Source organism: Schistocerca cancellata, chromosome 3 (genome assembly GCF_023864275.1).
Source record: "Schistocerca cancellata isolate TAMUIC-IGC-003103 chromosome 3, iqSchCanc2.1, whole genome shotgun sequence".
Classification (NCBI taxonomy): domain Eukaryota; kingdom Metazoa; phylum Arthropoda; class Insecta; order Orthoptera; family Acrididae; genus Schistocerca; species Schistocerca cancellata.
In genome coordinates, this window is record NC_064628.1 from 254,621,360 (window position 1) to 254,693,448 (window position 72,089).

The following is a 72,089-nucleotide window of genomic DNA, read 5'->3' on the forward strand; positions in this document are numbered from 1 at the left end:
GCCAGCGATTCCAAAACTTACGAGGAGGTTTTAATTTCAAGTTTGAAGTTGGATAACAGATGAAAAAGAAAAACACACATAAAAAAAGTTTTTTATCACTCCGGTTCCCAGAAGTCCTGAAGATAGACGTTGACTTTGGATACTGTATCACAGATACAATTCCTTTGGCTGTTCAAATACGTCACTAAAGCGCCAAAGATGTAAACAACTATGCATGAGTAGCGCCTATTAGACGGACGGGGTCCGACAGCCGATCAGTTCCAGTGATTCCACTAGGAAGGAAGTACACAGCTCGTGTTGTCTGTAGTTCAACCATGCCTAGATGGTCAGTACCGAGGTTCGATCGCGTCCGCATTGTTACTTTGTGCCAGGAGGGTCTCTCATCAAGGTAAGTGTCTAGGCGTCTCGGACTGAAACAAAGGGATGCTGTTCGGAAATGGAGGAGATACAGAGAGCCATGATCTGTCGATGACACGCCTCGCTCAGGCCGCCCTAGAGCTACTGCTGAAGTGGATGACCGCTACCTACGGATTATCTCTCGGAGGAACCCTGACAGCAACGCCACCATGTTGATAACGCTTTTCGTGCAGTCACAAGACGTCTTGTTACGACTCAAACTGTGCGCAATAGGCTGCATGATGCGCAACTTCACTCCCGACGTCCATGAAGAGGTCCATCTATGCAACCACACCGCCATGCAGCGTCGTACAGATGGGCCCAACAACATGCCGAATGGACCGCACAGGATTGGCATCACGTTTTCTTCACCGTTGAGTGTTGCAAATGCCTTCAACTAGACAATCTTCGGAGAAGTGTTTGGAGGCAACCCGGTCAGGCTGAACGCCTTAAACACACTGTCCAGCGAGTGCAGCAGGGTGGAGGTTGCCTGTTGTTTTGGCGTGGCATTATGTGGGGCAACGTACGCCGCTGGAGGTCATGGAAGGCGCCGTAACGGCTGTACGATATATGAATGCCATCCTACGACTGATAGCGCAACAAATCGACAGCATATTGGCGAGGCATTCGTTTCATGGACAACAATTCTCTTGCCCATCGTGCATATCTTGTGAATGACTTCCTTCAGGATAACAACATCGCTCGAGTAGAGCGGCCAGCATGTTCTCCAGACATGAACTCTATCGAACATGAATGGGATAGATTGAAAAGGGCTGTTTACGGACGACGTGATCCTCCAACCACTTTGAGGGATCTGCGCCGAATCTCCGTTGAGGAGTTGGACAATCTGGACCAACAGTGCCTTGATGAACTTTTGGATAGTATGCCACAACGAATACAGGCATGCATCAATGCAAGAGGACGTGCTACTGGGTATTAGACGTACCGGTGTGTACAGCAATCTGGATCACCACCTGTGAAGGTATCACTGTATGGTGGTACAACATACAATGTGCGGTTTTCATGAGCAATAAAAAGGGCGGAAACAAAGTTCATGTTGATCTCTATTCCAATTTTCTGTACAGGTTCCGGAACGCTCGGAACCGAGGTAATAAAACTTTATTTGATGTGTATATTTTGTGTGAGATGTAATTAAAAATTAACAGTTTCGGAATCTTCCTTTTCTTGTACTGAGAAACCTTGTTTTTTGGCAAATTTCATGCGTGCAGGTCAACGGGAAGCACCATATAGGTTTTTAATGAGTGAGTTTTCGAGTATTATAAAATGTTACGTAAATGGCCGTATCTTTTGACTGAATTAGTTTAGAAGCTTATAATTTTTACACCGCCAAGGGACAATAGACCGTACCATGTGACATAAATTTGATCTTGGTATGTCTACTCGTTGTTGAGAAAAAGGTTTCTTAACAGGCGAACAGACAGACAGACGGGCCCAGAGCGACCGTATAAGGGTTCCGTTTTTACAGCTTGAGGCACGGATCCCTGAAAATAAGACACACTGAATAGCATAAAGATTTCTCAGCAATGCTTACAATTATCCAAGTTCAAATCGTTTTCCTGTCTAGTATTCACTCAATTAATTTTACAGTTTCTTCTGTGGGAATGTCAGTATAATCAACAACAAATGACATAATGGAGTTCGCAGACTGACACAGCAGATTTACCTGACTGACCTTTTCTGGAATGAGAATATTCGTGGTGAGTTATCAGATTTGTCCCAAAGGATGAGCATAAGCAAAGTAAACAAGCCTTCGCGGTCCAGTGGCAGTCATTGGAAATTATTCCTACAGTGAACAACTCTAGCAGCATATGCACCGACAAAGGGGGCATGGATATTTTTTGTTAGTTGAAGCCAGACTCCAACAAAAAAATACGCTATTATTACGGGATGTTCATTTTAGTTCGTACATATTCGTGTATAGTTTATGTACAGTACGTCACAGGTGCAATGAAAAATGTCGACTAACTTGGTACTGTTCTGACGTTACTGACCATTTCTAATATACGGTGCGGCATTTTACGTCTGGCCTGCAGAAAGGCCAGCTGTATTGTGGATAGCTTAGGATTGACATGTCTCACGTGAAGACATGGCGAAATGAAATTCTGCGCGAAGCTAGTGCATTGCAGCGTGGCTGCCACTTTAATTACGATTCCAGCATTCCCACGACGACATGCTGCCCACGAACCGGGGTGTTTCCACGACATCTTTTTAATTAAGTAAAAAGGAAATTTATAGCCTGCAACGGAGCAGTCTGCCGACGTACGTGCGGCCAAATGCGTTTAACTTATTTTATCGGAGGGCAGAGTTTCTTGTGCTGTATCGTCTGTTAACACTCACCAGTTGGTCTATATACATGAACAGCTAAAATGGTCACCCTGTCATCACCCCGCAGCTGCAGATTCTTTACTGATTGCTTGCAGAGGCAGCACAAATTTTATTTTCGAGGTTTTATATAATTATAGACCGAATTTAAAATCCTGTAATAATCTACTCATTGAGAGGTTTTATCTTACGTCAGTAATTCGACACAATAAGTCAAGGGTTGAAGTTGTAAAATGTATACGTATATTGAGGCGGCGAAGCTCGAGGCGTGCGCGAATTACTCAGACTTTATTCGTCAAGTATTTGAGACGAGAGCACGAGCGACTTCCAACAAACTTTACATGTAATTTCAAACTTTTTCGAAACTTTTCTTGCTGACAGTCCCCTCAAAAAAATGAAAGGGAAAAAGCTTGTCGTCTACTTCATTTCCACTGTTCATGTAGTAAATCTTCAGCATCAGGCGGGACGTATTAGTTAATTACTTCTTTAATGCTCTCTTTTAGCAAGTCATTTTGCAGACAGTATCCAAATATGCCTCTGAATGTACCTGCGAAATTATATCATTCTGCGACACACAGTTCAGGAGCTCTGACGTCATACACAAACAGATCCGCCAAAAACCAGCTTTTCTTGAAACGAGACGCAAATTACCCAGCTACGCTATTCCAGTGCTTGATAATTAGAGTACTTGATGGCTTCTAGTTTTGGTTTTAACTTTTTTGGTAGCCTGTGGGTAAATAATCCCAATCTTGTAAAACCAACAAAATTATGGTTTTGCATCTTCAACGATAAATGTTTTACAAGCTTAAAGTCAAATATTTAACACATTAACTCTTTTGTAATCAGACGTTTGAAGTTGTTGTACACATGGGAGATCGATTCTTTGAAGATTGGGAGTTGGTCGTTACTGTTACTAACTATTCCATCAACCACCCTTGTTGGAGCCGACTGCATTGCCTGTAGACGATGGACTCTGACTAAGAACAGACTTAAGTGATAATGCCAATGGAAAAGTTAGAAGCTTGTTCACTGTAAGCGTCTACATTCACAGCACTTTACTCTAGGCAGACCATTGGTAAACACAGGGTGATTCATCATAGGTTTTATGCAACCCACAACACCTTCAAATACTACACACAAGATTTTCATAGTCTCTCTTTCGTTATGTGCAACTATTTATCCTACAGATAAAAATGAACAATACTTCTTCATAGGAAATTTAATGTAGTTAAATTTTGTACTGGGATACGTTTTTGCTGGAGCCTACAGTTCCTGAGTTATACAAGAAAAACGTGTTTAACTGCGTTAAATTTCGTACAAAAAGATATTTACCATTTTACTATACAACTAATAGTTTGCACTTAGGGAGCGGGAGAATATGAAAATCTTGCACGTGGTATTTGAATGCATTGCAGGTTGCATAAAATCCGTGGGTAGGAGCAGCAGAATCACCCTTTATATTACATGGAACTACGAGAGCGTGATGGAAGGTAATGTCCGAATTTTTTATGTGAAAACTGTTAAGGATTTTTAAATAAAACAAACATTAATGAGACTCTACATCTTATTCTTCATGTTTACACATTTATTTCTCAACATTATCACTCTGGTGATGAACAAATTTCTCCCAAAGATACACAAGTTTGTTCGTACCGTCACTGGAGAATGTTTGATTTTGTTGATAGAGCCCCTTCCCTGTTTTTGCACAGCTTCATTACTATCAAATTAAAATCCTCCAAGGTTTCCTGTAAGTGATGTTAAGGGAGGTAGGACGTCAAACGGGGCGACTTGGAGCAGGAGAGGCGTCACAGGACATTTTAATTTCCACTGTCTGTACTTTTACAAATAAATTCATAAAACTTTGTCAGCATGACCAGGAAGGATTCAGAATTTGCACTCACAGCAGTGGAATTTCGAAAACATAACAAAATACATTTTTTTACATGTGTAATTTCATCATTTTTTTCACTTACTAATGTCAGCATTTGTTGCTATAGGTACACTTTTCTTCATACGTGAGAGAGATTCTTCGATGAATTTTGCACAGCATACAAACCATACTCAAAGGTGTATGAAACTCTAGAATTTTACAAATCTATTAAAAACTGTGGTAAAAATTGAGGTAATTAACTAGAAAATTTGTGTTTTTTCTAAACATGGAGTTTAAAATATAACAGCTCATTCGTTTTATCATAAATTAAATAAATTCTAGAGTTTCATACACCTGTAAGTATGGTTTGTATGCTGTGCAAAATTCATCGAAGAATCTCTCTAACTTATGAAGAAAAGTGTACCTATAGCAACAAATTCAGCCATTAGTAAGTGAAAGAATGATGAAATTTCACACGTAAAAAAATTATTTTGTTACGTTTTCGATCTTCCACCGCAATGAGTGTGAATCCTGAATCCTCCCTGGTGATGCTGACAAAGTTTTATGAATTTATTTGTAAAAGTATAGACAGTGGAAATTATAATGTCCTGTGATGCCTCTCCTGCTCCAAGTCGGCCCGTTTGACGTCCTACCCCCCTTAACAGATGAAAATTGGTTAGGGCAAGTTGGCGCTGTATGGAGGGTGATTGATGAGAGTGAACCAAAGGCGTCGGATTGTTGCAGGTGTCGCGGCGCTCGTGTGTGGCCTGGCACTGTCACGATAAAAGGGATCGTGCTCCATGTGTGGCCTGGCAATGACATCGACCTCGAAACTCGGTTACAACACGCTGTTTCTCACTCACCGACATAATTACGTTACACGCCGCCGTGTTACACTTCACTATTCGGAACCCTCTAGCGGCAGAGGGCGGAAAATTTATAGACATGGAGAATAATGATGTAGAATGTTGCTAACGTTATTTTTATTTAAAAAGCTTTAAGAGTTTTCACATAAAAATTTCGTAGCATTTTTTCAGCACGCTCTCGTACATAGAAATATACATCGATTAAACTGATAATTCTAGCGTTGTGGAACACTGTCACGAATATACTGAAATAGTTGATGAACAAAACACTCAAAAAATATTTTATAATTACTATTACCGACTTCAACTAAATTAGGCCATCTTAGCATTTAAAACCGGTGCCAGCTGGTCTCCTTCGTTACAACTAAACTTTGTTGGTGTTACTACTACGCACAATTTGGCCAAAAGTGCTAATGAGGTAATAAAACGTGGCCTAGAGTGTTTCATTAAACTGAAGAAAAAATCCAATCTCTAACTCCTGCTAAGAAAAATTGCCGCCTTTCTATAGTACTGAAGTACTTCCAAACCGTCTGCCGCAAAGGTTAATTTCGAGTGGAATGTTATAAAGGAAACGATTAACATTAGCATTCTTTTTTGTTAAACTAAATAAGCTCGTAATTAGGAGACGCTACTAACATTGCAAAATACTATACACTGAAGACCCAAAGAAACTGGTACACCTGACTAATATCGTGTTGGGCCCCCGCGAGCACGCAGAATTGTCGCAACACGACGTGGCATGGACTCGACTAACGTCTGAAGTAGTGGTGGAGGGAACTGACACCATGAATCCTGCGGGGCTGTCCATAAATCGGTAAGAGTATGAAGGGGTGGAGATCTCTTCTGTACAGCATGTTGCAAGGCATCCCAGATATGCTCAATAATGTTCATGTCTGGGGAGTTTGGAGGCCAGCGGAAGTGTTTAAAATCAGAAGAGTGTTCCTGGAGCCACTCTGTAGCAATTTTGTACGTGTGGAGTGTCGCATTGTCCTGCTGGAATTGCCCAAGTCCGTCGAAATGCACAATGGACATGAATGGATGCAAGTGATCAAATGGCTCTGAGCACTATGGGACTTAACATCGGAGGTCATTAGTCCCCTAGAACTTAGAACTACTTAAACCTAACTAACCTAAGGAAGGACATGACACACATCCATGCCCGAGGCAGGATTCGAACCTGCGACCGTAGCCGTCGCGCGGTTCCAGACTGTAGTGCCTAGAACCGCTAGGCCACCACGGCCGGCTGCAGGTGATCAGACAGGATGCTTACGAACTTGTCACCTGTCAGAGTCGTATGTACTACACGTATCAAGGGTCCCATATCTCTCCAAGTGCACAGGCCCCACACCATTACAGAGCCTCCACCAGCTTGATCAGTCCCCTGCTGACATGCACGGTCCATGGATAGATGAGGTTGTCTGCATACCCGTACACGCCCACCCGCTCGATACAATTTGAAACGAGACTCGTCCGACCATAAAACATGTTTCCAGTTATCAACAGTCCAATGTCGGTGTTGATGGGCTCAGGGCGAGGCGTAAAGCTTTGTGTCGTGCAGTCATCAGGGGTACACGCCAATATTGATGATGTTTCGTTGAACGGTTCGCACGCTGACACGTGTTGATGACCCAGCACTGAAATCTGCAGCAATTTGCGGAAGGGTTGCACTTCTGTCTCTTCAGGCGTCATTGTCCCCGTTCTTGCAGGATTTTTTCCGGCCGCTGCAATGTCGGAGAGTTGATGTTTTACCCGATTCCTGATATTTACGGTACACTGTTGAAATGGTTGTACGGGAAAACCCACTCCATCGCTACCTCGGAGATGCTGTGTCCTATCGCTCGTACGCCGACTGTAATAGCACGTTCAAACTCACGTAAATCTTGATAGCCTGCCATTGTAGCAGCAGTAAGCGATCTAACAACTGCGGCAGATACTTGTCTTGTACAGGCGTTGCCGACCGCAGCGCCGAATACTGCCTGTTTACATATTATTTGAGTACGCTTGCTATACCAGTTTATTTGGCGCTTCAGTGACAGAAAACCTCCACACTCTCAACGGAACGAGCTGTGTGCCGGCCGCGGTGGTCTAGCGGTTCTGGCGCTGCAGTCCGGAACCGCGGGACTGCTACGGTCGCAGGTTCGAATCCTGCCTCGGGCATGGGTGTGTGTGATGTCCTTAGGTTACTTAGTTTTAAGTAGTTCTAAGTTCTAGGGGACTTATGACCTAAGATGTTGAGTCCCATAGTGCTCAGAGCCATTTGAACCATTTTGAACGAGCTGTGTATGCCTTCCAGCTGTTCAGGGTTCTTTAGGTCTACAATTTTTCCCGGAAACGTTCGATTTTTCTAGGGAAAAAATATGTTATAGACAAAACGATACTGGCAATAGATGAAGAACCTCATATTTTAGAAGATGCTGGAAAATGGAGAAAACTAACCGCGTATCTTCAAATAGGAAGATGGAAAAAATAGTACCGTTGAAAAGGACTCTCAAAACTGGGCATTTTTGTTTGTAATATTCTTTTTTATATTTGGACAGAAATATTCAGTTTTGAGTGTACTTTTCAACGGTGCTATTTCTTATTCATTTCCCATCTGAAATAGTGAACTTGAGTTTGTTCGTTTTCTATTAGAGTCCAGGCATGGCCGCATGTGATGGTAGACGTGAAGAACCCTGCATATCCGACGTTGCGGAGATCAGTGCACAATGGGCAGCATCATGAACATGCTCTCAGAAGGGGATACACGTGCTTTTGTCGGAATGAGTCAATATCTGTCAGAACGAGTCAACATCATACACACGTTATCTGCAAGAATGTGTCGGTAGAATACATCTATCAAAATGGGTCAACGCTATGCGTGTATTATGTATCAGAATGAATCGACATCATTCACGTGTTACCTTTTAGGATAGGTCAATGCCATGTGTGTTTGTTTTTAAGCATCAGAAGCAGTATACAGTGAGCCATGATATTATAGTTATATGTGTCAAGAAATAATAGCCATTAAAAGATTATTAACGCTCTCTAACTCGAACTAAAGCTTTAAGAGCAATTCCACAGCACACACTTTCATATGGTTTAGTGTGACGGTTGATTAAGGTCCAGCATATCTCCACATAAAACATAATAACTGATACATTCTCCCGTCCGTCGGCCGTCGTAATTTCATTTATTATTTACTACAGAAATTGATTGGTATTGGTGATTGTTGCCGACTTACGTGGTGGGCCTTAATCTAAATGATATTACAGTCAATTTTAATTTACAATTAAATGCTTTTGTGAAGTTCTCTTTTTTTATCAATATTAATCTTCGGCGTAAATTATTTGTTACGTTAATGAACGTTAGACTCGCTGAATCTTAAAACATATAACTTGAACAATGGAATAAACTTTTCATATTAATTTCCTCGGGTAGTCAGTTCAATTTAAAGCAAAAAATCTTTAGTTATTAATTACAATTGCGGGCCACACACGCGCCAGAGTATTTTTTCTTACCTCCGTTAACCATTGCATTGTACTCAGAGTCCTGGCTCTGGCTCTCGGCTATTGTACTGAAAATAAGAATCTTAAAGCTACGTATTTCCTGCAACGTCGGGCGGCTGTGGAGAAAAATGTATGTTATGTTAATAGCGGGCGAGTTTTTCGCTTCCGCTAATTTTTCTAAGTTAATATCGCCACGTAATGGCGTCGTTGGCTGCATCTGCCGCTGCGATTGTTCCACTGTTAATTACTCGAATGCAGGTTAATTCTAGGAAGGAGGACATGAAATCGGGATCACCTCTTACAAATTAAAAGTGAACAATAATATTAACTCAAACTATTATCTGCTTAATTAGGACAATTATGCTTACATTTGCCAGCACTCGCAAGATGTCCGTCTACACGCAACCAAGACAGGAGAAGAAGTTAAGACAACTAAAAAATTAGCAAAAGAGCGTATCTTGTCGTCTCTTTAGATCATTTTGTTATATTCTTTGCCCTCGAAACGTACACAGAGAAATTATTGTAATACGGATACATGAGAAAAATACATGTTCGCCTGAGCGGCTAGTGTCCACTTATTACTAAATTTTTAAATGTTTTTTTTTATAAATAATTTTTAAGTCTTTTCTTAGTATTTCACTGGGGACGGAATAACATGAAAGCAACAGGTGCCTCTAGTTTGTATTTGCTTCACTCTCATAACAATCCACGTTGCAGTGGGACTCTCTCCTCGAGTTTGTATTCATCTATTCACAGTGGATACAGTAATTAAGCAGGTGCATAAGAATAATTGATTCTCATTTCCACATTGTTCGTACATAATATGAATGTGATAATGTGAGCCAGTCCTCTCACATGCAGCAGTCCGGTGTTCACCAACAGCCACAATCATAGCCTTACCTCGTCTGATGCAGGAAAACTAACTACCATGCAAATGGTTTCCGTCACAATATATTATCTACACCTGTATTGGCATACATACTCCGTAAACCACCGTATGATACGTGTCGAAGGGTACTTTTACCAACACTAGTCATTTTCTTTACTGGTCCACTCGCACCTAGAACGAGGGAACGAATGTCTATATGCCTCCGTGTGAGTCCTAATTTCCCTTATCTTCGTATTCCTTACGTGAAAAGGACGTTGATGTCGTGGGATCCTTCTGCAGAAGGTTCAGATGTCAGTTCTCTAAATTTGCTCAATAGCAGTCCTCGAAATGAACGTCGTATTTCCTTCCTTCCAGAGATTCCCATTTGAGTTCCCGAAGTATCTCCATAATACTTGCCTGTTCATCTACGTCCGTGCTTATCTCGTGGAACGTTTTTCTAACCTTCTAGTGTAATTCGCAAGTGGTACGATTCGTCAAAGTTCGACAAGACGGCTACAGCCAATATGATGTGTATTTAAGCAAAATCTGAGTAAAGGTAGTGACAGAATTCGAAATGACTACTCACCGCGTGTGGTTGAAATTAATATACTGATCGTCAGCAAAAATGAAAACACTAGATGACAGTTTCACAGTGAGAATTATGATGATATTTAACTTTACAAAACAATCTTACTAAGTGGAACCACAACCTGATTTTCTTGAAAGGAACCTCAGCCATTTGACTGTAAATTACTGTCATTTATTTCCTAAAATCGTGGTTTCGGCTTTATAGCCACTCTCAAGTGAATGTTAAAATGTTACAAAATATCTGAGCTGTCTACGTGACATTTTATCGTGTTTTATAACATTTAGACATGCACTTGAAAATGGCTATAATGCCGAAATCATGATTTTGGGAAACAAATGACAGTAATTTACAGTCAAATGGCGGAAGAACTTTCAAAACGTTCTGCATGACTGTGGTACCCCACGAAGTAAAAATTATTAACAACCTGATATGACGCGCAAAAGTAACCTGTTCTTTACCATAGAAATAAGGATGGCCGAATTGTACAATCGACTGAAATAAACGTGAAAAATGGTGCAGTAACCAACCTCTCGATACCTGACAGTTCTAACTCTCTCAGTGCCTACACCACTGCGCATAAATACGAGAACCGGTGCTCTGAAGGATACTAAATCTCATCCAGTGACGCAGAATTCACCACAATAAATTAATATGGGGCTGTTTTACCGGTAATCTGATGCGTAGTACAGTACTTCTACATCATATGGTAAAGTACGTATTTAATCAGAGCAATCTGTTCTCCAAATAGGGCTCCAGTACAAAGCACATCTTATCACTCCAAGATACAGAATACGTCTCTCCGTAACGAAGAAGGAAAGAAGAATATTGGCGTGACTTACTTTTCGAACTCGAAGAACATGGCAAAACTCTACCGCCAAGGCCTGTGACTGATTGAGGGCCAATCGCTCATCAAAGTCAAGAATACCGATGTATTGCTTATTCAAAAATTATACAAACGTACCAAAATCGATGGGTAATGAAGCTAGTTAGCATAATATCCTAAAGATAATTACAGTATATTAGAAAGCTTGAGAAAGATGAAATATGTGGTGAGAAAACGAAAGAGCCAGCAACAGTCTTCTTTGCAACGTGTTATCTGTCGGCATTTCAGCGTCATGGGAATTGTTATCATCAGCTTTAGTCAGAATTTCACGTATATTATCCATCAGAAAGTCAACATCATACATGTGTCATCTCTGGGAATGAACGAACGTGATACACATGTTGTCTGTCACAACGACTTAAGGTAGGAAGGTCAGTGAATTAGAATGGGAACACTATTTCAGGATGCGACTCGATCGAGTATTTAGTCAAAAATATTTCGCTTGGGATACACTCACAACATTCCTTGTTCGGAAACTTGAGGGAAGATCTAAACCTCATCATCGCTCTTGTGGGCTTCACAAGCGAACTGAAAGGCACCGACAAGCTGTAAATCGTTCTGTCAGACTATCTGCTCGGCTACTTCAAAGACACCATAACAATTCACTACAGAGGTCAGTGATAAAAGAATTCATCCATATACAGTATCACCGTTTTTACGTATTTTTTGTCCTGTTTTGACCCTCTGATCACTAGGACGTGTGTGTGACCTCGCTGAGACACCGGTAAGCAATGTCATGATTGGTCGGTATGTGCAAATGTGCTGCGACACTAAGAATTACTCTTGCAGTGTGTATCGGAGTGTGCGCTGTTTTTAATCTTCGTGGGAGATTGAAACTATGTACCGAACTGAGATTCGAAATCGGAACCTTCTCTCCCGCAGTAAATGCTCTTACCGAGCTCTCGAAGCACGACTGACTACCCACTCCCACAACCTCAGTTCTACAGGTACTTTTCTCTTGTTTTTCAAGCCTCACAGAAACTCTGTTGCCTATGCCTTTCCCAAAGGTTATACGCTGCAATAGTAGCAAAACAACACCGAACTAAGGCATGGAACACGGGAGCAGTGGGGCTTACATTACGATCTGGTCGCCTAGATTAAAATTTTATGTTGTATCCCAAAATCAAGTAAGGCAAATACTGGTTTAGTTTATTCGGAAAGTACACGGCCGATTTGCTGCCCTACCATTATTTGATCCTTCCGCAATGAGAATCGCCGAAACTTTAATACGCCTTCCTTTTATAAAAAGAGAAGCGAAGTAGTACGAAGTATTGATTATATGGCTGACATCTTCGGAAGGAAGAGGAAAGATCCAGCGGGTAACGATAATATAGGAAAACAGAAACACACATTACCATTATACTTTCTACCTGTAAATGAATGCTCTGTTAAACAACAAAACAGATATGGGCAAATGATAGACGTTCAAATCTCTTGTTAGTATCAAAACGTGTTACACTAAGGCTTAAAGTATTCAGAACCAGTACACAGGAATTAGAGAACAGTAAGCTTGCAGTATAGGCGATCACAATTCCCACCTCTGTCGCCATAAGCGGGTATCCCATGACGTTATTGCCGCAGCAATCGTAGTAATACCTTGTCGACCCAATATGCGCGTGCTAATCCGCTCTATCGCCGATATGATACCTCATAATTCTGTGCAACTTGCGGACGGCCTCACTCAACATCGATGCGACACAACAACTAACAATTATGGATGGCCTGCTGGTAATACCGGACTTATAATAAGCCAACTGTTATACATATCTTTAGAGGCAGCATTTCGTATAATTCAGCCGCATTTACGACATCGAAGAACGTCTAAATTCTGATCAACATAAATAAGGCCCAAGTTCTAAACAAGACCAACGAAAACACACTCTTTGACCCATGAGAACGGCTTTAAAACAGAAAAAACACTTCAGTTGCCGAAGTACACACGTCTTTGATTTGATCACAAATAATACTAAATGATCGGCTAACTAAGAACTTCTTGCTTTATGTAGAAGGACGTTAAAAAAAGAATTCCATACTTAAAGATGTATTAGTGTGGACCAAAGTAAGAAAATAATGCCCAGTAAACATGGGCTCTAAAATGTATACCGTAATACGTATGAACGTTTGTTTATTTTCGCCTCTGTGAAACACATCCCTGCTGCAAGCTCTTCGTTATTACAGACGACTTACAGAACGTAGCAAACGAGTGAGGACATTCATCTCTTATTGTCCGTGGATACAACGTGCAGTAAACATCTGTTACTGACGTTAATGTAAACCGTATACTCAGTTCTGGATAAGTCCAGCGCGTACGTTAGTTATAATGGAAATAGTCTGTGTTGTGATAAGTTTGCGAAATGCTTTAATGGTTCAAATGGCTCTGAGCACTATGGGACTCAACTTATGAGATCATTAGTCCCCTAGAACTTAGAACTAGTTAAACTTAACTAACCTAAGGACATCACACACATCCATGCCCGAGGCAGGATTCGAACCTGCGACCGTAGCGGTCTCGCGGTTCCAGACTGCAGGGCCTAGAACCGCACGGCCACTTCGGCCGGCTCACTGTAGTTTTATCTTTGTACGTATTGGCATAATGGAAGCTTATTATTACTCACTGAAAATGGATGTATGATCTTCTGTCATGGTGTGGCAAATGAAAGCAACCGTAGATCCCACGTCCCGAACGATGAAAAACATCCAGAGCGCTAGGCATCATCTGTACAACTGAATAAGCCTTCCTTTTCAGCGGCCAGCAGATTCAGTGTCTGTAGATCCAACAACGGCGGATCGTGGCAGACCTCGCACTACTCCTAATTCTGTTGTGGAGGAGCGGGTAATGCAACGACTGGAAGAAGATCCTTGAATTAGTGGACACAGAGCTTCAGCACGTATAGGGGTTAGTCAATCTCTAGTCGGGGAAACCCCCAAGGACAAATCAACCTGTCAGAGTGCAGTTCTGCCAATGGTTGTTGCAAAGATGTGGTGAGGATCAACTTTTCACGAAAAAGATATTGTTCTCAGACTAGGCTGGTTCCACGCGAGATGGGACTGTCAGTTTTCGTAAGCAACATGTGTCCTCTGATGCGAATCCACGCACAATTGAATAAGTAAGGCACCAGTGTCGATTTTCAATTAATGAGTGAGTAGGGATTATTGGCGATAGACCAATCGGACCTCACATACTACCAAACAGCGTGGTTGATGCGAGCTATCGCCCGTTCCTATCAAACGACTTGCCTGTCATTCTAGAAGAGTTGCCATTCCGACAACGTCTGAACGTGCGGTTTATGCATGATGGAGCACAAGCCAGTTTTCTCCGAAATGTCCGAAAGTACTCCACAGAAACATTTAATGTTCGATGAATTGGTCTGAGAGGTACAGTACTCTGGCCAGCTTGTTCTTTCGATTATCATCCCTTGGATTTTTTGTTGAAATCTTTGGCGTATGGAAGCGGAGAGAGACATGCCCTACTATAGGGGGACACCACTTTGAGAATCTGCTTTAGCGCTGGCTCACGATATTTAATACCATGCCGATTAAATTTGGAGTTCTGCTGTTTCACAGGAACAGAATAATGTGTTCTTATTTGTTTACCCATTTGTTTACTGCTTTCTGTAGGTCGTTCGTAATAGTGAAGAGTCTGAAGTAGAAGAGATATGTGCCACAGTAGCGAAGATAAGAAAGTACTCATAGCTCTTAAGGTATACCTTTTCGAGCTCACACATTCTGGACATATTTTTCTTGTTTTGCTATGTACTACGACCACTCAAAATATGGAATGCTTTTTTTTTTACAACTAGTGTTTTAAAAGTCTATTGGTGATGGATCACTTCATGGGTAACAACTTGTGTTAGAATGTTGGCTGAACTTCAGTGTTCACCGGGCCTGAGACGAGGAGATGTCACCGAACTAGCAAGGTCTATTAACTACACTCCTGGAAATGGAAAAAAGAACACATTGACACCGGTGTGTCAGACCCACCATACTTGCTCCGGACACTGCGAGAGGGCTGTACAAGCAATGATCACACGCACGGCACAGCGGACACACCAGGAACCGCGGTGTTGGCCGTCGAATGGCGCTAGCTGCGCAGCATTTGTGCACCGCCGCCGTCAGTGTCAGCCAGTTTGCCGTGGCATACGGAGCTCCATCGCAGTCTTTAACACTGGTAGCATGCCGCGACAGCGTGGACGTGAACCGTATGTGCAGTTGACGGACTTTGAGCGAGGGCGTATTGTGGGCATGCGGGAGGCCGGGTGGACGTACCGCCGAATTGCTAAACACGTGGGGCGTGAGGTCTCCACAGTACATCGATGTTGTCGCCAGTGGTCGGCGGAAGGTGCACGTGCCCGTCGACCTGGGACCGGACCGCAGCGACGCACGGATGCACGCCAAGACCGTAGGATCCTACGCAGTGCCGTAGGGGACCGCACCGCCACTTCCCAGCAAATTAGGGACACTGTTGCTCCTGGGGTATCGGCGAGGACCATTCGCAACCGTCTCCATGAAGCTGGGCTACGGTCCCGCACACCGTTGGGCCGTCTTCCGCTCACGCCCCAACATCGTGCAGCCCGCCTCCAGTGGTGTCGCGACAGGCGTGAATGGAGGGACGAATGGAGACGTTTCGTCTTCAGCGATGAGAGTCGCTTCTGCCTTGGTGCCAATGATGGTCGTATGCGTGTTTGGCGCCGTGCAGGTGAGCGCCACAATCAGGACTGCATACGACCGAGGCACACAGGGCCAACACCCGGCATCATGGTGTGGGGAGCGATCTCCTACACTGGCCGTACACCACTGGTGATCGTCGAGGGGACACTGAATAGTGCACGGTACATCCAAACCGTCATCGAACCCATCGTTCTACCATTCCTAGACTGGCAAGGGAACTTGCTGTTCCAACAGGACAATGCACGTCCGCATGTATCCCGTGCCACCCAACGTGCTCTAGAAGGTGTAAGTCAACTACCCTGGCCAGCAAGATCTCCGGATCTGTCCCCCATTGAGCATGTTTGGGACTGGATGAAGCGTCGTCTCACGGGGTCTGCACGTCCAGCACGAACGCTGGTCCAACTGAGGCGCCAGGTGGAAATGGCATGGCAAGCCGTTCCACAGGACTACATCCAGCATCTCTACGATCGTCTCCATGGGAGAATAGCAGCCTGCATTGCTGCGAAAGGTGGATATACACTGTACTAGTGCCGACATTGTGCATGCTCTGTTGCCTGTGTTTATGTGCCTGTGGTTCTGTCAGTGTGATCATGTGATGTATCTGACCCCAGGAATGTGTCAATAAAGTTTCCCCTTCCTGGGACAATGAATTCACGGTGTTCTTATTTCAATTTCCAGGAGTGTAGGTGTACAGCATACTTCCTATCGTAGTAAGTTGACAGAGTGATTTTCAACACGAATGGGTGTCTCTAACTGGAGAAAGATATTTTAGAAGAGAATCAGAAACTGATTTTGCTCGGCCTACCGCCTTTTACGCAAAGCAGATAACTGAATGCTGGTAACACACATTGCACACCAACGCCTAAGACTGCCTACATCCTGCCGCCTCTAGGGGCATAGCCAGTCTTAAAGGACGCCTAGGGTCACTGTGAAGCATCATCGCATATTTTGTCTCTAACAAAAGTTGTTTTCCATGACGAGATCTGTCACCCATAAACGTTCGAGGATAAGACTTTGAAACACACAAGGTGTCGCAGGAGGAATTGTCAGTATTCAGAGATGTGACAGGAACGATAATTCGAAGCAAAATGTCTAGTAAACAAGGGCCCTAAAAAGTTTACTTAAGAGCTATGAGCACTTCTTCATCTTCGATTCTGTGAAACAAATCTCTTTCACTGCAAGTTCTTTGTTTTCATAAGGTGAGAGGTGGTAGTATGGACCAAAAGAAGAAAAAAATGGCCATTAAACACTTCCATGTTGTTAAACACATCTCTTCTATTGAACAAGTACTCACAGCTCGTAAGGAATGCGTTTTATAGTCCATGTTTACTTCACTTTTCTTTCTTTTTTTGTTCGATGGTACCTCCTCCCGCAATATGGAAAGCGGAGAGCTTGCAGTTGAAGAGAATTGATCACACTATCGAACATGAAGATGTATTCATAGATCTTAAGTAGGAATTTTAGATCCGAAGGTTACAGGGCTGTTTTGCTTCGAATGTTCGTTCTGTGACACCCTGCATGTTGTCGAATGACATTTCTCCCTGTGTGATTGTGTGGGGGCATCTGAATCACTTGAAAACGAGTTCTTTGGAGGAGTTGACTGTTACCTTGTAATAGAACAGTTACGTCGAGGGGGGCAGAGAAGCACTTTGCTTCTATTTAACCGGACCGCGCCATCCAGGATTTTAATTTTTGCGAATACCGAGCCACAGTTGCGACGGCTTCGAATATGAAAAATTTAAGACCAATCAGACATTTGGACAGGTCCACAAATTTATGGAATTTGAAACCCATTGTCTATGACTGAGGAGCACGTCGGTAATATATTAGGGAAACGCAGTAACTCATTAACGATTTACAGTCAACGCCAGGATGAACAGCAACTGTTTTCAAGGCTCGCAGAAATTCTGCACTCTCTTAGAATGTAGTTGACTCACTTTCGCTGACAGGTGCGATTGTAATGTAAGTTTGTAAAGAGAAAAGACTTTCCCAACATCTTGCCAAATTGATATGTCATATTTTTTTATTTTGGCTTTCAATGTATTGAACGTGAGTCAAAAGTAATTACTAATTTATGTGGAGCAGGTTGCATTACCTTTTCTTTTGTCTCTGCGAATTATGAGCGCAAAAGCAGCCAATGAATGTTCGGTGGCACAGGTAAATCATGGGCCACAAAATGGCTCTGAGCACTATGCGACTCAATTTCTGAGGTCATCAGTCGCCTAGAACTTAGAACTAACCTAAGGACATCACACACATCCATGACCGAGGCAGGATTCGAACCTGCGACCGTAGCGGTCACGCGGTTCCAGACTGAAGCGCCTTTAACCGCACGGCCACACCCGTGGGCCACAACCAATCATTCACCTGCCATCCGGGAATAAGGCATAAATTGGCAATTAATTGCCGACAGCAATTAGCAGGTGCGGTTCAATACGTTTCGATACGGGCAAGCTATACTACTCTACCTCCCTTTTCTTGTTTGTCTCCGCAAAATTTACGCTTTGAGTTAGGCAATGAAGTGTACCTTGTACAGATACACTACTGGCCGGAACCAATGACGCACTCGCGGTCTGGGAATGAGGCATCTGTGGGCAGTTAATTGTCGGCAGCAATAAACAGCTACGGCGGAATACAGTTTGATACGTTGTTCTAACTCAGCGCGGGTGCCGTGGGCTAATCGGATTGGCCAGCGCCCCTCTTCTTGATCTATATCTGTGCTGGTGTGAGCCTAATTAGGATAACCATGACGTACGGCGCGCTTTGATCTCTGCGGATTACGTGCCCTGGTACGGCCCCGCCCTCTAGCCAAATGAACTGCTCATAACCTCGCGGAAGGGGGCGATACACATGCGCGAGGCGTGCGCGCGAATTTATAGGGGCCGTTAGCTTCTGCCTCAAATTGGGAGACCAGCACCGGAAAAAGAACAGGAAAGGAGAACATAGCAGCGGGATAAGACATTAGCCACTCTTCAAATCATTTGATAGCTGAGTGTCTGTTGTTATTTATAAAAACAGGAACTGGAAACGTGCCGGCCGAAGTGGCCGTGCGGTTCTAGGCGCCGCAGTCTGGAACCGCGAGACCGCTACGGTCGCAGGTTCGAATCCTGCTTCGGGCATGGATGTGTGTGATGTCCTTAGGTTAGTTAGGTTTAACTAGTTCTAAGTTCTATGGGACTAATGACCTCAGAAGTTGAGTCCCATAGTGCTCAGAGCCATTTGAACCATTTCAACTTGAAACGTAAGTAATTCACTAAACCAACTTAATTCTGGGGAGGAAAGGACCACCTAGTACAGAAAATATGTCAAGTATACTTCCACCCCGCCCCCCATCTCTTCTCTCCCTCCCTTATCTCTCTCTCTCTCTCTCTCTCTCTCTCTCATATATATGGTGATCCATTGATTGTGACCGGGCAAAATATCTCACGCAATAAGCGTCAAACGAAAAAACTACAAAGAACGAAACTTGTCTAGCTTGAAGGTGGAAACCAGATGGCGCTATGGTTGGCCCGCTAGATGGCGCTGTCATAAGTCAAACGAATACCAACTGCGTTTTTTTTTTTTAATAGGAACCCCCATTTTTTTATTACATATTCGTGTAGTACGTCAAGAAATATGAATGTTTTAGTTGAATCACTTTTTTCGCTTTGTGATAGTTGGTGCTGTAATAGTCACAAACATATGGCTCACAATTTTAGACGAACGGTTGGTAACACGTAGGTTTCTTAAATTAAAATACAGAACGTAGGTACGTTTGAACATTTTATTTCGCTTGTTCCAATGTGATGCATGTACCTTTGTGAACTTATCATTTCTGAGAACGTATGCTGTTACAGCGTGATTACCTGTAAATACCACGTTAATGGAATAAATGCTCAAAATGATGTCCGTCAACCTCAATGCATTTGGCAATACGTGTAACGACATTCCTCTCAACAGCGAGTAGTTCGCCTTTCGCCTTCCGTTATGTTCGCACATGCATGCGGTGACGCATGTTGTCAGTGGATCACAATAGTAAATATCCTTCAAATTTCCCCTCAGATAGAAATCCGGGGACGTCAGATCCGGTGAACGTGCGGGCCATGGTATGGTGCTTCGACGACCAATCCACCTGTCATGGAGTATGCTATTCAATACCGCTTCAACCGCACGCGAGCTATGTGTCGGACATTCATCATGTTGGAAGTACATCGCCATTCTGTCATGCAGTGAAACATTTTGTAGGAACATCGGTAGAACGTTACGTAGGAAATCAGCATACAGTGCACCATTTAGATTGCCATTGATAAAATGGGGGCCAATTATCCTTCCTCCCATAATGCCGCACCATACATTAACCCGCCAAGGTCGCTGATGTTCCACTTGTCGCAGCCATCGTGGATTTTCCGTTGCCCAATAATGCATATTATGTCGGTTTACGTTACCGCTGTTGGTGAATGACGCTTCGTCGCTAAATAGAACGAGTGCAAAAAATCTGTCATCGTCCCGTAATTTCTCTTGTGCCCAGTGGCAGAACTGTACACGACTTTCAAAGTTGTCGCCAGCCAATTCATGGTGCATAGAAATATGGTACGGGTGCAATCGATGTTGATGTAGCATTCTCAACACCGACGTTTCCGAGATTTACGATTCTCGCGCAGTTTGTCTGCTACTGATGTGCGGATCAGCCGCGACAGCAGCTAGAACACCTACTTGGGCATCATCATTTGTTGCAGGGTGTTGTTGACATTTCACATGTGGCAGAACACTTCCTGTTTCCTTAAATAACGTAACTATCCGGCGAACGGTCCGGACACTTGTATGATGTCGTCCAGGATACCGAGCAGCATACATAGCACACGCCCGTTGGGCATTTTGATCACAATAACCATACATGAACACGATATCGACCTTTTCCGCAATTGGTAAACGTTCCATTCTAACACGGGTAACGTTTCACGAGCAAATACCGTCCGCAAAGACATAAGTCGAAACAAGGCCCCGGGAGTAGACAACATTCCATTGGAACTACTGACGGCCTTGGGAGAGCCAGTCCTGACGAAACTCTACCATCTGGTGAGCAAGATGTATGAGACAGGCGAAATACCATCAGACTTAAAGAAGAATATAATAATTCCAATCCCAAAGAAAGCAGGTGTTGACAGATGTGAAAATTACCGAACTATCAGGTTAATAAGTCACAGCTGCAAAATACTAACGCGAATTCTTTACAGACGAATGGAAAAATTGGTAGAAGCCGACCTCGGCGAAGATCAGTTTGGATTCCGCAGAAACGTTGGAACGCGTGAGGCAACACTGACCCTACGACTTATCTTGGAAAGTAGATTAAGGAAAGGCAAACCTACATTCTAGCATTTGTAGACTTAGAGAAATCTTTTGACAATGTTGACTGGAATACTCTCTTTCAAATTCTAAAGGTGGCAGGGGTAAAATACAGGGAGCGAAAGGCTATTTACAATTTGTACAGAAACCAGATGGCAGTTATAAGAGTCGAGGGGCATGAAAGGGAAGCAGCGGTTGAGAAGGGAGTGAGACAGGGTTGTAGCCTGTCCCCGATGTTATTCAATCTGTATATTGAGCAAGCAGTGAATTAAACAAAAGAAAAATTCGGAGTAGAAATAAAAACGTTGAGGTTCGCCGATGACATTGCAATTCTGTCAGAGACAGCAAAGGACTTGGAAGAGCAGTTGAACGGAATGGACAGTGTCTTGAAAGGAGGATACAAGATGAACATCAACAAAAGCAAAACGATGATAATGGAATGTAGTCGAATTAAGTCGGGTGATGCTGAGGGAATCAGATTAGGAAATGAAACACTTAAAGTAGTTCCGGAGTTTTGCTATTTGGGGAGCAAAATAACTGATGATGGTCGAAGTAGAGAGGATATAAAATGTAGACTGGCAATGGCAATGAAAGCGTTTCTGAAGAAGAGAAATATGTTAACATAGAGTATTGATTTAAGTGTCAGGAAATCGTTTCTGAAAGTATTTATATGGAATGTAGCCATGTTTGGAAGTGAAACATGGACGATCAATAGTTTGGACAAGAAGAGAATAGAAGCTTTCGAAATGTGGTGCTACAGAAGAATGCTGAAGATTAGATGGGTAGATCACAGAACTAATGAGGAGGTATTGAACAGAATTGGGGAGAAGAGGAGTTTGTGGCACAATTTGACAAGAAGGAGGGACCGGTTGGTAAGACATGTTCTGAGGCATCAAGGGATCACAAATTTAGCATTGGAGGGCCGCGTGGAGGGTAAAAATCGTAGAGGGAGACCAAGAGATGAATACACTAAGCAGATTCAGAAGGATGTGGGTTGCAGTAAGTACTGGGAGATGAAGAAGCTTGCACAGGATAGAGTAGCATGGAGAGCTGCATCAAACCAGTCTCAGGACTGAAGACAACAACAACAACAACATGGCGTTTGGGACTACTACAGCGCCGTCTATCATAACGCGAAAAATGCGGTCCATTTTTCTTTACGTACTACACGATTATGTAACAAAAAATGGGGGTCCTATTAAAAAATGCAGTTGATATCCGTTTAACTTATGGCAGCGCCATCTAGCGGGCCAACCATAGGGCCATCTGGTTTCCACCTTCAAAGTAGACGAGTTTCGTTCTTTGTAGTTTTTTCGTTTGATGCTTATTTCGTGAGTTACTTGGCCCCGTCACAATCAAAGGATCACCCTGTATATAGACTACTGGCCATTAAAACTGCTACACCACGAAGAAGACGTGTTACAGACGCGAAATTCAACCGACAGGAAGAAGATGCTGTGATACGCAAATGATTACCTTTTCAGAGCATTCACACAAGGTTGGCGCCGGTGGCGAGACATACAACGTGCTGACATGAGGAAAGTTTCCAACCGATTTCTCATTCACAAACAGCAGTTGACCGGCGTTGCCTGGGGAAACGTTGTTGTGATCCCTCGTGTAAGCAGGAGAAATGCGTACCATCACGTTTCCGACTTTGATAAAGGTCGGATTGTAGCTTATCGCGATTGCGGTTTATCGTACCGCAACAATGATTTTCGCGTTGGTCGAGATCCAATGACTATTAGCACGATATGGAATCGGTGGATTCAGAAGGGTAATAGGGAACGCCGTGCTGGATCCCAACGGCCTCGTATCACTAGCAGTCGAGATGACAGGCATCTTATCCGCATGGCTGGAACGGATCGTGCAGCCACGTCTCGTTCCCTGAGTCAGCAGATGGGGACGTTTGCAAGACAACAACCATCTGCACGAACAGTTCGACGACGTTTGCAGCAGAATGGACTATCAGCTCGGAGACCATGGCTGCGGTTACCCTTGACGCTGCATCACAGACAGGAGCGCCTGCTATGATGTACTCAACGATGAACCTGGGTGCAGGAATGGCCAAACGTCACTTTTTCGGCTGTATCCAGGTTCTGTTTACAGCATCATGATGGTCGCAACCGTGTCTGGCGACAACGCGGTGAACGCACATTGGAAGCGTGTATTCGTCATCGCCATACTGGCGTATCACCCAGCGTGATGGTATGGGGTGCCATTGGTTACACGTCTCGGTCACCTCTTGTTCGCACTGATGGCACTTTGAACAGTGAACGTTAGATTTCAGATCTGTTACGACCCGAGGCTCTACACTCTATTCAATCCCTGCGAAACTCTACATTTCATCAGGATAATGCACGACCGCATGTTGCAGGTCCTATACGGGCCTTTTTGGATACAGAAAATGTTCGACTGCTGTCCCGGCCAGCACGTTCTCCAGATCTCTCACCAACTGAAAACGTCTGGTCAATGGTGGCCGAGCAACTGGCTCGTCACAATACGCCAGTCACTACTCTTGATGAACCTGTACACGCCATCCAACCTCTGTTTGACTTAATGCCCAGGCGTATCAAGGCCGTTATTACGGCCAGAGGCGGTTGTTCTGGGCACTGATTTCTGAGGATCTATGCACCCAAATTGCGTGAAAATGTAATCACATGTCAGTTCTAGTACAATATATTTGTCCAATGAATACTCGTTTATCATCCGCATTTCTTCTTGGTGTAGCAATTTTAATGGCCAGAAGTGCATATTCTTACCCAACGTATCCATGTTGTTATAGCACGTTTTCTAACGCCATTTGGCCACCTTCCGTTAAGTCACCGTATCAGTCTATTCTTATATCATATAAAAAAATTTCTATGGTCCACTGATCATCCATTCACCTATCTGTATGCCCTGGCTTTCTCATGACAGTCATAATTACTTCTTCTACTACAATCTTTTTCCTAATTAATGCTGGTTTAATGGTCTGAAGTATAAAACCTCCATCTTGTTTCTGACGGTAAAGATCGGTGTACATTCCGCTCCGGTGCCTGGAGAACGGATTTATGTTTTGTGTCCTTTGGTGTGCTGTTACCTGTTTCAAGAAAAGTACTGGATGGTTTCCTGGAAAGCCAACTTCGGGAAAGGTAACATCGGGAAAGCCAACATCGGCTAGTGTTTCTCGAGTTAGGTACAAGTACACCTGTCATAAGATTATTTCCCAGACCCAGATGGAGCTTTAAAAGAGCCGACTGGTCTGCATTTTCTGAAAATCTGGACAAATGTGTGGGATCGCACCAATAAGCACATGCTATAGGAGGTTCATGGGAGGTATACTATCCACAACAATGAAATTTAACCCAAGGGGCTTCCGAAAGGAACATATACCTGGATGGACAGAGAAACGCGTTTCACAGGTCTTCGACAACAATGGAAAGGCTGATGAACTTCTGCACAGTATAGACGGAACTCGTCGTATGCAGTGGACTGAAACTGTAGAATCCGTAGATTTCTGCACCTCAAGCATATAGTATAGACGGAACTCGTCGCATGCAGTGGACTGAAACTGTAGAATCCGTAGATTTCTGCACCTCAAGCAGAAAAGCCTGGTCCCTGCTGAGAAAACTTGGAGGTGCGAACCCACACGAAGGAGGCTGTCACTCCCAAGCAAATAGCAAACAACATTGTGGCTACCTCTAGAACCTCTAACATTCTATCACAAAGATTTAAAGTCAAACAGGAAGTGAAGGCTCTCAAACTAGCCTGTAAACCAGAATCAGACGACGTTAGATCATTCAGCAGTGAGGAAATAACGAAACTTTCAAACAAATGAAAACAGGGAAGGCAACTGGTATTGATGCCATCTGTTCAGAATTCCTAATCCACAGTGGAAAACACGAAAAAAATACCACATGATTTGAAAAGAGCAAAAATCATAGCCATCCTAAAGCCAGGTAAACCGCATGACAAGCCGAGAAGCTACCGAGCCATTGCTCTACTTAGCATAGTATTTAAATTTTTGGAAAGAATACTGTATAACAGAGCCAGCCACAAAATTTTCCAAAATCTGTTACGTTAAGCAGGATTCCGCCCACACCGTAACTGCACCGACCATTTTCTCTCGTTGACAACTTTTATTGAAGAAGCATTTCAAAACAAACGTAAGACTTCAACTGTGTTTATAGATCTAACAGCGGCCTATGATACTGCGTAGAGGCAACGTGTTACATTCAAAATTCTGAGAGTCATATCACGTCTTAAAATTGTAAACTTCATCATTGCTATGTTAACTAATAGGGGCTTCCGAGTTTTAAGGAGAGCACTCTAATGAACCTTAATAACGGCTTTCCATTGCATATGATAAGGGTATTTCCTGTCTGTATTTTAACGATTACCATAGCGCCACTTCCCATGCACCTCGATCCTATGACACCGTCGATCTATTCTTTTTAAGCAGAGCCGTGCATAGCCCAGAGTAGGTAAAGTAAGATTAACCGCAGGTAACGGCACAACTGGTTTGCTCATATGGAATATCTTTTGGAAGAGCAACTACACTAACAGTAAACGTAAGGTACCGTGGCAACTGACCCTTCAATAATTCTTACCAGTTCGTGTCCCATGTATCATTTGCATAATAAATCATAATAATGCGGAACGAGTCATTGAAATTTCAAATTAATTTGTGGGTATGGGTATATGCTGGATATTTATAAGGTTTTATATTAAATATAGTTACAAATATGGGTTAGTAATTCCTTCCTACACCTATTACGCAGTATAATAATAGGCATACTTCTATGGGAGGAGCTGCCAAGGAGAAAATTTTCAGTTTGTTAATTTTACGTAGTTGCCTGTCAGACTTTTTTATCACCATGAAAGCTATCAAAACTTTTACTTGCTGCATTGTGCACCTCTTTTTGTGCTGAAACCACCTCTGGCCGTAATAAGGCCTTGATACGCCTGGGCATTGTGTCAAACAGAGGTTGGATGGCGTGTACAGCTATAGCTGCCCATAGCGCTTCAACACGATACCACAGTTCATCAAGAGTAGTGACTGGCGTACTGTGACGAACCAGTTTCTCGGCCACCATTGACCAGACGTTTTTAATTGGTGAGAGATCTGGAGAATGTGCTGGCCAGGGCAGCAGTCGAACATTTTCTGTATCCAGAAAGGCCCGTACAGGACCTGCAACATGCTGTTGTGCATTATCCTGCTGAAATGTAGGGTTTCGCAGGGATCGAATGAAGGGTAGAGCCACGGGTCGTAACACATCTGAAATTTAACGTCCACTGTTCAAAGTGCCGTCAATGCGAACAAGAGGTGACAGAGACGTGTAACCAAAGGCACCTAATACCATCACGCCGGGTGATATGCCAGTATGGCGATGACGAATACACGCTTCCAATGTGCGTTCGCCGCGATGTCACCAAACACGGATGCTACCATCGTGATGCTGTAAACAAAACCTGGACTCATCCGAAAAAATAACGTTTTGCCATTCGTGCACCCAGGTTCGTCGTTGAGTACACCATCGCAGGCGCTCCTGTCTGTGATGCAGTGTCAAGGGTAACAGCAGCCATGGTCTCCGAGCCGATGGTACATGCTGCTGCAAACGTCGTTAAACTGTTCGCGCAGATGGTTGTTATCTTGAAAACGTCCCCATCTGTTGACTCACGGATCGAGACGTGGCTGCACGATTCGTTACAGCCATGTGGATAAGATGCCTGTTATCTCGACTGATAGTGAAACGAGGCCGTTGGGATCCAGCACGGCGTTCCGTATTACCCTCCTGAACCCACCGATTCCATATTGTGCTAACAGTCATTGGATCTCGACCAACGCGAGCAGCAATGTTGCGATACGATAAACCACAATCGCGATAGGCTACAATCCGACCTTTATCAAAGTCGGAAACGTGATGGTACGCATTTCTCCTCTTTACACGAGGCATCACAACAACGTTTCCCCAGGCAACGCCGGTCAACTGCTGTTTGTGTATGAGAAATCGGTTGGTAACTTTCCTCATGTCAGCACGTCATAGGTGTCGCTACCGGCGCCAACCTTGTGTGAATGCTCTGAAAAGCTAATCATTTGCATATCACTGCATCTTCTTCCTGTCGGTTAAATTTCGAGTCTGTAGCACGTCATCTTCGTGGTGTAGCAATTTAGTGGCCAGTAGTGTATGTACATCATTGTTTCTTTTCAACAGCAGTGGATTTTTTACAAGAAACTTCAAGAGTTAATAAATATACTGTGAACCGTAGTCAGAATGGCCAACTCCTTAAACATGTGTCTAACAGATAAATGTGGGTGAACACCACATAATATTCTTATAGCACGATTTTAATAAGTGTTTTCTTTCTTAAAGATGAATTACTCCAGAACATCTTACCATATGACATTATTGAATGAAAATAAACTGAACTGCTCTAAAGAAAATATTATGAGTTAGTGTCCTACTGTCTTAAACTACCTGAGTTGGAAACTTGTTTACTAAGATCAAGTTGGAGGGTCCTAATAACTTTTTCAAATCATTTTTCCTATCAGAATCCTTTAGAATATCTACACTGAGGTCGCCACAGACTATTTACTGCCTGCTGCTGTCTGATATATAACAAAGTAAGGAATCCAGATTAGTCATAAAGAGTTCAAAATTTCACAGTGAGAATCTATATACAGTTACAGTTAAAATAAATTGTTTCTAAGTATTAATTCACGTGCACATACTTCCGTATACCGATCACTAAAAACTCTACTTGTCTCATTCTTTTAGATATTTTGTTCTGTCTTAATATGTGTAACAGCCACACACAACTGTATCAGTTTATCATAATATTCGTATTGAAAGTCCGTGACTCACTGCTGTAGGTGAAACCAGTTTGATAAACACTCATTGTAAACTTTCAGTTTCAGCCAAACCAAAAGCCATGTTTTTAAAAATTGTGTTAGTCTACCGGAAACACTCTGGACCATTTTTACTACTCTGTTTATCTCTTTTCGTTCGATCCAGTCGTTGTCTTTAGTTGCCTGAATGTGACAACTTGTCGATTGGTTCTGTGACTTAACTGGCACTACTGATGATTTTTCGAATTACTTTGTTAAGTTATACATTTCGTTATTTTCAGTAGTACATTATAATGTCAACTGTAAATCTGAGGCGATGCCGATGTTTTCCTTTAAAGAGTTTTTGTATGCCTCTCAGTAATAGTTTTAGTGATGTGAAGTCTTCTTACTTGAGCAGTGTTTCAACTTTGAGTATTGCACTATCCCATGTAACTTTAAGGATGGCTATAGCACTGACGTATATATTCTTCAGAGTACTAACTTACTAGGTTGAGCCAATGCCTTGTTCCTCACGGATCTCAAGGACTGCTACTGCAGAATTTGTAGAAATTGAAATAAAATGTTGCTGAAAGTCAGCGAATGTCAGGGGAAGTGATAATTCATACAGAACAATCCGTTATTAGTTTAAATCATGACATTCACATCTTTTGTTGTCTTATGTGCTCTTCTGATATGATATTATTCCTGTCCTTCACGAAGCTACATTGCTTTCTGTTTTTTCTTTTGCTCGTCCTGTGTGGAGAAGAGACTGAAAAAAATGGTTCAAATGGCTCTGAGCACTATGGGACTTAACATCTGAGGTCATCAGTCCCCTAGACTTAGAACTACTTAAACCTAACTAACCTAAGGATAGCACACACATCCATGCCCGAGGCATGATTCGAACCTGCGACCGTAGCAGCAGCGCGGTTCCGGAGTAAAGCGCCTAGAACCGCTCTGGCACAACGGCCGGCAGGAGAAGAGGCTGACAGGTACACATTTTTCACGTGGTTACCTGTCTCAACATTGGAAAACTTTATAATAAAATTCTTCTGATTCTTTTCTGCGACGATCAAGACGACAGACGGGTTTTGTCATTAAAGGTTCCATTTATATCGCTGTCTTAGGTTTGGCAAGAATAGTTTATTCGTACTATTTTTGTTTTCAGGTGACGTTTTTTCTAAATTTACTTTATGTTTCCTCACAACCTACCAAGACGTTCCTAAGTAGTTTGGATTGATTTAGGTTTTTATCACGTTCACAATGTCATTGTCTTCAAATTCTTACCCTCTCTTTAACAGTCCACTATGCCTGCACTTAGGAAAAATAGTAAGCGTTATATCGTTAGAGTCTGTCTTACAGACGTTTACAAGTTATAAGGGAAGATACATCAGCTTTTGAATTGTGCCGAATTTTCAATGAATTGATTTAACACTGCTGTCGAAAATTTGGAACTAAGCCAGTAAAGTTAACATATTCCTTAAACAAGCCCAAGAAAAATTACGAAGTAGATTAAACCTTAACTGCAAGACAGCATACAGCAGTGTCTGCCGATACTGATATGGTCGTCGAGCGTCATCAGTCACGTCTTTCTGACAACCGACAACGGCGCTGCATCTCCATAATAATTAAACGCAATGGATCTGGCAGCGTCGAAGCCCGAACTACAAGTGTCGCGCACATATATTCGCCCAGGTCGATCCAGATTTCTTTCTTCTATCTTCAGTCAATCAGTTTCTATTAATAACACTAACTAGGACTCGCCTTTTATAGAAAATTTCATCGAAGAGACGTAATCGATTAGGACTACAGAAACTACCCGCTAATAGCTGGCTACACCTGGGGCTACGTATAACATTGTCTTCAGATAAAAATTTCTAATGTGTCTCATCCTAACCAATGGCAATGTCGCCTCGATCTCTAACTCTCCAAAATTTTACAAGTTCTTTGAAATTCCCGAGGGACAAGCAATCCTCTTCGCCTTCTGCATAAGGTTTTCTTTCTCTACATCAATTCATCTAATTCCTACATCTACATCTACATTATTACTCTACAAATCACAATTAAGTGCCTGGCAGAGGGTTCATCTACCCACTTTCGAGCTATTTCTCTACCGTTCAACTCTTCACTTTGTTACGAAAAAGATTAACAGCGTAGATCGGTGTTAACTACTGACCGGCTGGTTGCACGTTTATTCTTACTTTACGCAACGCAGTCTATGTGTTCAGATGCATTTCCGAATGTGTCCGTGGTGGTGAGTAAAACACTGAACGCTCTTTCTGTCTCTCTGTCTGCATCGGCTATCGTTAATTTCGTACAAGCTGCTAATGCGCGTGTTCCAAACACACACACACATACACTCACACACGCACGCACACACACGGCACGCGGATGTATGACCAATTGGAGCCACTATTGCGGGAATACGCATATAATTTCTTAGTTGAATTACTCGATACTGAATTGCTCTGAAAATATAGAGGCTTTCATGATGCTTGTTTGCCGACAAATCGGATAAAAGCTGGCCCGCGTACGCGATACTGTATTCGTTTGTGACTTGTTTCATTGCAAGCACTTCCAGCCGTATTCCTTTTGTGGACACTGGCTGTAATTAGACCGTAAAATTAGCGTGCACAGTAACGGAAGTTGGCCTTTCTTAAGAAATAAAATGCAACAGTATAGTATTCTTATTTAGTGAAGTGTCCTATAACCAACCCATTTAGATAATCTACTGAAATTATGTGGAACAATATAGTTTACAGGCTTTTTAGACTACTTCGCATTTAAGTACGACTGCTTGCTGGCCGTTTACAGATGAGTTCGTATAATTGTAAAGACTACTTGGTAACTAAAGTTAAAATTCAACTCTTTCATGTGGAAAAAACACACATGTTGCCACTTGTTTCGAAAACTATACTGTTGCGACCTCGGACTCGAGATCGTCTACATCTATATGACTAGTCTGCAATACACATTTAAGTACCTGGCAGAGGGTTCATCGAAACAGTAAGAGACTATTTCTCTACCGTTCCACTCTCGACCAGCGCTCGGGGAAAACGAACAATTAAATTTTTCGTGTGAGCTCTGATTTTTCTTATTTTATTGCTATGATAATTTCTCCCTATGTATGTGGACGTCAACAAAATGTTTTCGCATTGGTGATTCATATTTCGTGAAAAGATTTCACCAAGATGAAATACGCCTTTGTTTTATCGATCGTCACCCCAAATCATGTACCATATCCCTGATTCTCCCCCCCCCCCCTACGATAATTGAAAACGAGCTGCTCTTCTTTGAACTTTTTAGATGTTCTCCGTTGTATGGTAAGGATCTCATATGGCACATTAGTAGTCCAGGACGGAACAGACAAGCGCAATGGAGGCAGTCTGTTTACTAGATGTGTTGCGTCTTCTAAGTGTTCTGGCAATTAAACATAGTATTTGATTTGCCTTTCCTAAAACATTGTCTGTGTGAGCGTTCCAATTTAAATTGTTCGTTTTTTAATCCTTAGGTATTTGGTTGAATTGACGTCCTTTAGGTTTGTATGATTTACCGTGTAACCGAAATTTAACAGGTTTCTTTTACTACTAGTGCAGATGACCTCACACTTTTTATTGTTTAGAGTCAGTTGCAACCTTTCACACCATACAGATACCGAGTCTAAATAATTTTGCAATTTGTTTTGATTTTCTAATTACTTTACTAAACGCGAAACGACAACATCATCTGCAAACAATGTAAGAGGGCTTCTCAGATTGTATCCCAGATAGTTTATATAAACTAGGAACAACAGAGAGCCCATAATACTACCAGGGATAAGGCCACTTATTACTGCTGCTTTACTCTATGACATTCAGTTAGTTACTACGAACTGTGACCTTTCTGACAGGAAATCACGACATACTCAAATGGCTCTGAGCACTATGGGACTTAACTTCTGGGGTCCTCAGTCCCCTCGAACTTAGAACTACTTAAACCTAACTAACCTAAGGACATCACACACACCCATGCCCGAGGCAGAGTTCGAACCTGCGACCGTAGCGGTAGCGCGGTTCCCGACTGTAGCGCCTAGAACCGCTCGGCCAATCCGGCCGGCTGACATACTCCATAGGCACGGATTTGATCTGGAGCCATTTGTGATGAACGATGTCAAAAGCCTCCTGGAAATCTACAAATATAGGATTAGTTTGACATTTTGATAGTAGTCATTACTTTGTCTGAATCAAGTTGTGTTTCAGAGAAACATTTTCTTAATCCACGCCGACTGCTTGACAACCGATCATTTTCTTCGAGGTAATTCATAATGTTCTAACACAGTACATATTCCAAGAATTCTACTGCAAACCGACGTCAGTGATATGGGGCATTAATTCAGCTGATTACTCGTATTTCCTTTCTTGAGATTGTTGTGATCTGTGCAACTGCGTACAGTTAATGTAATCTTAATTAGTACCACGTTACCCGCCTATTTTTCCACACCGAACGTTCAGTGATCCGTTTTTCGCCTAATATATCTCTGTTTTTATTTACTTTATAACGTCTGTTGATAGCCAGTGATTTATGTTAAATAGCTGCAGTATTGTTTTTATTATTTATATAGGTTTGTAAACGCAGCTGCTATATCTGTAATACTATGTTACCTCTCTGTATGCAGGTTAAACACAGTTAAGCTTAGACGCTTATTGTGTCTGACGCTCTGTTGCGTGCTCATTCTAGAGCCAAGACTGTCTAGGTAAGAACTTAGACGTGTTATAATCTGAACAATAAGTGAAGCTACATAATGAAGTTCCAACATAATGGAGAGTAGGACCAGCAACATGGGCCTGAAATATTTTTATTTTTTCCAAATATCCGTTACAGTTGCTATAATAGTCATCTCTTTGTGATGACTAATTTCGGACCTTCACGTCCATTTGAAACCATAGCACACAAAAGATTTCATGGTGTTAACAAAGGTGAAATTACAATGTACTTGGACACTTGGACATATAAGCTGAACGTTACGTAAAGCATTACGAAATATTTCATTTGTGTAATATGCATTCTACATACTTTAAACGTAAGTGTAATCATACAGTCCACCAATGTACCTGTGAGTAGCAAATGTTCATATTCATCGTTAGAAACCATTACATGAATACAAAAAGTTATATTTCATACAAGTATACAGGACGAGTTCTTTCCACCCGAACGCAGCAAACCGAAAAGCTGTGCCACACTAGTCTTCTTGTAACCTCCGCAGAGTAGTGATATGCGACAGCCTCATACGTAATTGCAACTGTACTTGCATTTTTAATCAGTAGTACCAGACCACTTTTAACAGCACAAACCTTCGTTATAGCTTACATTTCATTACAGTCATGTATCTACACTCCTGGAAATGGAAAAAAGAACACATTGACACCGGTGTGTCAGACCCACCATACTTGCTCCGGACACTGCGAGAGGGCTGTACAAGCAATGATCACACGCACGGCACAGCGGACACACCTGGAACCGCGGTGTTGGCCGTCGAATGGCGCTAGCTGCGCAGCATTTGTGCACCGCCGCCGTCAGTGTCAGCCAGTTTGCCGTGGCATACGGAGCTCCATCGCAGTCTTTAACACTGGTAGCATGCCGCGACAGCGTGGACGTGAACCGTATGTGCAGTTGACGGACTTTGAGCGAGGGCGTATAGTGGGCATGCGGGAGGCCGGGTGGACGTACCGCCGAATTGCTCAACACGTGGGGCGTGAGGTCTCCACAGTACATCGATGTTGTCGCCAGTGGTCGGCGGAAGGTGCACGTGCCCGTCGACCTGGGACCGGACCGCAGCGACGCACGGATGCACGCCAAGACCGTAGGATCCTACGCAGTGCCGTAGGGGACCGCACCGCCACTTCCCAGCAAATTAGGGACACTGTTGCTCCTGGGGTATCGGCGAGGACCATTCGCAACCGTCTCCATGAAGCTGGGCTACGGTCCCGCACACCGTTAGGCCGTCTTCCGCTCACGCCCCAACATCGTGCAGCCCGCCTCCAGTGGTGTCGCGACAGGCGTGAATGGAGGGACGAATGGAGACGTGTCGTCTTCAGCGATGAGAGTCGCTTCTGCCTTGGTGCCAATGATGGTCGTATGCGTGTTTGGCGCCGTGCAGGTGAGCGCCACAATCAGGACTGCATACGACCGAGGCACACAGGGCCAACACCCGGCATCATGGTGTGGGGAGCGATCTCCTACACTGGCCGTACACCACTGGTGATCGTCGAGGGGACACTGAATAGTGCACGGCACATCCAAACCGTCATCGAACCCATCGTTGTACCATTCCTAGACCGGCAAGGGAACTTGCTGTTCCAACAGGACAATGCACGTCCGCATGTATCCCGTGCCACCCAACGTGCTCTAGAAGGTGTAAGTCAACTACCCTGGCCAGCAAGATCTCCGGATCTGTCCCCCATTGAGCATGTTTGGGACTGGATGAAGCGTCGTCTCACGCGGTCTGCACGTCCAGCACGAACGCTGGTCCAATTGAGGCGCCAGGTGGAAATGGCATGGCAAGCCGTTCCACAGGACTACATCCAGCATCTCTACGATCGTCTCCATGGGAGAATAGCAGCCTGCATTGCTGCGAAAGGTGGATATACACTGTACTAGTGCCGACATTGTGCATGCTCTGTTGCCTGTGTCTATGTGCCTGTGGTTCTGTCAGTGTGATCATGTGATGTATCTGACCCCAGGAATGTGTCAATAAAGTTTCCCCTTCCTGGGACAATGAATTCACGGTGTTCTTATTTCAATTTCCAGGAGTGTATTTTCACACGCATAATTATACTACACCACGCAATGTAATAAAACCAAAGCAATGCCACAATACGACGTGCGTCTATCACACTCGTAGCAACGTGTCAGCCTCCAGTGAAAATTTTAAAATTTTGTGGGATTCAAACCCTATTATCTGCTATCTTAGGCTCACGCCGTAAGTGGTAAATAAGAATTTGCCTTTTTTGGAGGTTAATCCAGAACAAAAGGCTTTAATGTTTTAAAACGTGAGCTGAGTACAGCATGGTACGTAGTTTGAAGATTTTTATGTTTCACGACGTGGTTACAGCCAGTAGATGTGGAATGATAATCCGGTTTGCAATGTGCATAAGACGAAGGCCACCATATTATACAGGGTGAGCCACCTAACATTACCGCTGGGTATATTTCGTAAACCACATCAAATACTGACGAATCGATTCCACAGACCGAACGTGAGGAGAGGGGCTAGTGTAATTGGTTAATACAAACCATAAAAAAATGCACGGAAGTATGTTTTTTAATACAAACCTACGTTGTTTTAAATGGAACCCCGTTAGTTTTGTTAACACATTAGAACATATAAACAAATACGTAATCAGTGCCGTTTGTTGCATTGTAAAATGTTAATTACATCCGAAGATATTGTAACCTAAAGTTGACGCTTGAGTACCACTCCTCCGCTGTTCGATCGTGTGTATCGGAGAGCACCGAACTACGTAGGGATCCAAAGGGAACGGTGATGGACCTTAGGTACAGAAGAGACTGGAACAGCACATTACGTACACATGCTAACACCTTTTTATTGGTCTTTTTCATTGACGCACATGTATATTACCATGAGGGGTGAGGTACACGTACACACGTGGTTTCCGTTTTCAATTACGGAGTGGAATAGAGTGTGTCCTGCCATGTCAGGCCAATAGATGAACAATGTGGTGTAACTTACCAAACGAAAGCGTTGGCATGTTGATAGACACACAAACAAACACAAACAGACACACAAAATTCAAGCTTTCGTAACCAACGGTTGCTTCATCACGAAAGAGGGAAGGAGAGGGAAAGACGAAAGGATGTGGGTTTTAAGGGAGAAGGTAAGGAGTCATTCCAATCCCGGGAGCAGAAAGACTTACCTTAGGGGGAAAAAAGGACAGGACTCGCACACACACACATATCCATCCGCACATATACAGACACAAGTAGACATTTGTAAAGGCAAAGAGTTTGGGCAGAGATGTCAGTCGAAGCGGAAGTACAGAGGCAAAGATGTTGTTGAATGACAGGTGAGGTATGAGCGGTGGCAACTTGAAATTAGCGGGGGTTGAGATCTGGTGGGTAACGGGAAGAGAGGATATACTGAAGGGCAAGTTCCCATCTTCGGAGTTCTGACAGGTTGGTGTTAGTGGGAAGTATCCAGATAACCCGGATGGTGTAACACTGTGCCAAGATGTGCTGGCCATGCACCAAGGCACGTTATCCACAGGGTAATCCTCATTACCAACAAACACTGTCTACCTGTGTCCATTCATGTGAATGGACAGTTTGTTGCTGGTCATTCCCACATAGAAAGCTTCACAGTGTAGGCAGGTCAGTTGGTAAATCACGTGGGTGCTTTCACACGTGGCTCTGCCTTTGATCGTGTACACCTTCCAGGTTACAGGACTGGAGTAGGTAGTTGTGGGAGGGTGCATGGGACAGGTTTTACACTGGGGGCGGTTACAAGGGTAGGAGCCAGAGGGTAAGGAAGGTGGTTTGGGGATTTCATAGGGATGAACGAAGAGGTTACGAAGGTTAGGTGGGCGGCGGAAAGACACTCTTGGCGGAGTGGGGAGGAGTTCATGAAGGATGGATATCATTTCAGAGCAGGATTTGAGGAAGTCGTATCCCTGCTGGAGAACCACATTCAGTCCAGTCCCAGAAAGTATCCTGTCACAAGTGGGGCACTTTTGGGGTTCTTCTGTGGGAGGTTCTGAGTTTGAGGGGATGAGGAAGTGGCTCTGGTAATTTGCTTCTGTACCAGGTCGGGAGGGTAGTTGCGGGATGCGAAAGCTGTTTTCAGGTTTTTGGTGTAATGGTTCAGGGATTCCGGACTGGAGCAGATTCGTTTGCCACGAAGACCTAGGCTATAGGGAAGGGACCGTTTGATGTGGAATGGGTGGCAGCTGTCATAATGAAGGTACTGTTGCTTGTTGGTGGGTTTGATGTGGACGGATGTGTGAAGCTGGTCATTGGACAGATGGAGGTCAACGTCAAGGAAAGTGGCATGGGATTTGGAGTAGGACCAGGTGAATCTGATGGAACCAAAGGAGTTGAGGTTGGAGAGGAAATTCTGGAGTTCTTCTTCACTGTGAGTCCAGGTCATGAAGATGTCATCAATAAATCTGTACCAAACTTCGGGTTGGGAGGCCTGGGCAACCAAGAAGGCTTCCTCTAAGCGACCTATAAATAGTTTGGCGTACAAGGGGGCCATCCTGGTACCCATGGCTGTTCCCTTTAATTGCTGATATTTCTGGCCTTCGAAAGTGAAGAAGTTGTGAGTCAGGATGAAGCTGGCTAAGGTAATGAGGAAAGAGGTTTTAGATAGGGTGGCAGGTGATTGGTGTGAAAGGAAGTGCTCCATCGCAGAGAGGCCCTGGACGTGCGGAATATTTGTGTATAAGGAAGTGGCATCAATGGTTACAAGGATGATTTCTGGGGGTAACAGATTGGGTAAGGATTCCAGGCGTTCGAGAAAGTGGTTGGTGTCTTTGATGAAGGATGGGAGACTGCATGTAATGGGTTGAAGGTGTTGATCTATTTAGGCAGAGATACGTTCTGTGGGGGCTTGGTAACCAGCTACAATGGGGCGGCTGGGATGATTGGGTTTGTGAATTTTAGGAAGTAGGTAGAAGGTAGGGCTGCGGGGTGTTGGTGGGGTCAGGACGTTGATGGAGTCAGGTGAAAGGTTTTGTAGGGGGCCTAAGGTTCTGAGGAGTCGTTGAAGCTCAGCCTGGACATCAGGGATGGGATTACCTTGGCAAACTTTGTATGTAGTGATGTCTGAAAGCTGACGCAGTCCCTCAGCCACATACTCCTGACGATCAAGCACCACAGTCGTGGAACCCTTGTCCGCCGGAAGAATGACGATGGATCGGTCAGCCTTCAGATCACGGCTAGCCTGGGCTTCAGCAGTGGTGATGTTGGGTAGTGATACAAGTCTGTACTTGCTCATTCTGAGATACAGAATCCTAAAGTTAAATGAGCGCTGAAAAATCTGCAGTTGAGGTACCAGAAATATTCAAGTATACTTATATATGCAAGGCTGGTGTTGCACTTGGAGCAGAGGATGAGTATGATGTCATGTGCAATGATGGGACTGTTGATTTCTGAGGGGGTAACTGATCCATGTACTGGAAACTAGGGGCGAGTGGTGGGACAGAGATATCGGTACATTCAAGTATGGTAGGGAAGAGGGAGTAATCAGAGTGGGGATCGTCAGGAATGGAGAAGACCTCAGATCGGTGGGAAGCAAAATGGTTAGCCTTACTGAGGTTGTTAGGGAAGGGGAGAGTGCCATGGAGAATAGGTTAATGTGGGGTGGAATGGCTTCCAGTAAGGTGGTGGAAGGCTGACTAGTACTTGGAGGAGTTGATAGAGAGTGTGGAGTTGAGGCACGTGCTTGTCTGGCGCCAGTCCCAGCGTATCTCTGCTATAAGGAGGTTCCAGATGTGTTGCTGTAACTACCGGTGGTGGATGAGTGTATCTGGGTCATGGGTGCGGAGGAAGGAGTGGTAGAGCCTGCAGGATTCACAAAGAAGGACAGCCTGTGGAGAAAGCATAAGGCTGTGAGGGTGGATGAGTTTGGTAGGAACATGGGCCCCCACAGCAACAGTGATGGTCTTCTGAAGGAAGGAAGAGGCATGGGTGATGTCAGTGGGATAGTGAAAGGTGAGGGGATGGCTGTCAACCTGTGAGGCAATGGATTCCTGGTAGGCATCGCAACTGGTGTGGCAGTAGTCATGGACAGACTTTGGAGGGGCAGCTGAGCATGGGGCTGCAGGGGGTATCACTGGTGGAGGAGACAGTGAGGATGGGGAGGTGGTCACTACCAGTGTCCACAAAGATAGACTGAGGAGTTTGGGGGAAGCAAGGATAACATCCAGGGCGGAGTTTCTTTCAGGGTGGATGTGTTGTGGGAGAGGAACAAGGTCACCATGGAGGGTGGCAAGGAATTGATGCCACTGCCGAAGGATGGTAGGGTCACAGCTGTGGATATTGAGACTGATGGCAATCACGGAAGTGGAGAAGGTATGGTCCACATGGTAAATGAAGTCATAGGAGAGGGGAGCTGCGGGACAGATATATAGTGGCACAGGTGATGGTGAGGGAGGGAAAAAAGATGCTGAGGAGATGGTGTTCAGTCGGGTCACTGAGTAGGGGTTGTGGCCAGGCAGGGAGATGCTTGAGGTGGCCAATAGGGCGAGGGGAAGGGGATTGTCAGTGCGGTGAAGGAGACAGGGAGAGGTTTGGACAACATGGCGAGGTTGGAGGAAGGTTTCATTAAGGATGAAGGAGTCGACCATGTGCTGGGATAGGGTATGCATGAAGAGGTATTTGTTTTCAGGAATGGAGCAAATGTTTGGGTAGAGGAGACAATACTTTTGACACGCCAGGAGGTGGGAGGGGGGGGGAAGTTGGGGGAGGAGAGAGGGGCTTAAATGACGGTGTCTAGATGGGTGAAGGTAAAGTGGGTCTGGTTGTGGGAATAGGTGATGTAGATATTCAAATGGAAAACAGAGCAGGCAGCAAGGGAATTCTGCTGGAGGGTGTGGGGATGTTGGAAGGGGTGGATGTTCTGCAGGATCATGGTCAGGAATCGGTTGATGTCTTCAGCCATAGGGGGAGGGTGGAAGGAATTGTTGGGGTGTATGGGCTGATCGATGGGTAGAGCGGGGTTAGTGAGCTCAGGGTTCGTGGGATGGTGTTTGGCTTTGCATTTGGACGAGTAAGTGGGATGAGGTTCGTTGCAGGTGTTGGAGGAAGGGGGAGAGGCGAGGTTAGGAAACTGTTTAAGGAAGTGTGAGGCTTTACAATGGGGGCAGATTGGGGGAGGAGTTCTTACAGTTTTGGGTGAGGTGTTGCATGAGAGACAGCCCTGGCAGCGGTAGGATTGAGAAGCGGAATGGGACAGGTCAACGGAGTGGAGGTGATTGAAAATCAGGACTCCCTGTGTGAGGAGGTGATCTATGGTAGAGACGGACTCAGTAAAGACATGTATGAGGAAGGTAGGGCTAGAGGAGTTGTAAATATGGCAGTTCTAGCAGATTTCCAGGGCGAGGTGGGCGTTCAGTTCTGCCAAAACCTCCATCTCCATGATCACAGGGCTGAGTTTTGTGTTCACAGTAGTGAGATTTGACGGACGACGAGGAGGTTGGGGCTGATGAGGAGAGAAGGATGTAAAGAAAGGGGTGAGAGATGCATGGGGGCTAAAGTTGATGCAAGGAATTCGCTGGAGATGTGTAGGAAAGAGGGAGAGGAGAATTTGATGACAGAGCCTCTAAGCTGGTCGTAGGTTGTGTTCCAAAAATGAACAGCATAGAGACAGAAGTGATGACATTTTCTGCAGGACTTGACCATCATTTTGCAGGACAATGCTCAAGCACGTACAGTGCAAGCTGTTACTGATTTGCCGACCAGAGTGGCCGAGCGGTTCTAGGCGCTACAGTCTGGAGCCGCGCAACCGCTACGGTCGCATGTTCGAATCCTGCCTCGGGCATGGATGTGTGTGATGTCCTTATGTTAGTTAGGTTTCAGTAGTTCTAAGTTCTAGGGGACTGATGACCTCAGAAGTTAAGTCCCATAGTGCTCAGAGCCATTTGAACCATTTTTTTTGTTACTGATTTGTTTGACTGATGCGGCTGCTAGGTGCTATCCCACCTACTGCACTACCGTGACTTAAGCCCTCGTGAGTTCAACTAAATTTCTAAACTGAAGAAAACACTTCACAGCATTCGCTTCAGAACTGCTACAAATTCACCGGGCATAGACCGCGCCGCTCGAACTATCAACACAACTGGCACTGCTAAAAGTATCCTACTACTTCTACAGCGCTGGCAAAGGGTTATACACAATGCTGGCGACTATTTTGAAGGTCAGTAAAACTTTGAAATACGTATCTATTTTGTACGAGCTGTAAATAAATAGTTGCCACTATTAAAGTTCCAACCCTCCTATATTTCCTAACTACAAGAAATAGCTTGGAGGGAAACAATTTTTGTCAAAGAATGTTATTATGTAGAATTGGAAACAAATTTCAGTTGTGAAGAATTTTAAAAAAACTGGACAAGTGTGGTTAGGATTTACGCTCGAAGACTGCGTGAAAACTTAATTATTTATATAGGGAGTTCGTCCATAGGTTTTGATGAGTGAGTTCGCTACTATCAAAATACGTGTCATCAATGTCGGTATCTTTTTTTTACATTGAATTAGGGCCTTAAAAATGTTTTACATCGCCAAAGTTCCATAGACCTTAGTATTTGAAATAAAGTTAATCGTGATACCTTTACCCGTTTCTGAGGAAAAGTGGCTCCTAACAGGGTTCCTTTTTTACCGAATGAGGTACGGAAATCACAGGATATATATCACCATGTGGATCACCATGTGGAAAAGGAAGAAGGAATACCATATTTGTGTCTCGCATGACTAAATCATAGTAAATTAGATTTTACATAAAAAGTAGTTTCTCAAGATAGAAACGATTGAGCTTCCCTAGTATACTGCACACACACGCACGCGCACACACACACACACGCACACACACACACACACACACACACACACACACGTGTGTTATACGAGACACCAATATGGTATTCCTTCTTCCCTTTCCACTTTCCAGATGGTACTATTAGCCAAACACAAAGTTTGTTCGCGTAGAATGTAAAATATTCTAGTATTTTCCCCACTTCAGTACCCACTGTTTCATCGTTATATCTCATCGATACGACGTATGTTTGCTATTTGTTCAATCGTCTTTACCCTCGAATAATCAACACTAAATTCTAATGAGACAAACTCGTAGCCAGATCACATTCAAATTTAAATGATATGATGCGTTTCTGTATTTTCGTTGTACACTTGTAATGTTTGTACTGAGGATCGGTGAAGTGTAGGCTGGTTCAAAATGGCTCTAAGCACTATGCGACTTAACTTCTGAGGTCATCAGTCGCCTAGAACTTCGAACTAATTAAACCTAACTAACCTAAGGACACCACACACATCCCTGCCCGAGGCAGGATTCGAACCTGCGACCGTAGTGGTCGCTCGGCTCCAGACTGTAGCGCCCAGAACCGCACGGCCACTCCGCCCGGCTGAAGGGTAGGTTAAGTGAAAAGAAGCGCCAACGGATCTATGAACGCGACTCTTCCGATAGCTATAGGAGCCTACTTCAGCTGGAGTACGGATAGGCCAGATCGCTCTCCAAACAATTCACATACTGGATTAACAATTGCGTGCAACGGATTTGAAGATAGGTGAGGGGCGGTGAGCGTGTTAAGAGTATATACAGCCGAGAAAAAGGTGCTCACTAACTGTTGAGTTAAATTCTTGGTCCAAGTGAATCTGAGTTTATATTAACTATTCTCAGAGCACATTCCTCAAACGTAACATTAACATGATTATTTATTGGGCACAAGAAAAAATCAACAATTAATTAGGACAAATAAATGAGACAGAGCAATCACCAATCATCTCAGGAAAGCTGTCAGAAAAGTTACTGGGGATTTCAGAAATAGTTAACATCCTAACAACTTAATAGCAGGAACGTGGCCCCCCAGCCGACGCCCCCAGACAACTCGCTGTAATCGATGTGTAGAGCTGCGTGCAGCATACGGTCCAGATGGCTGCGCCACCACTCGTCAGGCAATGCATGTGCTATCTCTCAGATCAGGAATTCTGCTCGCTGCTGCATCTCGTCACTGAAGCCCCTAAGTCTCCAGTGTTAACACCGAACGAGTGTACTCTTCGAAATTTTAGCACCGAGTCTTCTCCTCGCAGTCGTTGCCCGATGTGTTCCCCAACCCACCTCCTATCCCCGCTCTGAGCGAAGTACTCGCCACGAAGCACACTTACTGAGTGAGGAAAGGTGCCCCGAATTCCGGCCAATGAGATAATTGTTAAGGCCCTGTATATTCATCCAGTTAATAACATGTTAAACATTTCTCCAGCCAGCTTCCCGCCGACGCCGTTCTAGAGCATTCTACCTAGCTATCCTACGTAATCGATTTGTTTCTTAGTCCACCAAAGCTAATGGACGGAGCGGTTTTGCCTACACACATGCGCGGTGCAATGAACTACACTACCTGCTGATGATGATGTTTGGTTTGTAGGGTGTTCAACTGCGCGGTCATCAGCGCCCATGCAAAGTCCCAGTTTTACACAGTCCAATCTAGCAACTCTCACGAATGATGATGATGAGGATGAAATGATGAGGACAACACAACCTCCCATTCCCCGGACAGAGAAAGTCCATAACTCGGCGGGAATCGAACCTGGGACCCTGTGATCCAGAGGCAGCAAGGCTAGCCACTAGACCACGAGCTGCGGACACTCCCTGGCGAAACGATGCAGTGTACTCATGCAGAATTGGTGGCCATTGCATGAGCGATCAGCCAGCCTCGTTCTTGCACTGGCGAGACGTTCTTAATCGGCAGTGACTCCCTGAGTAGTCTTCAAGCTATCCACCAGTACTAACCTCGACACCCATTGGTTGTGACTATCCAGGTTCTCCTATATGAACTCAACCAAGCTGCATAGTCGACAGATGGCTTTCTATTTACCCCTGGTCACTTTGGGATCCCAGGGAACGAACGTGCTGACCAGTTGGCCAAGTTGGCTACCAGGATGCCGCTTTTGGAGATGAAGGTACTGGAACGAGACCTTCGGTCGACTCCACGCCATCAGTTGTTGCAAGCTTGGAATGGGATTGGTGTACCCTGATATCTCCAAATAAAGTGCGGACCATAAAGAAGACCACGATCATGTGGCAGGCTTCCCTTCGTGATATTCACAGGAAATCTATTGTTACCTGTGGGCTTTGTACTGGCCACACTCAGCTGACCCACGCCCATATCCTTCGACGAAAGGATTCACACCAGTCCCCATCGAATGGTGGCCCACGTTCTGCAGGACTGGTCTACTTTAGCAATCTTATGGTGAAAACGTACACTTACTGACACGCTACCTCTGGTGATGGCAGATGATGACAAAGTGGCTGATCTGGTTTTACGCTTTACTCGTGAAACTCTTTTTTTACTTTTCTCTGTGGCTAGGGCACATTAGCCTAGTTGGCCGCTTAAGACATTGGAGGGGTGCCCCGTCGCCTGCTCCGACCCATGAGACCTATGGTTGCCTTTGCTCGGTGGTCTGGCCTGGCTCCTGCTCTTCATATTTTTATTTACCCTTACTCTTTTACATCTGCCGTTGGATTACTGTCTCGTCGCCGTTGTTCTCCTTCTCGAGACTTCTTCAACTTGTCCGTTTAGTTAGTTTTATTTTGGTAATTGAGTGGGTAGAAGCACTGGTCAGTTGCAGGGGGTGCGTCTTCCGATGCATAACGTCCAGTGGTCGAGCCGTTCTAGACGCTTCAATCCGGAACCACGCGGCTGTTACGGTCGCAGGTTCGAATACTGCCTTGGGCATGGATGTGTGTTAGGTAGTTTAAGTAGTTCTAAGTCTAGGGGACTGATGACCTCCGATGTTAAGCCCCATAATGCTTCGAGCCATTTGAACCATTTGAACCAACTGTCCCGCTCTCTCACCATTCTTGCTTCTGTCTCTTGCTTTTCTTGATTTGTCTTTTGTGTTCTTCCTCTCTGGGGACTATTCCCGGCTTGACACACGTAAGATTCTGGGACTGACGACCTCTCGTAGTTTTGTCATTTAAATCCCATCAATCCATCTATGAACTTACGCCAATCCCTGATTTTCCCGCATAGAAAATTTCCAGAAATTCAGCTCTTAGTCTCAGATTTTTGAGTATTAAGAGCGCGCAGTAAGAAAATATTTCCCCTTTTGGAGGAAGAAATCCTCACAGCACTATGGATAGTGACAGGCTGTCGGAATTTGCTCTTGAAGGCCGAAAACGGAGTAAACAAATCTGAATAGCGTTGTTCTCACAGAGCAATATGAGATAGGAATCTATTGAAACTGTTCCCCATTCCACCTGCCTTCCGAGAAGTCACCGTGCTTAGTTCAGTGGCCTCTACGAAGTATCTTTTCACCAACATGGGTCATAGTTGTGAAACGGCCGTTTGGTTACTACGAGCGACTCTCTCCACTGTTCACTATCCTCTCGTTTTTAGCCCAAACCAGGCGTTGTTCACTGTCTTTCTACTGTTCATGGAAGAAATGTGTGTGTGAATCCACATGAACGGTGACGTAAAGAAAAATATTGGTCGGCAAAGTACCTCGCCCCAGCTGGCCAGAGGCGTTGCCCTTGTTCCAGTCGGCGTGTCTGAGAAGTCACCTCCGTCTCTGCAGGATCCTCAGCCCGCAGCCTCTGCTGTGTCATATCACTGAAGCGTCAGACCAAGGCTCACGAGTGACATTTACTATCCCGCGTACAACTCAAAATAGAGAAGGTTTATAAATACATTCACTGACATCATTACTGTTGTTAACATCCAGTAGAAATGAAGTCGTAGATACATGACTGTAATTGAGATTAATGGTATTTATGGAATAAAAATCAGATGTGTCAGACTGGGAGTCTCTCAATAGGTTTTCATTAATAGAAGTACACTTTTTGCATGCTGAGGAGGCAACAAAGACATAAAGCAGTTTATATCACCCTCATATATCCACTGGGTGAAAGATCAATTGTAGTTTGCAATTACTTTAATAGTAGTTTTTCAATTACTATTTTCGTAAATGATTAACTTAAGTCATAGTAATGGTTAATGCTAAAAGACCGACAAACTGAACAGTATTCACATCTCATTTTGCCCGTTAGGTGTGTCTTTTCCCCTTGACGGGTTGTACGTAATCTGTCTCTCTCTCTCTCTCTTTCAGTGTCATTATTCACATTATCCAATTTCATTGTTTAGTCTGTAATAGACTAAAAATATTGTCATTTTTTAAATAACTGTGATGTAAAATGTGCTATATACATAGCACCTTTTTTGAAGGCCCTAATATGGGGAGATTAAATAAATGAATAAAGAAATCAATAAAGCATTACACGCAAGACATGGAGAAACGTTTTCAAAAATTGTGTTAGGAATCAAGTTTGATCCTATTTTAATTCTATAGAGACTTTGTAAGTGATTGTACTTTACAGTTTGGAAACTGTAGTTACAATTGTAAAAACATGTAAATAGGAGTAAAATAATTTTGATAACTAACAATGTATATGGTTCATTCACTTCCTGGCTGATACATGCTTTTGCATATAAGGCCTTCTGATGCGGGCTTCGGGAATTCAGTACTTTTTGCATCACGGTTGCTTCAGAAATGACAATATCTTTAATTTGATAAATGGTGATACACTGTCGAGTCACATTAATGTGACCACCACCTATGTTCGACGTCAACGTGCAATAAGCAATCGCAGACGGCAAGTGGCACCACTAACAGTGGAAGGTATATAAAGCATGTCGAGGAATACTGAAAACAGTGAAATTATTGTGGAAAAGGGGCGATTTATTTGGTGTCCAAAAGGGCGTGATCATGATTTTTGGACCAAGGGTGGAAGCATTTCCGAAACGGCTCAGCTCGTAAACTGTTCGCGTGCTACACTCGTTAAATTATACTGTGCATGGCAAAATGATGCTGTCCAAAACTGGCATCAAGGCGTGGTGCAGCACGGGCCATAGATGATAGGGGTGAACGACTGCTGCGGAGTTGTATGACTGTTGAGCAACTGATCACAGAGATGAAACAAGGGGCTACTAACAGCGTCTTCTCAACAACCGATCGGCAAACTTCGCCGCGTATGCACCTCAGCAGTAGATCCCTGCTTCATGGCCTCACGCTGACAGCTATTCATTAGTGATGGAGGCTGGAATTTGCACGCCAGTACCTCAACTAAATGTTCACTGATTGACGACAGGTGGCCTTGTTAGATGAGTTACGTTTTATGCTCCATAGGACAGACAGCCTTTGGCACATACGGTGTGAAACATCTGAAAGCAAATAACCTGCAGCAGTCGTTAGGAGGACCTCGTCATTCTGGAAGGTACAATGGATCAACAGACGTATGCACAGACGTACAACACCATCACACGCAACTCGCAGTGTACACGCGTGGTTTGAAGAGAACTCTCATGAGTTTACTGTACACCACTGGCCACCAGACTCTCCAAATTTATTTATTTATTTTTATTTATTTATGCATTTATTTTACCTGGCAAGATTAGGGCCTTCAGGCCCTCTCTTACACCTAACCAGGCATACTCAGATTCAACAAATTTCAGTTTCTACAGAACATTAAGGACATATAACATGTTATACAGTATTAATGTTACAGGAAAAATTAGAGATTATAAAAGTACTACAATGATAATTATAACAATCAAAAAGTAATTATAATAATCAAGAATAATAATAATAGTAATGACTATGTATAGGAAAGTGAACATATTTTTTCTTTTATGAATGTCAGTCCTATTGCTAGTTGGGAATTTTCTCGTTATATTCTTGCAGCTTGTGAGTTATTCTCATCAAGCAGAGACATAAGACGATAGAATGGGGTGAAAGAGATATAGAAAAGGTAGATAAGTTAGAGGAGGAGAAATAGAATGGTAAAATTCGAAGCTATGATGGAGAGGAGAAAGAAAAAGATGAGAGGGGCACGACAATGGTAGCTATACCGTCCCTAATATGTAAGTCTTGAGTTCCCTCTTGAATGTTAAGTGGTTCTGGATAAGACGCAGATCACAGGGGAGCGCGTTCCATAGTCGTATGGCCGAGATGGAGAATGACACAGAGAAAGATTTTGTGTTATGTAAAGGTACAGCCAAGATGCTAGATGTATCCGATCTGGTATTGCGGTTGTGGAATGATGATAGGTGTTTAATGTGAGAAGATAAGTATTGGGGGCACCAGTGGCTAAGAAATCGTTGAAGTAAGCACATCGTGTGGAGATCGCGTGCCTTATGTGGGCGTATCCAACCTAGATGGGAGTATGAAGGACTGATATGATCATACAACCGTATATTGCATACGTATCTAACGCAAGCATTCATCACTAGCTCGAGGCATCTCGAATTTTCACTATTTGTGCCGTGTTGAACTACATCACAGCAGTAAAGAATCTGTGACACCACGTCGATAGGGCTGCAGAAGGTGAGTATTCAGGCTGTTGACAGTTGATCACATTAATGTGATTGGATAGTGTAAAATGACATTAACAGGATAAAAATTATTCAAATGACTATTAATGATAAGAGAAATAACCGTATTGACTAAGAACTAATAATGTCAGTAACAATGGTACTACTATTGCTAGTGCTAATAATAAGAAGAATGAGAGTAATTGGAGCAGATAAATGTATTTATAGGTGTACAAGAGTGATATTTTCTTATATAGTGAGTCTGCGACGAGAAATTGAGATGTTTGGAGCAGCTACAGGCTTTGGGAAACGAGGAAATGTGGTTGGAAGAAAGAGTTCTTAGTTGTAGTAAGGTAAGGGGTCCATACAGGTCAGAGACAGATCTTGTTATTGTGGTAGATTTCCCATTAATCCTACGTATATGATGTTATTCAGTTCTCTGACGTAATCAGAGAGATAGTTCCAGAGTTGGGTTCCTGATGCTGCCACTGTTTTACATGATGTCAATAAAAAACGTTTCTTGGAATTTAAGAAGACCTGAATGCGGCACTTGCATAGGTAGACTTATTCTGTTTTTCCAGCAATTGTGAATGAGAATGATTGTTCATCTTCATTGTTACTATGCAATTTGAGCTCCTGTTGATGACTGAGGCCCAGCTCTGTTCAAATACTTTCTTTGATTGCTTAATTTTAAGAATTAGGTGGTTTAAATGAAAATACATTGAAATTAAATCTGATTTTATATAAACATTGGTATTCTCAACAGACATAAATCTCTGACGAACCGCATCGTTAATGCTACTGTCACAGTTCCTGTTCTTAACTAGCTTCTTCTTGCACATAAATCACTTCTGATCACTCAGCGAACGTACATTTTTCGACTCAGTCAACACTCGACAGATTACAGCAACCGGCCAAATTATGGTTGATAGCTGTCTACAGTAACTACAAAATATACAGTTACGTTAGAAACGAGTAAAAGAAAATACATGGGCTATAAACACAGCACACTCTCAAATAATCTTTATTTGATTCAGTAGAAGTATCCAACTCCTTATGCTTGTAATTCATTTCTACTGATAAACTTATCTATAAAAATACATCAGTTCGGGTAAATATTGTTTTGTAATGGTTAAGAGCTCTTTTTTTGGAATCTTATTCATATCTCGACAGCTGTCTATCAGATTATGAGGTTGTATTTTGACTGTAACAAAGACACCGCAGAAGTTACGCGACGATCTATTTCTTGCGTAGGATGTGGAGTGCAAGCCTTGTACTTACTTACTTTTTTTGTCCTTTCTGCAGTTTTCTTACGTTTCTGGCAGCCCTTCAGTTTCATAGCACATGCTTCCACTAAAAATATATTTTTTTTGTCTTTATTTCGTTCCCTTCACACAATGCGGGTGGGGATGGACTATCGACAGCGCAAATATCCCTTTATTAGGGGTAATGGGTTTCAAATAACAAATCAATGCAATATATTTGAAATGGTTACAAATTACGCATTTTTTTAGAATTATTTGAAACATGATTTTTTGATGATATAATATTTAAAAACAAATTTTTCTCGTTTTAAAATTAAAAAGATAACAAATTAAGAAAAATGGCATCGAAATTTTGAGAATAAACGCTGTACATTCGCTGGTAGTTGGACCTACAGTTTGAAATTATAGTAATTAGAAAAAGAGGTTATGTAGGGATGTGGCGTGCGGAAGTAAACTAAGGTGTCCAGTCGCTTGTAAATGTTGTGATACATGTATGAGGGAAGGTGTGGGAGGTAGTGGAGGGACGGAGGGTGTTGGACACAGAAAGACTGCCACAGGGAGTTTCATTTGCCAGTAAATTGTCTCGCCTCGCGCAAAGGCCGTTTATCCGGGTCTCGCAAAGCGCGTGCGCACGAGAAGGTAGCGGGTGGCAGGGAATGGCGTCGCTTTGGACAGGAGGCCTTCATCTGCCGCGGAATAATGCATTGGCCGCGTGCAGATTTAATCAAGGCCTCTGTCAACAGCGGTCTGCGGCCTCCCACGCGCCTCCGCAGGCGCCGCCCTTCTGTAATCAAAAGCGGCGGACAGGTGGCAGCACCGGCGCCGCGCCTCGCTCTAGTCGCGCAACCGTTGTCTTACCGCTGGATACCTGGGCTGCTGGTGTTGTGAATGTGCAAGTGGCAACCATTATTTATACTCCATTGATTTAATGCTTCTCGCTGAAGTTTCAGGTTCTGCAGCAAAGCCTTAACATGATCTCAGTAATTAACTTTCCAACACGAGTAGATAGACAGTAGGACCCTAATTTATTAAGTGTTCTTTGGCGAAGCTCAAAGCAAGAAAGTAGCTGTTTACCAGTAACAAATGTTCTCTCTGATCACGATGACATTAGGATCAACGAGGTAGCGTCTTACAGTATGGATACTATTAGGTGGAAATCTGAATAATTGACTCCATGACACATGTTTTTAAGAATAGTTTACAAGACGTGACCTGAGATGAAATTCACAACGAACCAGACACTAACACAAAATTTAAACTATTGTGCGATAAATTCATATCAGGATTTAAAAAAAAGCTTTCCACAGAAACTAATCAGAAAGGGCGTTAAATAGCCACGCAAAAAATCATGTATCACTAGAGGGATTAAAGCATCTCGTGAAAGCAAAGCGGAAATGTGTGTGTTGCCAAGAACAAGTAGACATCGTGCAGTAGTTGCACACTGCAAAAACTACTTGAAATTACTAACAATTAATGTTATTAAAAATCAGGGAACATGCACTTTATGTCAAAAATCAGTAATTCTTCTAAAAGATTTTAGACTATATGGAATGTAGTGAAATGAGAGACAGGACAACCATCCACAGAACACGACAACGCAACGAGTGAACTCACTGGAAGCGCTATAAATGATGAGTCAAAGCTGGCAAATGCACTTAACAACCATTCCTTGAATAAAGCAGAAAGTAGGGCGACAGAGACTCTTGTGACATTATCCTGACTGCCTTGTCCGAGAATTACTTCGAGCAGATAGTTAGAGAACCAACTCGTGAAGCTAACGTTTTAGACCTCATAGCAACAAATAGACCGGAACTTTTCGACTCCGTGAATGTAGAAGAGGGTATCAGTGATCATAAGTCAGTGGTTGCATCAATGACTACAAGTGTAATAAGAAATGCCAAGAAAGGAAGGAAAATATATTTGCTTAACAAGAGTGATAGGGCACAAATCGCAGAATATCTGAGTGACCACCATCAAACGTTCATTTCTGAGGAAGAGGATGTGGAACAAAAATGGAAAAAATTCAGAAACATCGTCCAGTACGCCTTAGATAAGTTCGTACCGACTAAGGTCCAAAGCGAGGGGAAAGATCCACCGTGGTATAACAATCATGTACGAAAGGTACTACGGAAACAAAGAAAGCTTCATCATAGGTTTAAGAGTAGTCGAATCATAGCTGATAAGGAAAAGCTGAACGAAGCGAAAAAGAGCGTAAAGAGAGCAATGAGAGAAGCATTCAACGAATTCGAACATAAAACATTGGCAAACAATCTAAACAAGAACCCTAAAAAGTTTTGGTCATATGTAAAATCGGTAAGCGGATCTAAATCCCCTATTCAGTCACTCGTTGACCACGATGGCACCGAAACAGAGGACGACCGAAGAAAGGCAGAAATACTGAATTCAGTGTTCCGAAACTGTTTCACTGCGGAAAATCGTAACACGGTCCCTGACTTCAGCCGTCGCACGGACGCCAAAATGGAAAATATTGAAATAAACGATATCGGAATTGAAAAACAACTGCTATCACTTAGTAGCGGAAAAGCATCCGGACCAGACGAGATACCCTTAAGATTCTACAGTGATTATGCTAAAGAACTTGCCCCCTTTCTATCAGCAATTTATCGTAGATCGCTGGAAGAACGTAAAGTACCTAGCGACTGGAAGAAAGCGCAGGTCGTTCCCATTTTCAAGAAGGGTCATAAATCAGATGCGAATAATTATAGGCCTATTTCGCTTACGTCAATCTGTTGTAGAATAATGGAACATGTTTTGTGTTCTCGTATTATGACGTTCTTAGATAATACAAATCTCCTTCATCATAACCAACATGGATTCCGCAAACAGAGATCATGTGAAACTCAGCTCGCCCTATTTTCCCAAGAAATTCACAGTGCCGTAGACACTGGCGAGCAGATTGATGCCGTATTCCTGGACTTCAGGAAGGCATTTGATACGGTTGCGCACTTACGTTTAATGAAAAAAATACGAGCTTACGGAATATCGGACCAGGTTTGTGATTGGATTCAGGATTTCCTAGAAGAAAGAACACAACATGTCATTCTTAACGGTTCAAAATCTGCAGATGTAGAGGTAATTTCGGGAGTACCGCAAGGAAGCGTGATAGGACCTTTATTGTTTACAATATACATAAATGACTTAGTTGACAACATCGGTAGCTCCGTGAGGCTATTTGCAGATGACACGGTTGTCTACAAGAAAGTAGCAACATCAGAAGACTCGTACGTACTCCAGGAAGACCTGCAGAGGATTAATGCATGGTGCGACAGCTGGCAGCTTTCCCTAAACGTAGATAAATGTAATATAATGCGCATACATAGGGGCAGAAATCCATTCCAGTACGATTATGCCATAGGTGGTAAATCATTGGAAGCGGTAACGACCGTAAAATACTTAGGAGTTACTATCCGGAGCGATCTGAAGTGGAATGATCACATAAAACAAATAGTGGGAAAAGCAGGCGCCAGGTTGAGATTCATAGGAAGAATTCTAAGAAAATGTGACTCATCGACGAAAGAAGTAGCTTACAAAACGCTTGTTCGTCCGATTCTTGAGTATTGCTCATCAGTATGGGACCCTTACCAGGTTGGATTAATAGAAGAGATAGACATGATCCAGCGAAAAGCAGCGCGATTCGTCATGGGGACATTTAGTCAGCGCGAGAGCGTTACGGAGATGCTGAACAAGCTCCAGTGGCGGACACTTCAAGAAAGGCGTTACGCAATACGGAGAGGTTTATTATCGAAATTACGAGAGAGCACATTCCGGGAAGAGATGGGCAACATATTACTACCGCCCACATATATCTCGCGTAATAATCACAACGAAAAGATCCGAGAAATTAGAGCAAATACGGAGACTTACAAGCAGTCGTTCTTCCCACGCACAATTCGTGAATGGAACAGGGAAGGGGGGATCAGATAGTGGTACAATAAGTACCCTCCGCCACACACCGTAAGGTGGCTCGCGGAGTATAGATGTAGAAAAAAAAAAAAAAAAAAAAGAATCACATCGGCACACTGAAAAAGAAACTCTCATAAAATTCGGTAATATGAATCTATCACCAACTTCTTCTGAAAATAAAATTATGTATTCTCTCAAAAATAAAAGATCTTCTGGATTTGATGGTTTTTCCAGTAGAGTACTAAACATTTGTTCCCATGTAGTAAGTCCTGAAATATAAGGCATTTTTCCAGAGAAACTGAAATATGCCGTTGCCAAACACCCCTTTAAGAAATGTGGTGGGAGAGATGTCAATAACGGACGACCTATTTCACTGCTGATATTGTGGTGTCACCGCCAGACACCACACTTGCTAGGTGGTAGTTTTTAAATCGGCCGCGGTCCGCTAGTATACGTCGGACCCGCGTGTCGCCACTGTCAGTAATTGCAGACCGAGCGCCGCCACACGGCAGGACTAGTGAGACGTCCTAGCAGTCGCCCCAGTTGTACAGCCGACTTTGATACCAATGGTTCACTGACAAATTACGCTCTCATTTGCCGAGACGATAGTTAGCATAGCCTTCAGCTACGTCATTTGCTACGACCTAGCAAGGCGCCATATCCTTTGCTATTTACCTTGTGAAGCATGTACAGTGAAGAGAGATGTTCACCAATTGTGGATTAAAGTTAAGTATTCTACCAGTTACCCCCTGTTTTGCTAGTCTTATTTCTCTGACCTGTTCCAGACCTCTCACTTGAGCAACAGTTATATCCTGACCAAATCACATCTTAGGTTTCAGAAGAGTTGCTCTACTTCAAGGGAAACTTCCCATTGCACACCCTCAGATTTATTGATAAGATGGCCCAGTGTATAGCCCGACAAAACCTGAACACAGATCAGGCATGAAAACAGGAAGAAAGCGTACTGAACTGCGAAAAAAAAGCAAAATAAAAGTAGTGAACGGTCGAACCTTAACAAGTGGAACATCGGGCACAGTGGAAAAGTCTCGTCCCCGTGGTTAAGTGGTCACGGTGTTGGACTGCTGAACAGACGAGCCTTGTTCATGCTATTTATTTTTATTTTATTTTTACAATATTATGAACTGTCCGTCCGGTCATTGAAATGTTTGTTACCTTTCTGTAGTATTAGCAGTAGTCATACTGTCCTTTTGCTATAGAATATAGCAAAAGGGCAGTCTCAGTGTTTATGACATCACACCTCCCGAATTGTGTGTCGTACAGTGATATGATTTTGCAAGTACATTCATTGGTATACATGAAACCGTCTGTAAAATCTGTTGCGAATAGAGCTAGTTGTGAAGAAGTAATAAATTAAACGTCATGGCTGATGCTGAAGTTTTACTGCGTGAGCAACGAAAATATAAACGATACAACTTTTTCCATTCATCATTTTGTGGGATGTCTCAGCGAGAAAAAAGTTTCGTAAATGTTTGAAATTATGTATAAACATTTTTGCTAGGCCTTAAGTGCTCTCACTTCCAAATACATGGTAGAATACATTCTGAGTTTTTGCGCACAGTGAGCTATTCTGCCTCGAGATATATACAAAGTTTCTAACTCTAATACTTAACTTGCTGTTTTACATCTTTAACGTGGAGTTATACCTCTTACGAGTAGATTAAGACAGCATTTAAAATTTTTGATTGTGGTCAATAATCACATGAAATGCTGAAAATCAAATTTTTGATGCCCCTAGAAGCCGTTAGGTAGCCAACCAGCAGCTGGAACTATGAACCATGAACTCTGAACCAGAACCGAGTTAGCTGGCCGGCGTGGCCGAGCGGTTCTAGGCGCTTCAGTCTGGAACCGCGCGACCGGTACGGTCGCAGGTTCGAATCCTGCCTCGGGCACGGGTGTGTGTGATGTCCTTAGGTTAGTTAGGTTTAAGTAGTTCTAAGTTCTAGGGGACTGATGACCATAGATGTTAAGTCCCATAGTGCTCAGAGCCATTTGAGCGAGAACCGAGTTAGCCAATTACAGTCAGTAATACAGATTACATTTTTCGGGGAAATACAACTTACTATTATGTTCCAACATCATTTAGGTTGTTGTGCATATGGTAATCAGAAAAGGTGTGAAAAGTTCGTAAGGGTGTTGCAGGTTAGGTCCTGGTAAGTAATAACTGTTGAGAAAAAAATTCGATAGGTTGCGTCGTTTCCGAGTTAATTAGCACTGAAGTTAACCAATCATGCCGTTACGTCCAAATTCAGGCGGCCCGTCAGAAACGGTGTCGCCAAATGTGTCTTCGAATATGTCCTGAAACCGAACAAGAGAGTAATACAAAAATTGGACATGGGACGTTAATAAGCATCGAACCCGAGCCAAAATCTGAGCAGTCTCGTGAGACGTCATCCACGCTGTGAGAACAGCTGACACTAACCGTATCTGCTTGCCCGGCCCGACTGGCTAATTACAGTACTAAGTCGGAAATGGCGCTACGTATAGAATTTTTTTCGACGATTATTTCTCAACACAATCTTATCTGCAATATCCTTACAAGTTATCAAACGTTTGTTACCATCCTGTACTTATTTCAGCAACCGCATAAACGTATGTTAAACAAGTATCAAACTTTATTTACATTGTCATTGAAAACAAAAAGAGCCACTTCGGCAGAAAGTCAGAACGTAGTTTATCTCTTCCGTGATTCTCGTGCGTCAGACTTGGAAACTTGAACTCCTCGAATCTCTGCGTTTCTTTCAGTAACGGACTAAGTTAAACGAAGCCTGGAAACTAGATTAAAGGGTCAGTTTTCTCAATAACGCCAAATATGTAAATTAAAAATATATGTTACATAATCTTATCGTGTGGGCCTTTCCCTGTTTTGGTCTATGTCTCAGAAAAAAAAGAAATGCGTGGATGAGGCGGCTATCACGTCATAGTTCGTGACTGCCCTCAAATTGCTTTCCTTGGCAATTTATGAGGTGACCTGCGGGGAAGCTATTTGTATCGCTGTCCTCGGTAAATATTAACGAAACCACTGGAGGACGGCCGCCGGCGAGGCCAGTGCGCCATTCGTCTGACTGCGCCCGGCCCTGTGGTACGCCCCTAAGACCCACCTTCCGCCTCGTAACGTGCATCTTGAGTTCCTCATTAATAAAAATAGAGAGGAACTGAAGAAAAACGATAGTTTAAAATGTGCTCAGCAGAGGAAAAACTGGGATTATAAACTCAGGATGACGGTATGCAAACGGCATTTATTACTCGACAAAGCGAACCGTATACCTACCATAGCGGCAACTATCGGTGGGCAAGGAATCACGTATCTGTTACAAATCACAACTGATTGAGAGATCACAGTTTTCATAATAATAAGTTTTAAGTATTCGGCTGTGATTTCGTGTCGGCCGGAGTGGCCGAGCAGTTCCAGGCGTTTCAGTCTAGAACCACGCGACTGCTACGGTCGCAGGTTCGAATCCTGAATAGGGCGTGGATGTGTGTGATGTCCTTAGGTTAGTTAGGTTTAAGTAGTTCTAAGTTCTAGGGGACTGATTACGTCAGATGTTAAGTCCCATAGTGCTAGGAGCCATTTTTTTGTGTGATTTCATTCACAAATAACAACTCAAAGTAGCATTTAACGCTATGTGGAATCAATTGCCGGAACTTCGTACTTCTTTGCAAACACACTGTGCCACTCTATCAGGCTTAGACTATGTAATGTTTTCAAGAACAGTGTAAGTCAAAAGTAACAACTAAAATCGGTATAATTGCATTCAACGCCATGATTCATCTGCTGTACGAAGTTCGTACTTCTAAGCTCCTTTTGTGACGGAGTCGAGTACAGATTGTTACAATGTTATTTCGACTGTTCCAAAGAGTGCACTAGTAACAACTAAAAGTAGCATAATAACATTCAACCACTGAACCTATGAACTTCCTTTATCCGACGAATAAATAGCAAATGACTAACAGCGCTGGCACCACGGTTCTACGGTTCTACGGAACTGAAGACAGTTGTGCCGAACACACAGCACCGATGTATCAGAAGTACGAGGCTCATGTCGCGATACGGAAACAGAGAACGACAATACGACAATAGCGCTCCTTAGTGGCCTGACAGTGAAATCTGAAAACGACAAAATATGGCGCGAAAATCCGCATTTTTTAATTCGAAATGTCCACCTCGGTAGCTGGGGGTTCAGTGCTGCAGAATGCCATGCAATGGGCCCCGTTCGATCCCCGGCTGAGTGGAGATTCTCTTTGCTCGGGGACTGTGTGCTGTGTTGTCTTCATTACCGTATCGTCCCCATCGACACGCAAGTCACCGAAGTGGCGTCAACTAAACAGATTTGCACCAGGCGACCGTCTACCCGACAGGGGGCGCTAGCCACAAGGCATTTCATTTCATTCGAAATGCGCAATTAAGACTCCAATATTTTTCACTTATACTTTGTGGGTGGGCATCGTAGTCTAGTAATCAAGTGCGTGCCTGAAAACCAAAAGGTGTTTGTGACCCTTGCAAAGCAATGGATTGAAGAAATCTCAATCAAAAACTAAGATTAACTTCTCGTAGTTGGGGCTCTAAGTCACGTAAAATTCTCTAAATGATCTCGTGATCGCATTTTGTCTGTAAAATTATTTGTTTGTAAAACCCAGTTTTGCATTTTCGACCGGGTGGGCATTATAAAGTGGAAATAATTGCCTCTTAGCACATGTCGAAAGGTAAAAATTATCTGACATGACACGACAGGACTCAAAAACTGGATTTATATCATTGGGTTCATGACAAAGTCTCTTGCGTGTATTGTATGCATTGTGAATATGTTGCTGGTATTATGCTTTATTTTTGCACCTATCCGTAATATTGGATGGAGTAAATAATTCCATTTTGTTTTTGTTTCACATAACACAGAAGTTGCTTTTGCCGAATAGTGTTTTGTGCCCACGAACCCGTATGTGAACTGATCGATTTAAATGTGTTATGAGTCATTGCTCGTATTATACTTTATTTCGCACTTTTGTTTCGTACTTTGTCGAATGTAACGGAGAAAATGTTAGCAGACTGTATTACACCTTGTCATGGGATGAGTAGTCACTATGTGTTTCTGGTTAGAGAAGTGTTGCTTCTTGCAGCTGGGTGTACTATGTAGTCTTAGTGACTAAGGCATTCTTCCTTACAAATGCTACGACTATAGCAGTAGCTATCTAAACGTGTTCACACGTTATTAGCAGGTACTAAAACAACGAATTTTAACGTAAATCAGAGTGCTGCAGTCATCCTCTCAGTCCAGTAAAAATACTGTCATGCTTTCACCATTGGTTCTACTAGTGAATTCTGGGTACCAAAGTTAACTAAACGCAGCAGCATTCAGTATGATGGAAGTACATTCCCACTATACCACACAATCCCATGTGCACTTTTGCTGCCTAATAATACTTGGCACAATAACTACATACTGCAATACTACAAAGCATACTCAGTTGTAAGAAATAACACAGTTCAAAGCAGAAATACAGAGTCAGTCCGTGGTAAGATGCACTAAAACTGAATAACAATTCTGTCTTAAGCTGCTAACATGGACTCTCCCTTAAATGCGAGAAAGTACGAAAAACAGATGCAAACTAAAATAAAGTAGAATATGAACAATACACTTACAGCCACCAGTTCACACAAGGGTTTGTAGGCAAGAACAAATGTCCACAGAACAATATCCGACGGAACCAGAATGTATGAAATCATTTAGTCCACACATTATTACGAACACGAGCAAAAGTCAAGAAGAAAACAAGTCACATATTCACAACGCAATTCAGAAAGTGAAATACACGCAGTAGGTTGTAATCAGAAATACAATGCGGCGAAAGCAGTTTCTCTTTTCTACGAAACTAAAACAAATATAGACGACTTTAGACCACCCAATAAGAAATCGAAATGATAGACTGATAAACGTGCAGCGCTCCAAGCGGCGTGGCAGTGAATCAAGTTCATCTTACTGGAAGTCCCTACATGAGTTTCACCGCCCCTGGTTCATAATTTTTGGTAGTCGGGACTAAGTTCGCGCAGACCCGGTTAACAAGAACAAACCAAACGCCCGCGGTTTCCACCGCAAAATGCCCCCCCCCCTCCCCCAAAGCCGGAAGAAAGTGTCGCATCGCACTGCTAAAGTAAATGTTCTGCTGTGCCGAGTATCTCCGAGAAGGGCCGAGCGAAGCGTGCAGCACTTCGGGCACACGTGAAGTTTTGCACGCTGTGGCCGATCTTGTTTTAACCCATCTCTAGCGAGAACTAACTCGGTCACATGACTAGGTATAGCCATACTCTAGTACTCGTTACCTCGCCGTACAAGCGTAGAAAGAGAGAGAGAGGAAAACGCATTTCTGGGCAGTCGCGATGCCTTATCGCTGACAGTGATTGTGAGAGGTAAAACGGTATGACAGTTCAGACAGAGAAGGTGACGGAACGTGCAAGCAAAATGTTGAAGTCCAGTAAGTCGACGGAATGCAAATTAAAGCAACATGGTCATTTAGGTTGTTGTGCACATGGTAATCAGAAAAGGTGTGAAAAGTTTGTAAGGGTGTTGCAGGTTGGGTCCTGGTAAGTAATAACTGTAGAGAAAAAAATTCGATAGGTTGCGTCGTTTCCGAGTTAATTAGCACTGAAGTTAACCAATCATGCCGTTCCGTCCAAATTCAGGCGGCCCGCCAGAAATTGTGTCGCCAAATGTGTCTTCGAATATTTCCTGAAACTGAACAAGAGAGTAATACAAAAACTGGACATGGGACGTTAATAAGCATCGAACCCGAGCCAAAATCTGAGCAGTCTCGTGAGACGTCATCCACGCTGTGAGAACAACTGACACTCACTGTACCTGGCTGCCCCGCTTGAATTTGGGCGCGCATCGACCCGACTGGCTATTTACAGTACTAAGTCGGAAATGGCGCTACGTTTGCTGAGCGGAACGCGATTCGAGTGTTTAGAAGGAAAGCACACCAAATAAATATCCCACTGACAGAGTGGATGAATATGTTAGTTGGCGAAAAAGTCTATGAAATATCAATATTGTGAGAACTATACAGCTTTTGTCACACAGAACAAGACTTAAATGTTAGAAAAGAAATTCTGAGAAAAGTTATTCTCTCTAAGAGATTTGGTTTTAAAAGGTGCCAGACTAGAGGATTCGTCATGAGTGTGAACGAGGTGACCTTTTTTTTTTAATCAAACTTCCAAATTAAGTCAGTCAGTAGTTTGTTCAAGCGATTCGTATTATGGTACGCATTGCACTATGAATACATATTGACAAAGTGGGCAGAGCGTAATATTAAAGAAAAATGTTTACCAGTTGTTTTATGCAGGCCATTGGCGTACAGACGCGACAGCGCTTTATTTTTAAGAATACTCTGTTGCCATGTCCCCCTGAATCTCGAGTGTAAACACAACTCGTCCGCCATTCAGGTTAGGTATTCCTTTCAGTTTGCTGGGCAATACATGCACATTGTATTACACTGAGATGCACAAGGTGCAATCAAGTTCTAAGATCTCTTTCTCAAGACAGGGAGCAGATAGAAACATGTGGTTTTGATAAAGTAGGCAGACACTCGTTTTCACACAAGTGGCGGCGCCGTACGCCACACAGAACTCTAGTGGCTGCAGCGAGACTGGGGAGTGATTTTGATGCTAGAAATGATGACGTTTTCACTGAGTCGTCTACACCGGACGAGCAGCGCTGCGCCACGGGAAACCAAAAAGAGAGGATCGGTGCCTCCAGTGTGGAAGACAAACCGTATCATTCTGCCCGTTGCCCAACAACAACGAACAAGTTCCAAGTTTTGGTACATCAAAGGAAAAGTTTCAGTCGTGAGTGCTCTGTCGGAACGAGGTTCCTCACTACTGAGGCAACACGAGGCAGTAGTGTACCAACAGGAAGTGTGTAAGTTAATTCACATTCTATCTCAAGATGAATTTGGGGTAGATCATCATAAAATAGGAAACTTAATAAATAGATCTGTACCGATAACAGCTGGAACTATGGAATCCGAAATATAATGATTAACACATACAAAAATAGAAAAGACGATGCAGTTCCCGCTCCTGAGTACAATTCTGTCCAACAGTTCTGAATCACCGGTCCGCGAATCACCTTTGACCACTTCACCTCTATATTCTCCAAGTCAGGTAACCCAGTGGCCCGTTCAACGACGACATCAACTGATTTCATTTGAGTACTGTGGCTCTATGCACAAATTTGTAACTAATTTTACCTCCTAAGTTCTACTGGCAATGAAGAAAATTTGAAATACAGGATATATATTTTTAAAGTGCATGACAGTTTTATTTCAACTCATCAGTCTTCTGACTCCTTTGATGCGGCCCGCCACGAATTTGCTGGAAGTATTCCAATCTCTGTCTCCCCCTACAGTTTCAGCCTCTACAGGTCCCCCTAGTACCAAGGATGTTATTTCCTGACGTCTTAACGGATGTCCTATCTTCCTGCTCCTTCTTCTTATCTGTGTTTTCCATACATTTCTTTCGCCGCCGATTCTACGGAGAGCTTCCTCATTCCTTATCAGTCCACCTAATTTTATACACTCTTCTGTAGCACCATATCTAATATACTTAGATTCTTTTCCGTTCCGATTTTCCCACAGTGCATGTCTCACTGCCGTAGAATGCCGTGCTCTAAACGTACATTCTGAGAAACTTCTTCCTCAGATTAAGACCTATATTTGACATTAACAGTATTCTCTTGGCCAGGAAAGCTCTTTGATTTTTTATTATTATAATTGCGTCTCTGGTGCATTTACCTTGCCTAAAGCCGAACAGATCATCATCTAACAGATCCGAACTGTCCTTTTACGATTCACATGTATAGTATCCTTGCTAGCAAGTAGGATAATTGAGCTGTTAAGTATACTGTGCGAATATTCTTGCACTTGTCGGCTCTTGCAATCTTCCGAATTTGGGCACGAAGTTTTTCCAGTCTCACATAGCTGTTTTGTTGCAACTTTCTCCAATGATTTTAGAAATTCTGATGGGATGTTACCTATTCCTTCTTCCCTATTTGGTCTTAAGTCTCCCGAAGCTCTATTAAATTTTTATTCTACAGATAGTGTAACGTGCGCGTGGGGCACACAATACTCAGTAAAGCCTGTACTATGGTAAGTGAGCGGGGTTCACTTTACGAGACAGGATTTTCGTATAGGTATTGACCGCGTGTACCTAAATTGTGGCAAATCAGACTTACACCCACTGTGTAATAACAATGATTCGTCAAGTAAGTTCAAAATGCAATTACACGTCAGTATGTACCAAAAGCAACACTGAAGATGCTACCAATTTGATAATAATACGGTCGCCAGCCTAATTAGGCATTAACTGAGTTTCTTCCCTGTACAAGTTGATGTATATTCATGCAAAACAACACGTAGTAACACTGCATAATATAGTAAAATTTTAGAACCAGAAAATCTATTGAACTGATAGTTTCACGTTCTGTACTGATATGGAAAAACCATGAATACATAACACTACACTATAATGTATACTACAAAGCTTCGTACTGTCTATTGATCTGATTAAAATCGGGCATAGGTTACCCTAGAAATAGCACTTTCGAGCCACACACAAAAAATCAATTTTGATAAGGATAAAACACTGATAAATTTTGACTTTTATATTGACTTTAACTTTTGCTGGTCAAACTAATTTAGAACACTTCAGAATTCAAATGAATAAAAAAGAGGGTGGGGGGGTCTGAAACTGTTATGATTACTATATTAAAACAATTGAGTACCGAAATTATCATGCGTTCAAGATTTCCAATATATGAGTTACTATTCTTTTTATCTTATTTACTTCTCATTTCAATACCTTTATATCTGTCTCGAAATAATTAAACTTCATTACTATATCAATATTAAAGTTATCTTTCAACTTCGTTAGACCTTCGTTATTCATTTACTGGTTCATTAATAAAACAGTTCTTTAAACACCATTCTAACATAACTAGGTCTGCAGGTAATTATTATTAACATAAAATTTAATTTTTCATTTCGGGACACTCGGATTGCACAACATTTGGAAAGGACCCTGCCTAGGTTAGTTGTGAGGATAATTAAATGAGGGGAAAGTTCTGGTAAAATTTAGGTTATTATTGAACAGTTCGCTCTATGGTCCATACGCATACCATACTAAAAGTTTCAACCTGCTTGCATCGATGCGGCGGTTGGCGGACGGCGAGATGGCGAGGCACAAAACACACATACAACCACAGCTATGGCTCTTGACGTATCGGCACTTTAATTCTTCTTAGCGTCGCAATACTTTTCCATTTAGTGCCTATGGAATATTGCCATGCTGTGTGGGCGTTGGAACAGCATACCCGAGGCTCATTGAAACTGCGTCTTCCAGGAGAGCCTCCTCGCCCCAGAAGGTGTTGCTCAGACCAATGCCAAACTCCAACTACTACTGCTGAGCCCGTTGTGCCGTACCATGTCGTGCGCATTTTCCCGCGCTCGCCTGCCATCCAACTTTTACCGCTCCCTTACAGACAGGGTATTCACCCGAGGTTTTGCATTCTACATATCCTAACACATTGCCTACGTACGGACCAGACGCACAGTTACAATTTTAAACATCGTACAACAGTCTCAACATTTGTCCGCCGCTCGTGGTCTCGCGGTAGCGTTCTCGCTTCCCGAGCACGGGGTCCCGGGTTCGATTCCCGGCGGGGTCAGGGATTTTCACCTGCTTCGAGATGACTGGGTGTTTGTGTTGTCCTCATCATTTCATCATCATCCAGGAAAGTGGCGAAATTGGACTGAGCAAAGATTGGATAATTGTACGGGCGCTGATAACCACGCAGTTGAGCGCCCCACAAACCAAACATCATCATCCCAGTCTCAACATTTGTTACATTTCAATTCTATTACAATATTGCTTGACATTTGACATAAACATTAATATTCACATTGAAAATTGTTTACAGTTTTCTTAACACAATGGCCTGAAACAAAAAAAAAATGAAATCAGAAAATCAGTTACACTAATTTATCGAAAAATCAGATGGGAAAATAAGTTACTTATATGTACAATAGTACAGCGTCGTTGTTGTTACAATAGGACCCCTATCTCTCTCCTATCGTCCCCTGTTTCTTCTCCTATAACGTCACCAGACAACTCCTTCCCCTCATAGAGGCCTTTAGTGTGCTCTTTGCATCTGTTCGTTCTCTCCTCTGAATTTAACAGTGGAATTCCCGTTGCACTCTTAATTTACTGCCCTTACTTTAAATTTCACCGAACTCTATTTTGACGTTTTTTATACCGAGTAACTCCTTTCAACTATCATTAGTTTTTGAATTTCTTCACTTTTTTCATGTAGCTTCCCTGCACTTCTGTTTGCTCCATTCCTAAGCGAAATGTATTTCGGAATTCCTGAATTTCCCCGAACACGTTTCTACTTCCTTCTTACGCCTACCCACTGTAGTATTTGTTCTGTTACCCATATTTCTTCGCAGTTACCTTCCTTGTACCTATGTTCTTCTTTTGAAGTGAACTGCCTACTGAACTGTTCAGAATTTCAAGAGTGTCGTTTCATTCTTTAGTACTTCGATATCCCACTTCATTGCACTTTGATTCTTCCTTCCTAGTATCTTAAACTTCTGCCTATTCTTCATCGTTACTAAATTGTGATCTGAGTCTATTTCTGCTCCTTAGTACACCTTACAATCTGATATCTAATTTTGTAGTCTCTACTTGACCATGATACAATTTAACTGGCATCTTCCGGTATGTCCCGGCTTTTTCTAAATTTACCTGCTTCTCTTGTGATTCTTCAACAGAGTATTCGCTATTACTATCTGAGATTTGTTACAGAACTCAAATAGTCTTTCTCTTCTCTGATTCATAGTACCAAGCCCATATTCTCTGGTGACCCTTTCTTCTACTCCTTCCCCTACGGTCGCATTCCAGGCGCCCACGAGTATTAGATTTTCATCTCCCTTTGTGTACTGAATTACTCGTTCAATATCCTCATATACTCTTTCTGTCTCTTCATCTTCTGCTTGTGATCTCAGCATGTATACCTGAACTACTGTTGTCGTTGTTGGTTTGCTGTCGATTCTGTTGAGAATAAACCTGTCACTGAACTGTTCACGTTAACTCACTCTCTGCCCTGTCTTTCTATTCATAACAAACCCTTCTCCCATTATAACATTTTCTGCTGACGTTGATATTATCCTACACTGATCTGACCAGAAAACTTTTTCTTCTTTCCATTTCACTTCACTGACATCCACTATATCTGGACTGAGTCTTAGCATTTCTCTTTTCAGATTTGCTAGCTAAACTACCACGTTCCAACTTCTGACAATCCACGCCCCGACGTATAGAACGTTATTCTTTCGTTGGTTTTCAGTCCTTTTCTTTTGGTGATCTTCTTCTTGGCAGTCCGCTCCTGGAGGCCCGAATGGGGGACTGGTCTGGAATCTTTTGCCAATGAGAGATCACAATGACAGTTTTTTCCATTTGCATGCCGCATGTCCTGTGGATCGACATTATGTGTCTTGAGCGCAGTGATTTTCATTGCCTTCTGCAATTGCTGATTCTTCCGCATTTACGGACAGTTTCCCATCCCAAGGGGAAGAGAGTGCTTTGAAGTTCTGTCCTTTCCTCCACCCTCCTTGACAAGGCTGTTGGGAGAAAAAGGACGATTTCTTATGTCGGAAGTTTGTGGTCGCCATTAATGATGATTTTTTCCCAAATGTAAACAGTGGCAGGAACCTAGATATCGAGGACGTTTTAATTACTACGGCTAGACCACAGTTCTTTGTCAAACAAACGTATCAGACATTTAAACAAATCTAAAAAATCAATGTCATTGACATTCTCTGTTCATAATATACCGTATTTCTATAGTTAACGTCTTGTTTATTACTGGTTCAATCAAAATAAGCAAGTTTTCGAGGACTCCTTAATATATCCACATCTCGTCGTGCCTTGACAAGAGCATCGAATAATCATTCGTTTTCTCGGCTTTCGTGGTGTTGCCCCCTATCAAATTGCCCTGCAGGGCAGTGCTATGGCTGCGTGCTGTGCTGGCGGCAGCGTAGTTGGGGAAGCGTCGCCCGCCAAACTTTCCACTTCCACCTCGGTGCTCTCTGAGGCAGCCCATCGCATGCTCAGATTGAGATTGCTGATAGTGATCCAGGACGTCGGTGCTAGAGGAGACTGGCCCCTGGTCATCTACCGTGGACCGGCGTTGGCAGTACTTGCAACAGTTTCTCTGGCCAATAGAATGCAGAATGAGTTAGTTGGAATACAGTCGTACCGGTGAGTGTAGATGGGAAATGGAAATTCGCCTTGACTATCTCACACGTCGTGCCGTTCACCGCAATATCACTATTACGTAGCGCGAATTTTACCATGCCCTCAGGTTCCCCATTCTTACAGCAATTCATGACCATAGGTTTCGGTGTAAAAGGTGAGTCTATCCGAGGCATTCCTACCTTTTGAAAATGAGGCTGTGCTGCCAATATTCTTTCTGACATTCAGTTGCCTATGTTTTTCCCACAAACGGTTGCACTTCACATGTCTGTGCGCCTGTCTGCACTTCTCTAGCTGGACAGATAGTGATATTTTATTCAAACACTCTTCTAAGTTCTGTGGTTACATAAGAGCGAGAGTTTCCCCACGTTCAAAAATTATTAACACTTCTCGCTTCTTGTACCCATTTACCCATCTTACTGTATAAGGTCGAACCATATAACATAGATACTGCACGTGCATTCCTACCACTGGTAGTCAGACCAACACGAGCAGCTCTGTTCTGTATTCACTTCCATCGTTGCTATGTGGTAAAACATTGCTATGTTCTTACCTGATACCTCTGACACGTGCTGTACACCCATAGAAAATTATTTACACGCTAGCAATAAGTGGGAAATCCGGGTCCGAGCGCCGGTCTAGCTCAAATTTTCATTGTCGTCATTTCATTATACAGTTCATGGTTGTCCATACTCGCAATTGCGAATATACGAGGGTCACTGCAAAAGAAATGCACTTTTTTTTTTAAATCCATCTTTTATTCTACATGTTTGAAAGTTTTACAGTATGTAGATACATCCTTTAGGAACAATATTTTCATTTCTCCACATAATTTACATACCTCTCAACTGCCTTACGCCATCTTGGAACCAGCACCTGTATACCCGCACGGTAAAATTCTGGACCAACCTGTTGGAGCCACTGTTTGGCAGCGTGCACAAGGGAGTCATCATCTTCAAACCTTGTTCCACGAAGAGAGTCTTTCAATTTCCCAAAGAGATGATAGTCACATGGAGCCAGGTCAGGACCGTAAGGCGGGTGTTTCAGTGTTGTCCATCAGAGTTTTGTGATCGCTTCCATGGTTTTTTGACTGACATGTGGCCGTGCATTGTCGTGCAACAGCAAAACAGTCTGCTTTTGCCGATGTGGTCGAACACGACTCAGTCGAGCTTGAAGCTTCTTCAGTGTCGTCAAATATGCATCAGAATTTATGGTGGTTCCACTTGGCATGATGTCCACAAGCAAGAGTCCTTCGGAATCGAAAAACACCGTACCCATAACTTTTCCAGCTGAAGGTGTGGTTTTGAATTTCTTTTTCTTGGGTGAATTTGCATGATGCCACTTCATTGATTGCCTCTTCGTTTCTGGTGAAAAATTATGGAGCCATGTTTCATCACCTGTCACAGTTCTTCCAAGAAATTCATCTACACAATTCTCGTACTGTTCAAAAAGATCGCTGCATACCGTTTTCCTTGTTTCTTTGTGAGCCACTGTCAACATCCTGGGAACCCACCTGGCACAAACCCTTTTTAACGCCAACACTTTCAGTGTTCTACAAACACTTCCTTCCCCTATCCCAACGTAGCGTGACAATTCGTTCACTGTGATGCGTCTGTCAGCAGTCACAAATTCGTTAACTCCCTGCGCCTTGTATGGAGTGTGTGTAGTACGAGGCCTGCTGCTGCGAGGACAATCCTCAATATTGCCGTGCCCGCTTTCATCACATAACCTGCTTGCCCACCGACTAACTGTATTGCGATCGACAGCAGCATCTCCATACACCTTTTTCAACCTCTTGTGGATGCTTCCCCCTGTCTCGTTTTCACAACACAGGAATTCTATGACAGCACGTTGCTTCTGACCAACGTCAAGTGTAGCAGCAATCTTGAAGACATGCTGTGACCGCGCCACTCACGGGAACAGGTTGAAATAAGTTTGAAACAAGCGGGAAGGATGTATCTACACACTGTAATACTTTCACACATGCAGAATGAAAACTGTTTTTTTACAAAAATAGTGTGCATTTCTTTTGGAGTGAGCCTCGTATTTCAATTATTTATCTGTTAGCCACAACGCTGTCAAGAATAGTAGTGTTGACAGCAACACCTACTTCAGTTGTCTGTTTACTGCATGGTAGATTACCTGCTGTAACAAACCGACTCCAATTCTTACATCGCTGAAGTTATCTACTGATGTCCGTAACAGTCTGGCTACAGTTAGTTTGCTGTCCAGTAAGCTCAGTCAAAACCGACTGAGCTTACCGTATTTCCCCCATATCACTCTTTCTTCAATGTTTTCATTGTACCAAGGTGGACTGGGTTAACTACATGGTTTGGTGTTTTTCAGAACGCCCTGCTTTAAATTCAACAATTCTTGGTATGCCACCCTAGTACGGTAGTATCTGTCATCGTTTGCACTACCCTAATCGTGTTATTCAGCTCCTCGATATCTTCGTTACACACTGTTTTTTAAGATGTTTCCTCCTGCGTCCGTGTCTGTGGCATGATGTCTGTGATATTGTGTCAACTCAGTTGTCTCTTTGCGATACGACACCTTGAACTTCCTCATGTAATTCTATGAATGCATCCTGCAATCTGCGAACTTCGCTCTTCATCTCCCACACATCAACGGTGAGCCTCAGTGTCCATTGATGGCTGGTCAGCAACACACCTCGTTGTCGATAAAATAACACACCTGACTCTAACGGTTGAATATGTACTGTATGCACTGGTCCTCCACTGGTGACGTGCAGCAACATCAGGATTGGCACAAGCCATTTTGTTTTTCCATGTGATCTGCCAACTGAGGAAAGGAACTTTCATCATTCTCTCCCTTCTTCGAAAATGTGCATAGACAGCAAGACAACTAAGAAATAACCCGTAGCTAATATACAGCTACAAGGACCTACGATAACTAGTATAATTTCAGAATATACTAGAAAGAAAAACACATACATTAAACAACTGCACTCCTGGAAATTGAAATAAGAACACCGTGAATTCATTGTCCCAGGAAGGGGAAACTTTATTGACACATTCCTGGGGTCAGATACATCACATGATCACACTGACAGAACCACAGGCACATAGACACAGGCAACAGAGCATGCACAATGTCGCCACTAGTACAGTGTATATCCACCTTTCGCAGCAATGCAGGCTGCTATTCTCCCATGGAGACGATCGTAGAGATGCTGGATGTAGTCCTGTGGAACGGCTTGCCATGCCATTTCCACCTGGCGCCTCAGTTGGACCAGCGTTCGTGCTGGACGTGCAGACCGCGTGAGACGACGCTTCATCCAGTCCCAAACATGCTCAATGGGGGACAGATCCGGAGATCTTGCTGGCCAGGGTAGTTGACTTACACCTTCTAGAGCACGTTGGGTGGCACGGGATACATGCGGACGTGCATTGTCCTGTTGGAACAGCAAGTTCTCTTGCCGGTCTAGGAATGGTAGAACGATGGGTTCGATGACGGTTTGGATGTACCGTGCACTATTCAGTGTCCCCTCGACGATCACCAGTGGTGTACGGCCAGTGTAGGAGATCGCTCCCCACACCATGATGCCGGGTGTTGGCCCTGTGTGCCTCGGTCGTATGCAGTCCTGATTGTGGCGCTCACCTGCACGGCGCCAAACACGCATACGACCATAATTGGCACCAAGGCAGAAGCGACTCTCATCGCTGAAGACGACACGTCTCCATTCGTCCCTCAAATTCACGCCTGTCGCGACACCACTGGAGGCGGGCTGCACGATGTTGGGGCGTGAGCGGAAGACGGCCTAACGGTGTGCGGGACCGTAGCCCAGCTTCATGGAGACGGTTGCGAATGGTCCTCGCCGATACCCCAGGAGCAACAGTGTCCCTAATTTGCTGGGAAGTGGCGGTGCGGTCCCCTACGGCACTGCGTAGGATCCTACGGTCTTGGCGTGCATCCGTGCGTCGCTGCGGTCCGGTCCCAGGTCGACGGGCACGTGCACCTTCCGCCGACCACTGGCGACAACATCGATGTACTGTGGAGACCTCACGCCCCACGTGTTGAGCAATTCGGCGGTACGTCCACCCGGCCTCCCGCATGTCCACTATACGCCCACGCTCAAAGTCCGTCAACTGCACATACGGTTCACGTCCACGCTGTCGCGGCATGCTACCAGTGTTAAAGACTGCGATGGAGCTCCGTATGCCACGGCAAACTGGCTGACACTGACGGCGGCGGTGCACAAATGCTGCGCAGCTAGCGCCATTCGACGGCCAACACCGCGGTTCCTGGTGTGTCCGCTGTGCCGTGCGTGTGATCATTGCTTGTACAGCCCTCTCGCAGTGTCCGGAGCAAGTATGGTGGGTCTGACACACCGGTGTCAATGTGTTCTTTTTTCCATTTCCAGGAGTGTATTTCCTGAAGCTATATTATTTGATGTATTTTTTACAGGCTTTGCACACACGTAGACAAGCTCAAAATTTATTTTATTAAGAGTGCTCCATATGTGCCCCTACTGATTCTGCAGACACTGAGTCGCTATGAAAGTATTTACCCCTCCTCTACCGTTCCCTTTCTTCCTGAAAAAAGATTGTTAGGGGACATGCGTATATGGACATTGCGGAAAATTTACTCATGCCACAACTGGAGACCGACAATGATCACTTCATCTACCAATAGGATGTTGCTCCACTCCACTTCCATCATGATGTTCGTAAATTCTTAAACAACAAACTGGAAAACCGATGGATCGTTCGTGGTGGGGTTGATGACCAGCAGTTCATGTCATGGCCTCCATGCTCTCGCGACATAACGCATGCGATTTTTTTTCTTTTTTTGGAGCGTTTTGTGAACAATTCAGTATTTACCCCTCCTCTACCGACAAACCTACAAGAACTGCGAGCTCGCATCAACAGTGCTTTTGAACAGACTGGTAGGGACAATTTAATCCGTGTGATTGCAGAGAACACATTAAATTTTGGTGAAAGTCGAATGTGCTCCTTGATAGCATGGGAATTCTCTGCCGGAAAGATTCACACATAGTGTCATTTATAAAAAATGTTGCATCATCGCTAAAGATGAGTTTCTCACAAAAACCACCCTCTTCCATAAGCTGTTGCAACTGTGCCGAAAATTCAAAGTGTCTGACTTTGTCATCGGGAGTCGGGGCTTGCACCAATTGCATGCGGTAAGGCTTCAGCTTCAGTCGTTTCCTCAAAATCTTCCAAAGTGTCGGTTTCAGCTCTCTTCTTGCTGTATTCGTCGAATTCTGTGGGCTACGTGAGAAACTCGCTCGCATACCGTCAACTGTTTCTTCGTTCACTGCAGGTCTACCCGTTCATTTCACCTTGCTTAGTCATCTTGAAGCTTTAAAATGCACATACCATCGCCGAATAGTGTTGACAGTTGGTGGGT